This window comes from Magnolia sinica, chromosome 6 (assembly GCF_029962835.1).
Source record: "Magnolia sinica isolate HGM2019 chromosome 6, MsV1, whole genome shotgun sequence".
Lineage (NCBI taxonomy): Eukaryota > Viridiplantae > Streptophyta > Magnoliopsida > Magnoliales > Magnoliaceae > Magnolia > Magnolia sinica.
In genome coordinates, this window is record NC_080578.1 from 16,924,398 (window position 1) to 16,996,486 (window position 72,089).

The window sequence follows — 72,089 nt, forward strand, 5'->3', positions numbered from 1 at the left end:
ATGACAGCTCGATGCTAATAACAGATTTTTGGTGTCCCATCTGGCCATCCACGATATGCCCGTGGAGGCTATGACCCTGATGTCGCTAGGGCGTATAGTAATCACAACTCACAATGCAAGATGCATAAGTCATACAATCCAGTCATGCATTAATCCTGCGCATACCGTGCGCTCATGTGAGACAATCTCCATCTATCAGGGAGTCTCATAACAACCTGCCCAATGACATATGCAATGGTCAACCACATCTCATAACAAACATGAAGATGATGCGTATGGGTATGTATCATGATGCTATACTGTCACATACTCAAAACTGGTATCAATAACCGGCATCGACAATCGACCTTGACAATGTGGACATTTAACCAACATTGCCCCCAAGGAATGGCTCACATAGAGCCTAACATATAGTGGATTCATAGTCTCACATAAGGGTCAAATATACAATACCATGGGCCTCACTCAAGAGCTTAATATATATCACAATGGGCTTTTCACATGGGCTTAACATACATTACAATGGGCTCCATCGTCTGGCCCTCAATGCATCACAATGGGCCTCATCACATAGGCCTCATATACATCACATTGGGCCTTAAACACGGGTTGAATGCATATCACAACGGGCCTCAAATATGGGCCGTATATACATCACATTGGGCCTCAAACATAGGCCGGATGTACATTACAATGGGCCTCAAATACGGACCGCATATACATCACATTGGGCCTTGACAATCTGCCTCGATATCTGTCCTCGACAATCGGAATCGGCAATCGGCCACAACAATCGGAATCGATCGATAATCGGCCTCGATAATCAGAACTGGCCACAACGATCGGAATCGATCAATAATCAGCCTCAATGATCGGAATCGGTAATCGGCCACAACAATTAAAATCGATCAATAATCGGAATCGGCCACGATGATCGGAATTGGCAATCAGCCACAACAATCGAAATCGATTGATAATCGGGATCGACAATCGGAATCAATCAATAATCGGCCTCGATGATCGGAATCAGCAATCGGCCACAACAATCGGAATCGATCAATAATCGGCCTCGATGATCAGAATCGGCAAACGACATCAATGAGAATAGCCTAACAAGGCCTAAGGGAAGGTCACAATGTGGACATTTAACCATCATTGGCCATCAATGTGGACATCCAACCAACATTGCTCCCAAGGAGTGGCCCACATATGGCCAAACATACAGTGGGCCCACGGCCTCATACAAGGGTCTAATATACATCATAATGGGTCGAATACATGGGCCTAATATGCATCATCATAAGCCACGACCCCTGGTCCTTAAATACATCATAATGGGCTACGACCCATGGGCCTCAATATACATCAAGTGGACCGCATTAATGGGTCTCATATACACGACAGGTAGGCACTGCACATGGGCCTCAAATACACAGCATGAGGGCCCTACACGTGGGTCTCATATACATCAAATGCATCACATACCTGGGTCTCGAATACATCAAGTGGGTCACATACCTAAGCCTCGAATGCATCAAGTGGGCCACACATCATGGGCTTAATACATATCACAATGGGCGTTGCCCTTAGGCCACGAATACATCACAATGGGCTTTACCCATAGGCCTCGAATACATCACAATGGGCCCTGTCACATGGGCCAAAATACAATTTGGTGAGCCCCGCACATGGGCCAAAAATACATCATGATGGCTCTTATGGATAGGCCGCATCAATGGGCCTCAAGTGGGCTTGGATTACACTAAAATTCATTTTAATAGTTGTAGGTGTATCATGTGTGTCACTGTACACTATTATAGGGGTACATGGTTCACTAATGTGATCAGCACTGTCCAAAAATTTCCCAAGTAAATCAGCACCACCCAAACATTGTCTATGTAAATCAGCATGGTCCAAACATTGTCTAGCACTATCTGAACGGTGTGGATATTAAATAAATAAATCAAAGTTGACCACATGTCCATCTAAATGAATAGACGGTGTGAATACAACACACGCATCATGGAAGGCCACATACATCAAGGTCGGCTCCAATCAGCACTGTCCAAATAGACGATGTGAATAGAGACACATATATCTCAGTACACCCCACACCACAGAAAGTAGATGGACGGCATTGATGAAACACATATATCATGGTGGGGTACATGGTCGAACGGCCTGGATGAACACATACCTCACAGTGGTTCCCACAAAACTGGACAAATGGCGTGGGTATACAACACATATATCTGGTGGTCCCCACGAAACTTGCTGACGTCATCTACAGTAGTAATATAGCCGGTGAGGCCCTCCGATGGTCAGTTTAGATGTAACACATAACTCATGTGGGCCCCACGGCTTGCTGACGTCGATACAACAGCCATATAGCTGGTGTGGCCTGCTAGCCCACTTTTCAAATGGATGGTTTAGATATACACAAACCTCATGATCAGGACCACTGATCTGCTGACGTTAGTACAGCAGCTAAGTAGGTGGTGGGCCCCACAGATAGACGGTTTAGATATATAATACATGGGCCCCATGTCCACGTGGATGGCAGGGATGAGACATGTACATCATAGTGGCTCCCACGTGCTGGGTTGCAGCACGTCAGCGAGAGGGTCCTAGCGAAATCAGATGGATGATGTGGATATAAAGCATTTACATCAAGGTGTGGCCACCGTCCAGAAGATCTGGACGGTGCAGATATGATAAATACATCAATGTGGATCCCATCTACACGTGTGGGATGGGCCACGTGAAATGGACAGGCGGTGGATATATAATACACACAACAAAGGTGGGACCCTCGGAACTTGCTGATGTCAATTCAGCAGCTGTCTACTACTGGGGTCCCACATCCTAGTGCTGAACCGGACAGACGGCGTTGATATAGATTATATGCATCCAAGGTGGGCCCCACCATAACATTTACTTTTCCATCCAACCTGTCCATGCGGTCACAAAGACCTGGATTAAGATGAAAAACAAATTTCATATGGATCCAAAACTTCTCTGACCTAAAAAGGGTTTCAATGGTAAACGTTCAATCTCCCACTGATTTTTAGTGGTGTGGACCACCTGAGTTCCGTGTACGGCTGGTTTTTGGCATATTCCCATGTCGAAAGGGGACCATCAATATGCACGATGTGGATGCTCCACATGCATCATAGTGGGGCCTAAGGTGGGGCCCACTCTCCCTGCCCATTACAAGCCTCAGGACGCTAGCAGCAGCAGCGTCAACTACATATATTTTTATTTTTATTTATTTTTTTGAGGTTTTACATAGGTGGGACCCATATCAAGATGATCCAGTCCGTCGGCTGGGTTCTATGCCCCAGGACGCATCTAACAAGCCCAATATTCAATATCTTTTTATGCATAGAAACATCGCAGTGGGCCCTATTAGATTTTTAACAATATATACACTCTTTCTTATGATATGGCCCGCTAGAGATTTGAAATGACTTCGTTTCTCGGCTCAACGCCTAAGAATGGCTGGGAAAAAGGGTAGACGGTGTGGATCGAATACATACATTAAGGTAGGGGTCCATGTGAGTGGGACTGGCCGGCTTTGGAATTAAAACTGATATTTGTTCTTTTCCCTTTATACCGTCCAGTAGCAAAGGTTGCTGGACGTTCCAGGGCAGGACGGGGGGATGTCATACATTCATCTAGGTGGGGTCACGTACACGTGGCAGGCCCACATACGGATGGTGGTGTTGATATAACACATACCTCATGGTCAGCGCCTATTGATGGACGGTTGGGATAAGACATACCTCATGTGGGTCTCATAAGATGGATAGAAGGGTAGATGAAATCCACACGCAAGTAGGTTGCACGGCATGTACGGCATGGATCAAGCATTAAGGTGGGCCACAAAAGGGAAAAGAGAGAGAGAGAGAGAGAGAGAGAGATAGAGAGATGTGAGTAGTGGAGGGACCCCGCCACTATGGGTCCCTCTTTGAACAATGCATACATCAAGATGGGTCCCACCACAAGTGGGCCCTCAAATCATCAAAATCACATGAATCAAACCTTAGAAGAATACCCACCTTTGATCATCTTGGACTCCTTCCATCAATGCAACCTAGAGCTCCAAGGGAACGATTCCAACGGTTTAGATGGACTTTGGATGGTGGGGATGGGAGGTAGGAAGGTGCGCCACACTAGCTCCCTCATGGGAAGCTTGAGAAGCTTGGACGTTGGGGCTTGGATTGCTTAGAGAATGAGAGAGAGAGAGAGAGAGGTGATGGGAGAGAGGGATGGTGAGTGAGTGATGGGTGATGGGGAGAGTTGACTTTAGGGATGGGTAATTGTACTCGGGGATGAGTTAGTGATGGGGTGTGATGTGTACTTGATTAATGGATTGAGGTGATGTGTCATAGAGATTCCCTCGGTATTTACAACGCGCAGTATTTTCCTTGAACTGAATGCGAGCCCTCATCTCCTAGCCCGGGTATCGCCTCGGCGCGTAATATGCGACGTCGGAACCGCGGCGACGACGTGGTCACAAGGGTACAAGTCTCGAGTCAAGCCGACTCTAGAATACGGGATACGTCTCGGGGTCACACGTAATTATCGACAAAAGATCGTGAGTTGCCAGAATTCGACCGGGAGGACCGCGGAAGCTTACAGAATGGTATGGGCTAGGATACGGGTCTTACAACAGTAGGTGCACATAATTCATGTGCACATCCACTCTCCTGTGGGGTCCGCAGTGGTGTGTGAACCCGATTCACTCCGTTCATTTGTTTTGTTGGCCCATATAATGGCCCGGTCCAAAGAATGAGGCCGATCCAAGTTTTAAGTGGGCTATATCAGCTGAAAAACGGCCTTTGAGAGCCAATTATTGTCAATCCAATGACTATTTGTGGTCCAATCTTGCGATCATGACCGCTCATTTAGCTAGTGTGCCACCCAGCGCCACTATCTATTCTAGATTATATAATAAAAATGTATTTATATATTTATTTAGTATAATACATTAGTAATTATATATAAGTATTTATTTAAAATCATGATTATTTATAATGTTTTTTTTTTGTGATTATATATGCATATATAGTATATTAAAACTACTATTAAGTGATATATATATATATATATATATATATATATATAAGTATAATACGATAATATATAGTTAAAATTATAAAATGTAAGTGTTAGTTAATATACATCAATTATATAATAATGTGTTGGTATACAATTTATTTTATATATAGTTTAAATAATATAAAATAGATAATATACGTAATTTGAATAATTTAAGTAACATATGTATTATTACAAATAATTATGAAATCATTTTGTATTATAATATATATACATTTAAAATGAGTTATTATGGATCAACTTAAGATAGACCACCCATCTGACTTTGAGGTAAATCTATAACTCAGGTGTGCCTCGTCTGGTGGTCGGTCAGATCATGTTTGTCCTCTAACATTCCCTGGCTAATTTGGATACACTTAGACCGATACTCCTAAAGTCCAATGAATTTACAGTTGAATGGTGGGTTTTGATGACTCGACTTTTGACATTAACAATGAACATTTGATTTATCTACGGGGTGATTGAACCCTAAAATAAACCTCTCTTATGATGTGATGCTCCATTTCGAAATATGACGGATGGATGACTTGATATATGGGTAAAGTTTACCCTTAACGGGCGAGGGTAATTGGTTCACTAAATCGGGCTTGTGATCCTAAGTTAGACCCTCATGGTAACACCCGAGTACTGAAAAGTACAGGGTGTTACAGAAATCCTCCTAGTGTGTTTGGCACCATGGATTAAGAATAAGGAAGCTCTATTGTTCACCATCGTCTCCTGGGCATGATCGGATGATGGTACCCTTCTTAACCTTCATACATTGTTGATTGGTTGATAATTAGTTTAATTCTGTTGTTTACTTTGTCTCCTGGACATGGTTTGGTGATGGAATCCATTCTAATTCATATACCTTTCATCTCTTAAAAACTATATCAAAGGAAGTTCAGTCTTGATTTTCATGAAGATGGGACTCTAAGTCCAGTTGAGTTCTTGAAACAGGCATAAGATCTCCCTAATCTCTACAAGTGGATCCTCTGAATCCCTAGTTCTTTTCCCTGAATTGTTTAAGTTTTATATAATTATTTCATCATTATTCTTCAAATTACACTCGATTTAGATTTCATCTCATTATAGTTCTAGTTCTAGTTAGTTCCAGATTACGTACAAGTTTCAGTCCCTTGGGATTCGACCTCGGTCTCACCGAGTTTATTACTACATCACAACCCTATACTTAGGGAGTGAACAAGTTTTTGGACTTTAATCAAAAAGTAGTTATGCATGGTATATTCATGAGGGTTTGAATTTAATTACTAAATCAACTTTAATAGCTCTAATTAGTGTCATACTTAGTGTTTGACAAAATGGTTGTAATAAGCCTGCTGAATATATGCTTTGCATGAAAATGATAAAAATTATAAGTCTCGGATGGGCCACGAGCACAAGATCATGCCAAGTGACTAACCAACACATCTAACCGTTGATTTACATAAATAATGTTTGGACGGTGCTGATCAGCCAATGATAATCTAATTATTTTTTAATATCATTAGTAGGACAATAATAATATGGTGACACACATGTTACACATGTGACTATTGAAATGATTTTAAGTGTAACCGAAGCTGTTCAAACCCCTTAATTACTTTATGCAACCAAACATCCAGGGATTTAAAACCCCCAAATCCATGGTGCCAAACGACCCCTGATGTTAGCCATTTCTTTTAATCGTTGCAGATTCGTCAACAAATAGTGGTGGTCAAAACCATCTGTGCAGCGAATTTTCTTACACTGGTTCGCATGACATAGACGTGCAATGTAGACGGTTCTGATGGTTGGAAGACTCAGGACATGGCCCCTAATGGGCGGTGATAGAGGCTGCCACGGAAACGGATACACCACCGACATGGCTGGTGTGGGTACATGTCGCGTGAAGACGAGCGCTGTGCTCCTCCAGTTGTACGGTTCAAATGAGATCAAAGTTACATGAACCCACATTTTTATTATATCTACACGGTTCATCCATTTGGCGGGATCATTTCATGGCATGAGCCCAAAAATGAGTTGTATGCAAAACTCAAGTTGACCGCACCACAAATAGCAATGAGATAATGATTCTCATGCTAAAACATCCATAAGGCCTACCTAAATGTTTATTTTTCATCCAATCTTTATAAGGTCACACACCTGTATGAAGAGGAGAAACAAATATTATATTGATCCAAAACTTCTATCTCGAAATGGTTTCAATGGTGAATGTTCAATCCCTCACTGCTTTTTACAGTGTGGTCCACTTGATCTTTGGATCTGTCTAATTTTTAATCTCAAGACTCACGATGAGCTCTCCAAATATACTGACTGTTTGGCTATAACACATAACTCGTGATGGAACCTTCAAAACTAGTGACGTCAACACATCATCTAGGTCGGTAGGCTGGTACACCAGCCAATCGGGAACGGATTGGCTACTCCCCCTGACACCAGCCATTGGCTGGTGGTCGGTGCTCTGTGGGGCCCTCCATGATGTATGTGTGTCATCCATGCCGTATATTTTTATATACCATTTTATGATATGATAAAAAAAATGAAGTATATCTCTATCTCAAGTGGACCACATTATAGGAAAGAGTGTTGAATGAATTTTGACCATTAAAAACGTTTTGGGTGCCATAAAAGTTTTGGATCAAGCTGATATTTATTATTTCCCTTAATCTGTATCTTTATGACCAAATTAACAGATTGGATGTCAAATAAACAGTACATTGGGCCTTAGGAGGATTTTAATTGTGAATATCCATTCATTATTTTTGTCTTGTGGTGTGGCCCACATAAGATTTATATCCCTATAAGTTTTTGTATCAAGACCAAACATGATCTGTAAAAATGGATGAACAGAATGGATGAAACACATACATCATGGTGGGGGCCACAGAGCACCGACCACCAGCCATGGGGCTAGTGTCAGGGGGAGTAGCCAATCCGTTCCCCTTCAAGTCATGATGAGGAAACAACACATGTTTACCAACGTGAGATGTACGCATGAGTTACGTTAATCATGGCTTAGCACTATGTATCACATTCTGCATATGGTGAGACATATTCAATGCCACATATTCAACCTAACATGTGCTACTCTTTACAGGGCAGGGCCCACCGTGTTATGCATGCGACATCCACTCGTGCATCAGGCGTGCCTTCTCATCTTTTTCACCATTAAAAAATCCATAGGGCCTACCATAATGTTTATTTTCCATCCAATCTGTTTATAAGTTTACAAAGACCTGAATTAAGAAGAAAAACAAATTTTGTATCGGTTCAAAACATCTTAGAACCCAAAAAGGGTTTCAATGGTAGACCTTCAATCACCCACTGCCTTTTGCGGTGTGGTCTATTTGATTTTTAAATTTGTCTTATTTTTTGTCTCAAGCCTTAAGACAGGCTCTTCGAATAGATGGACAGTTTGGATATAACATATACCTCACGATCAGACCCATATAACTTGCTATACAGGTGTTGTGAGTTACACCAGCCAATCCGCTTCCTTCACGCTGCCACCTGATTCGCGACACAGGCAAAATGAGTGGCTGTACATGCTCCGTACTCATAAAGCCTCTGCCACGGCCTTCTGGTGTACCTGGTGAAGGGTAAGATCGAAATCGAATCCAATATTCGATGGAGTCCGGATCCTCTGTTATCTGGTCACGGGGATTTCCTGTTACCCTAATGCTTTGGCGTCCGAAGCTTTATTTTGCTTCTTTTTTTTTATTTTTTTGTTTTTTTTTAGTGGTGACGTGGACCAATAACGATTAGGGTAACAACAGGAAATCCCTGTTGACCAGATAACAGAGGATCCCGACTCTATTCGATGAGGCGTGGCAGAGAAGCCGATGGCCCTGGAAATGGATTGGCTCCTCCCTCTGACACCAGCCAATGGCTAGTGGCCGATGCTATGTGGGCCCCACCATGATGTATGTATTTCATCCATTCCATCCATCTATTTTTAAAGATCATTTTAGGGTATGAGTCCAAAAATGAGATATATTCAAATCTCAAGTGGACCACATTACAGGAAACAGTGTTGAATGAGGGTTGACCATAAAAAACAGTTTGGGGGCCATAAAAGTTTTGGATCAATCTGATCTTTGTTTGTTCTCTTCATCTAGGTCTGTATGACCTAATCAACTGATTGGATGTCAAATAAACAGTATAGTGAGCCATAGGAGGATTTTAATGGTGGATATCCAATCACTATTGTTTTCATATGGTGTGGTCTACCTAAGAGTTATATCCCTCTAATTTTTGGGACCAAACATAAAATGATATGTAAAAATGGATGAACAGAATGGATGAAACACATACACCATGGTAGGGCCCACAGTGCACCGAACACCAGCCATGGAGTTGGTGTCAGGGGGAGTAGCCAATCCGTTTCCAATGGCCCTGTGCTAGACGGCGAACAAACGGTTGTGAGTGCGCATTAATGGCATTTAATAAGCTTTATAATCTTGAGATCGATGGATGAAGGGCGCGGATTAACTACTGACATGTTAGGTAGCGAGAGTAGCTACTGAAGTGAGGTCACCAAATTCCGTGGGCCCCACCGTGATGTATGTTTTGTATCCACGCCTTCCATCCATTTGGAGAGATCATTTTGGGGCAAGATGAAAAGAATGAGTTAAATCCAAAGTTCCAGTGGACCCAGCACAGAAAACGGTGGGGACAATGACGCCCATCATTACAAACTTCTGAAGGCCATAAAAGTTTTAGATCAAGCTGATATTTGTGTTTTCCCTTATTTCATGTCTTTTTTAACTTTTTAACGGGTTGGATTTCAAATAAACATTATGGTGGGCCTTATGATAGTTTCAATGGTGGGAATCACTATCCCCACTGTTTTCTGTGGTGGGTCCACTACAGATTTTTATCTGCCTCATTCTTTAGCTCATGCCTTAAAATGATATTTCAATATGGATGAACAGTGTGGATGAAACACATACATCATAGTGGGGCCCACAGAACTTGGTGACATCACTACAGTAGTGGACTCGCTACTCAACTTGTCAGTATCTAATCCGCGTCCATGGATGAATGCCTCACTTGCCTACGGCCTCGCAGGGGATATTCTGATCTGTCGTTTTGAACTGCGATGGGATGTTCTGGTGCCCAATTAGGTGGATCTGATCCGTCCTTTTTTTGGATTGGGACAGGATGTTCTGTTGCCGTGAGAGGTCGACCGTGATCTTTTGGCTCTTGGGTCCCATTTGATGGCCTTTGGTTGAAATTGCGTTAATCGAAGTCATCAACTCCTGTTGATTTTTCTGTGAGGACTACGGCGCATGCATGAATTAAACCGAGTCGAGCAGTGCCAGACTCAGTTCGGCCAGTAGCTGACCTAGCTCGAAATTGGTTCGGTTCGGTCCTCAAGCTTGATTGGCTAGCCCGACTGGCTTTGCTCAACGGCTCAGGCTCACTCAAACCAGTGACATTTTCTCAAAACATATAAAGTGCACCTTCAACTTCTCATCATATGTAAAACAACAGTAGCAATTTACATGTATTTCATCAAACACTTGATAAACAACATAAAAAATCAAAATAAGATGGGAGATTTATAATGATTTTTTTGTTGGTAATAATTTGTTTTGTATCCAAATCTTTCTCATCACTAACCAATCTTGCAGAAAATGTACGCACCCAAAACAGCAATTCATTGAGTCATTTCATCAAACGCTTGGTAAACAACATCAATATCAAAATAATAAAGCCATCAAACTGATTCGATCCGAGTTGATTTGAGCTCAGATAATCTCAAACTTGACTCAAAATTTTTTCGAGCTCCAAAACTTAAATTGAAAAATTTTCAAGCTCTGAACATCAACTCGACTCGGCTTGAATACAGTTTCGAACTAAGTCAAATCGAGCTTTTTTGAGTCGAGTCGAGCAAGTTAACCGAGCTAACTTAGTTCATGTTCAGCTCTGGTGAAGACCCTGTTGGGGATTTGTGCTGCGGAATCACACAGATCTAGATCTAGGATAGCAATTCAATAGTAACAAGCAATTACAGAAGAACACAATATTTTTAACGTGGAAAATCCTTGTAGGAAAAAATCACGGCACAAAGCAACAGAAATCCACTATGAAATAGAAATTACAAGAGAAAGGACTTACCCGATTCGAACAACCTCGAATCTCACCCTTGCTACACCCTTTGATAACCCTAAAACCTTTTAGAAAACTTTTGAATAGTTTTTCATCATTTAGAAAAGCCCTAGGGACACCTATTTATAATTTTAGGAAACTCCCTTCCGCATCCTTGTTGCAAAAGGACTCAAATCCGCAATTCGCACAAAATCGCGGAACGAATCTGCGTAACCACGACTGATCATGCTAATTACACGACTGGTCGAGGGACCCCTAAGACCGGTCAAGCAATCCCCACGACCGGTCGAGCAGCCCGGACACAAAAAGGTGAGCTCGCTAAACTTTGAGTCGAGCGGGTCACGACCAGTCGAGACGACCCCTATGACCGGTCGAGCAATCCCTACGACCGGTCGAAGGCAGTGAAGACTTTTCTCACAATAATCTCCACCAAGTCTTTAACCTTCAACCGTGTAGCTCTTTGATCTCTTCTCTTATCTCTTCATCACATCATAGCTTCAATCGATGCTTCTTGTGCACACTCTGTCCTTCTTTTACGCCATCGCCAAGCCCAGAGAAGTTGCACAGAACTTGAACTTCTCTGTAGGAACGACCTTGGTGAGCATGTCTGCTGGATTCACGCTGGCGTGAATCTTTTCCAATGTGACGCCTCCTTCCTCAAGCACGTGTCAGATAAAGTGGTGACAAACATCAATGTGTTTAGTACGTGAGTGATAAACATAATTTTTAGTCAAATTGATAACGCTCTCACTATCACAGTTAACCATGTGGCCTCCTGCTGAAGTCCCAATTGATTTATCATGCCTCTAAGCCAAACACCTTTAAAAGCTTCCGTCATTATCATATATTCAGCTTCGGTCGTGGGAGCCACCACGGACTGAAGCTTCGATATCCAACTGATTGCTCCACCCATTAGTACAAACGAGTATCCTGAAGTAGACTTCTTGGAATCTATACTGCCTGCGTAGTCAGAATCCACATACCCAACCAACTTTGTCCCTGTTTTCTCAAAAGTTAAGACTTAGTCTTTTGTACCTCGAATATATCGAAATAGCCATTTCACTGCCTCCCAATGTTGCTTACCAAGGTTTGACATGTATCTGCTCACAACACCGACTACCTGTAAAATATCCGGTCTCGTACAAACCATGACATACATTAAATTGCCAACCGCATTTGAATAGGGCAAATGAGACATAACCTGCTTTTCCTCATTGGATTTAGGACATTGTTACGAGGAAAGCTTGAAGTGAGTCGCGTGGGGAACGCTTTCCGACTTTGCCTGATCCATCCTATACTTGATCAATACATTTTCAAGGTATTCTACTTGTGACAACCAAAGCCTGCTCCTCTTCCTGTTTCTATGAATATCTATACCGAGAACCCTCTTTGCAGCCCCCAGATCTTTCATCTCGAATGTCTCTGATAACTGAGTCTTCAGTACGTTAATTTCAGACATATCATGACAAACAATCAACATATCATCAACATACATTACTAGGATAATGAATTTTCCATCACTCAGTGTCTTGTAATGGACACAGTGATCGTATTCACTCCGAGTAAATTTCTGACTCACCATGAAATAATCAAATTTTTTATACCACTGCTTAGGCGACTGTTTCAGGCCGTACAACGACCTCATTAACCTGCAAACCTTTTTCTGTCCCTTTAATTTCGTAGCCCTCTGGTTGCTTCATGTAGATCTGCTCTTCCAATTCCTCATGTAAGAATGCAGTCTTCACATCTATCTGTTCTATCTCGATATCGTATTGGGCAACCAGTGCCAACATAAATCTGATAGATACCTGCTTAACCACCGGCACGAACATCTTTGTGAAGTCGATTCCTTCTCTTTGAGCATAACCCTTCGCTACCAACCTTGCTTTGTATCTATCATATTTCTTTTTGAATAGCCACTTGCATCCGATCGCTTTTCGGTCCATAGGAAGCTCTACTAGCTCCCATGTGTGATTTTTGTGCAACGAGTCCATCTCATCATTTTGCATTAGGCTCATCAAGAGCCCCTTGAATAGTAGATGGGTCTCCCTCATCTGTAATGAGGGCATATGCAATATTAGAGTCGTCCCTATTCTTGCCGGTAACCTACGATAACGCGATGGGTTCCTTCTCACAGGTGGCTGCTCCACCTGACCCTGTACCTCTGTCTTCGTATCTGTCTCTACTTGTGTATCGTCTGTATCAATCTGGATGTCTACGATCACCTTTTCCGGTTCCTCTTGCTCCTTTTGATCATTCTTGTGAAATAGAGAGCTTTCATCGAATTTGACGTCACGGCTAGTGATGACCTTGTCGAATAACCTGTAACCTTTCACACCATGCCAACAAAGATATACTTTTTGGCCTTATGGTCTAGCTTATCTCTCTCAACTGACGGTACATGAGAGTAAGTCTCACAACCAAATATGCATAGATCTGAGTAGTCGATTTCTGACCACTCCATACTTCCTCTGGGATTTTACGTTCAATTACCATTGAAGGAGATCGGTTCACCAAATAGCGAGCCATGTTAACGGCCTCAGTCCATAGGTCTTTGCCCAACGCAGCATTACTTAACATGCATTTGACCCTCTCCAGGAGAGTCCGATTCATTCGCTCAGCCACACCATTTTGCTCGGGCATGTGGCATATTGTGTTGTGCCTGATGATCCTTTCATGCTTGCAATAATCATTAAACTTGGTGGAAGTAAATTCTCCACCATTAATAGCCTTAAAACCTTTATTTTTCGCCCTGGCTGTTTTTCTACCATTGCCTTATATTGCTTGAATAAGGTAAAAACTTTAGATTTACATTTCATGAAGTAAACCTAAACTTTCCTGGAGTAGTTGTCAATGAATGAAATAAACCATGACGACTTCCTAATGGAAACTTCTGGCGATGACCCCTATACGTCAGAGTGCACATAATCAAGCACTCCCTTACAAACATATTTTTCATATTTAAAAGACAGTCTACATTATTTACCATATATACAATGCTCGCATATATCTAAATTAGAATTTTTAAAGACTGAAATCAAACACCGATTAGAAAATACCTTCATGCCCCACTCACTCATGTGGCTCAGACAAGTATGCCACATACGTAGAGACGTGGAGTCTGCAATAGCTGCTGCCGCTCTACCTGCCGAAGTGCTCCCAATCGACCTGTAAAGGTTTCCATGCCTCCGCGCTCTCATAACCACGAGTGCCCTTTTGAAACTTTAGGGACATCGTCAATACCGGTAAACTTGCACCCTATAGCCTCGAGTGCACCGAGAGAAATCAGACTTTTCTTCATCTCAGGAACATGCCTGACGTCAATCAAGGTATGCTCCATCCCATCAAACATCAAACATCTTGATACTCACTGTGTCAATAGCCACAACATTACAGGCATTGTCATTCCCCATAAACACCCGTCTACTATCGCATGCATTATAACTGACGAACCAACTCCGATGAGGAGTCATGTGATAAGATGCTTCTATGTCAAGTATCCACTCGTCTTTATGATTGTCGTGTAAGTGACTAATCATGGAAACAGACAGAACATCACCACCACTTGATTCTTTATCAGATGTGACCACATTGGCCTCCTTGGAAGAAGCCGTTGAATTTTCTTTCTTCATTTTAGGATTTCTACAATCCTTCTTCATGTGTCTAGACAACCCACAATTTCAACACTTTAGTTTTCATTTGCCCTTGCCCTTAGATTTGAATATAGGTCTTGAGGATCCTGTTTCTCTCTCAAAATCTCTGCCCCTCGTAATCAGTGCATCGGAAGATGCCCCCATGTCACCATTTAACTTTTTCATAGCCTTTTCTTGAAGGGCTGAGATAACAGTGTCAACACTTAGGGTTTTATTTATGGTGTACATCATGTCCCTGAAAGACTCATATGATGCAGGAAGAGAATTCAACATTATATATGTCTGTTCTTCATTTTTGACTACTTCCTCCATATCCAGCAATTTACACGTCAATTTATTAAAGTTGCTGATATGGGCTTCTAGATCTCCACCATCTATCATCTTGAAGGTATAACATTGTAACTTCAAGTGTATGCGATTTTCAGAGGACTTCTTTGCATAGATGTTCTTTGGCTTCGCCCACAAACTAGTCATAGTTTTCTCCCTCAAAACATTATAGAGAACATCATCCGTGAGACATAAAAGGATAGAAGCTAAAGCATTATTATCAAGGTTTTCCCATCCATCATCTTTCATGGTAGATTTGCGCTCCTCAAGAGTCTTAATCTCGCCTTGTTTGGTTAACAGGCTAAGCATCTTAACCTTCCATAACTCAAAATTATTTTTGCCCGAGTACTTCTCAACATCAAACTTGCTATTTCCCATCATTACTAATCCTACAGATTCAGATCTGTGCCCTAAAGATTGCTTTGATACCACTTGTTGAGGATTTGTGCTGCAGAATTACACATACCTAGATCTAGGATAATAATTCAATAGTAATAAGCATTCACAGAATAACACAATGTTTTTAATGTGAAAAACCCTTTGCAGGAAAAAACTACGGCACAAAGCGACAGAAATCTACTATGAAATAGAAATTATAAGAGAAAAAACTTACCCGATTCGAACAACTTCGAATCTCACCCTTGCTACACCTTTTGATAACCCTAGAACCCTTTAGAAAGCTTTTGAATAATTTTTCATCATTTAGAAAAGCCTCAAGGACACCTATTTATGGTTTTAGGAAACTCCCTTCTGCATCTTTGTTGCGAAAGGACTCAAATCCGTAATCCGCACAAAATCGCGGAATGAATCTGCGTAATCACGACTGGTCGTGTCGATTACACAACTGGTCGAGGGACGCCTACGACCGGTCGAGCAATCCCCACGACTGGTCGAGCAGCCTGAACGCCAAAATGTGAGCTATTTGAACTTTGAGTCGAGCGGGTCACGATCGGTCGAGATGACCCCTACGACCGGTCAAGCAATCCCTACGACCGGTCCAAGGCGATGAAGACTTTTCTGATAACAAACCCTTCATGGACCAGACCTGCTGAATGGGTGGTCTAGACCCACCTTTTAGAATTTTAATTTTTTTTTCATTCCCTCTCTCTAACCTAGTCCTACATGTTCATCAAATGCAGCCCACCAATGACAACCAAGCATTTAAAAAGAAAAAATAAACTTGAGTAAGCTGCCCAAAAATTCTGTTTAATTTTTTAATTATCTATTATATTTTCATGTATTTGTTTAAATATGAATTATGGCCCTGCCAAACGACCCCATGATGTTTCTTTCTTTGGATCTACCTCATTTTTTGACCTAGGTCCCAACATGATATGGCAAAACAAACGAATGAGGTCGATTTCCCACCAACAATACCGACGGTCCACCTAACTCACCGTCGCAGGAAGTGAGCTATGCATACGGCTCATGTTTTTGTCATGTCGTAAAAGGAACTCGCAAAACGGATCGAGGTATGGATCCAACCCAGGGAGCTTAGGGCCGGAGGAATCCGTTGCAGCCGGAGCTGCAGGCAACCCGCGTCGAAAGCTGCAAAGCATAATCTGTCTCTATTCCTTACAAACTGCTAGTATCGAACATTAGAGAAGAATCCTTACCCTCTTCGTTTTCTACAAGAACTAGGGTTTCTCTCAAATGGCCGCTCGAATGATCTCCTTTCGATCGTTTTCAACCACCTTCTTACCATCCAATCCTCGAAAGCCGGCGAAGCCGGTTCTCTTTCACTGGTTTGGAATCTCAATCCAGACCGTTCGATAAGTCTATTGCTCGGACACGTTGATTCGCTCCACTCACTGAGCCAGAACCCTCTGGTTCGAAGAAGTCTCAGTGACTGAAGCTCGTCTCATGGAGATCTTCGTATTGGGTGACCATTTTCCTTATCCATGTAAGTGGTAGACTTATTCCATTTGGTTTAGTATTGGATGTGTTTGCTGAATTTTGATGATTGACCATTTCGTCGTTTTAGCTGTCCATCTGATGGCCAGAAAATGGATTGTTAGATTGTGTTTGGACGCCAGACATTTTTTAATTTTTCATTACATCTGCAGCAGGCGTGCATTTGTCGGGAAAGCTAGCCTTTCACTTATTTTTACAAACTAGTTGGAGTTGATGGACTTCATCTGACATGTGCTCATACGTGCCACATTCTATAATCCAAACTGTTTATAATAAAACTCGTCATCACAGAAATGCACCTTGATGAAATTTCGGGCCGGTTGGATGCCTGGGTGGACCACAATCTTAGGTTCATCCCAGATGTTGGTATGCCTTCAACAGGCGTTGATACCACCTATGATGCAACCAAATGGCTACACAAGCTGGTTGATTTAAGATCTGATCAATACTACCATTCAGATTGTCTTGATTGATGACCTGGACCAAATCAACTGTTTGATGATCAATTGGACGGGATCAATGGTCAACTTAAATTTTGGGGCCTATGGAATCAACTACATGGTCACAAATTTCATAACAGCTATTTATTTAATTAGTTTGTAGGATGAGATTAAGTCATGATTTAGTTAATAAATTTTCTTTTGTAATTTTGTCACTTTCTTGGTGGGTTACTTTTGGGGCACCAAACGATGTTGAAGGATATGAAATTGGTCTCGTTTGATAGCCTATCGAGTAAGCTTTCAAACGAGCCCAAGATCATGCAATTCCAGGGCGTTTGAGTTAGATATGGCCCATTTATATAAGGCCCATTAATGCAGGGGCATTTTCACACTGGGCTCGAGTGGGGTCGCTTGTGGGATGCAGGGGCACACTCGGGGTGGGTGACCCATGTGATTTGGGCCCATGGAGGAGGTCTCATGTTCGAGACTCTTTACCAGGGGTGATTAATGCGCGTTTCACACCGAGCTCGAGTGGGGTAGCCCGTGGGATGTGGGGACACACTCGGGGTGGGCGACCCATGTGATTTGGGGCCCATGAAGGGGGTTCGGCCGAGGTCCTAAACCCATGAGATGTAGGGCCTGGGTTATGAGATAAAGGGATTAATTCGCCATACTCTAACAGTTCGAGCTTTTAGAGCAAGTGGTTAATTGTCCTGCATCACCTATATAGTAATGATGAGATTAACGGGCAGCTGGGTCATTTTCTGTTATTAAGGCCTTTGTACTTGGTTTTAGTCTGTATGAGGCTAGGTTATGGAGGTTAAATGCATTATTATGATGATTTGAATGGAACTTCTTTGGTTTGTTGTTTCTTTACATTGGAAGAGGATTTGGTGTAGTTATTTATTTATTTATTTTTTATAAATGATCTCTAGCACTCAGCTAGAGGATTGTTGGGTTCTCTCCCACAACTTCTTGCTTCTTTTCTTTGATCTATTTGTATCCTCATTTGGGGTTTGCATTATCTTGTTGGGAGAAACGCATTAAGATGCATTTTTAGTGGTGCTCAAGCACGCCCTTATGGTTTTCCATTCAACATACGCATTTTCTTGTCTATGACCTGTCCATAGTGTGGCCCATGTACGGTTTGGATTGAGAAGTGTTATTTGTCTTTATCTTGAGCATGTGTGGTGATGAGTGGTCCCCTTTGGATGGTCCATTTCCTTTGCTTGGGTTCCATATGTTTTGGGTGAAGTTTTGGGCCCATGGCCTTAGTTTTGTAAGAGATTAAAGTAAGAGGGGCAATTTTATAATTAAACATTTTATTGTTAGTCCTAATATAATAATACAAGGGGTGGGGGCGTGAGAGCTCTTTAGTTGCTCTCTCCCTCGCTTTTCCTTTTCTCCAATCTCTCTTCTTCTCTTCTCCAATCTTCCCCTATAATTCTACATGTTATTAGAGCAATGTTGATTCGATATCTGTCTTTTCTCTCTTCATGAGGTCCTTCATTTTCTTTTGAAATTTCTCTTTTTGTCAAGGAGAAACACTAACGTGTTAGGGCAGATATAACCTAGCCATGTTTTCTCATTGTATCACCACCTGGCGGGTAGTGTAATAATGTTCAACAACGGCATCTAAAGTCCACTTTTATGCTCTACCCGTGCGATAGGTTAAAGTGAGTCATCTGTCATCTACAATTGGATGTACTGTCAGATTTGAAGATATAAGTTGTGCCTGAAGATCGATGATTCAGATCGAAAGAAAAAGCTATACGGATGGAAGCCAAAAAGGGTAGGTAATGATCTAGTTGATTATGTTATGCGTGTGTGACATTCAATGCAATTGAATTCTTTTCCCTAGTGTGCATTTGAAGTTCTTCTCCCTGTCAAGATGGATACTAGAAATGAATCAAGAACAATGTTATGTTTGCACCTAAGTCAATGCATTTCCCTATCATATCGACCGAACTAAATGGAACAAATTATTTATTGTGGATGATTGCTCTGGAATGACACGGCTATATACTTGTTGAAAGACTGTTCCAAGCTATTTACATGTTTTAAAGAATTTCATATGCAAATACGAACTCAATTAGATGCTAAAATATGTATTATGAGATCCGGCAATGCTAGAAAATATACGTTAAACCTCTTTCATTTGAAGGGAATATATGTTAAACCTCTTTCCTCCCATGGCATCATTCACCAAATGTCATGTGCACAAACACCTTAGCAAAATGGAGTTGTAGAGTGTGAGAATTGTCACTTACTTGAGGTTGCTAGAGCTTTGTTAAGTATGAATGTTCCAAAAGGTTTTGGAGTTATGCAGTTTTGACTGCATGCTATTTAATAAATAGGATGCTTTCATTAGTTTTAGGTGGGAAATCTCATTTTTCTATCGTATGTTCTCAATGTCAACCCTTCTATTCCTCATAGGGTTATTGGGTGTGTGCATTATGTATGTTAATTTGACTATGTTTTTGATATTAAAGCCAGAGCTATAAAATCTGTTATTCTGGGTTGCTTTCATACTCAACGAAGTTGTAAGTGTTACAATCCAATCACTCGTAGGCGGTATGTTTTAGTTGATGGTACCTTTTTTTTAGAGTACTCTATATTTTTTTAAGGGAGGAAATCTTTGCAATATGAAGAAGGCTCTATCACTCTTCCTTTGGTCCAGGCACAACTTTGTTCGTTAAGTAAGTTCCTGGGCAACGTTTAGATCTTCCTCCCCTACAGGTCTACTTCCGATGTTCTAAGAAGGGTGATGGAGAGCATACCAACATGTCCTCTATCAATGAGGACACTCTATATGAAGATCCTTCTCTTGAGTCTTCACCAATGCTATCCAATGAGGAAGATCTGCCCATTACTCTCTGTAAGGGTATTCGTTCTTGTATCAACCATCTGATCTTTAATTTTGTTACTTTTGATGACTTATCTCTCTTTTTTTTTGATAGTTTGCTTTATCTCTATCATTTTTGTCTATTCCTAGTTCTTTCCAGGAAGCTCTTCACAGTGATGGATGGAAGCGTGCCATGGAGAAGAAATGCTTGCTCTTCATCAAAATCAAACTTGGATGTTAGTTTAGTTACGTGGAGGGAAACATGCAATAGTGTAGGGTGCAAATGGGTATATACCATCAAGTGCAATCCTAAGGGCTTGGTGGATTATTTAAAGGCACGACAGGTTGCAAAAGGATACACTCAGATGTTAGGGGTTGACTACTTTGAGACATTCTCTTCTGTGGCTAAGCTTCATTTCGTTCGTGTGGTGATCTCCGTTGCTGCCAATTTAGACTAGCCTCCATACCAACTTGATTGAAGAACTTATTTCTTCATGGTGATTTACTAGAAGAGGTGTATCTAGAGCAACTACTTGGCTTTGTTGAACAGGGAGAGTCTGATAAAGTTTGTCATTTGAAAAAGTCAATTTATGGGTTAAACCAATCTCCCCGTGCGTGGTTTGACAAATTTAGTAATGTGGTATTTCAGTTTGGAATGAAACACAGTCAGGCAAACCATTCTGTTTTTGTTCGTCAAAGCATGATTGACATTATCGGCTTAGTTGTATACGTGGACGAGATTATTGTTACTGGTGATGAGAGTATAGGTATCTCTGAGTTAAAGAAGTTCTTGCAGAAACACTTTTACATGAAGGATTTAGGTTATCTTTGATACTTTCTGGATATTGAGGTAGCAAGGTAAAAGATTGGAATTAACTTGTTATAGAGCAAGTATGTGATGGATTTGTTAGAAGGGACAAGTTTGTTGGGGGCTAAGCCAGTTGAAACTCCCATGGATACTAATGTGAAGCTGAGTATAGATGAAGGGGAACTGTTTGATGATATGGGGATATATTGTTGGCTTGTTGAAAATTCGATCTATTTGGCAATTACATGACAGGATATCACTTATCCAATCAGTGCAGTGAGTCAGTTTTTGTAGGCTTCTTGAGTGTCTCATATGGAGGTAGTGCTTCGCATACTTTAATACTCAAAGGGAGCCCCTAGTCATGGAATTCTTTACAAGCAAAATGGTCATCTTTGAATAGAAGGATATTTTGATCCAAATTGGGTTGGTTTCCTTCTAATAGGTGTTCGGCCACAACCTATAGGTTATTATACATTTGTGGGGGCAACTTGAGTATGTGGAAAAGCAAGAAGCAAAGCGTTGTTGTTTTATCAAGGGCAGAAGTAAGGTACAGGGTTGTGGCTCACGGAACATGCGAACCCATATGGTTGAAGATACTAATGTGTGAGTTCGGGTTTGTGGTGGATATACTAATGAGGTTATACTGTGATAAATGTTTTAAGTATCGACGATATCAGTTGTATATCCCATGATATATCTTGTATCCCACCCGTGCGATACGAAACACACAAATAGTAGGATATATCCCACATGTTCGATCCGTTGAACATTTTTTGATTTTTGATCCTTTTTTTCCCCCTTGTAAATCATGTTAAATCAATGTCAAATTGTTACAAATCCATGATTTTTCATGTTTTGCGCAGCTACAATTTTGATATTTGGAGGAGATGGGCCAAGTTGTAGAAAATTGAAAATAAAAATAAAAATTCAATTTCTCGCAAATTTGTTGCAATCTGTGTCCAAACATAAAATCAAACTTGTATGTAACTTGATATAGTGATTCTTCTTTTGCTTTGAATTTATTGTGTTTTCACACGTCTTCTTACATTTATAAATTATATAAATAGACTTCGAATATACTTGCATCAATTCAGTTAGACAGCACATAGATTAGGACCCCATACAAAGAAAACTTATTATATGTACTTATTTTTTGTAATGCTTTGATTTATAGGTGTGTATTGATGTCTTTTTTAACAATCGCCGAAGTTCCATTGAAAAATTCGACCAATTTCTCAATGTTTCCCCATGTTTCCAACAACAGTGATACATTACGTGATACAACCGATATATCCCATGCGATAACCGATACGTATCCGTATCCCAAGGGTCCGATACGTAATGCGATACTGATATTTCGAACACTGACTGTGATAAGCAGGTTGTATCTCAACATTGCCATCAATCCAATTTATCATGAGAGAATCAAACACATTAATGTTGATTTTCACTTCATTTGGGAAAAGGTGGCTAATAAGGAAATATGTATGCCGTACATAAAGTCATAAGATCTGAGTGGTAGACATGTTTATGAAGGCTCTTGGTCGTACTCATCTGGATTGGTTCTTTGTCAAGCTGGGCATTCATGGTATATATGCTCCGGCTTGAGGTGGAGTGTTATTTGTCCTTATCTTGAGCACATGTGGGCCACATGTGATGATGGGTGGTCCCCTTTGGGTGGTCTACTTATGCTTGGGTTCCATATGTTATGGGTTAAGTTTTAGGGCCATAGGCTTTTGTTCAGTTAGGGATTAAGTAAGAGCAATTTTGTAATTAAACATAATTATTATTAGCCTTGATCTAATAATACAAGGGTTGGGGGCATGAGAGCTCTTTAGTTGCTCTCTCCCTCACTTTTCCTTTTCTTCCATCTCTCGTCTTCTCTTCTCCAATCTTCTCCCTACGATTCTACAAGTATGGATACCATCTGTATAGTTGTTACGTCCATGTTTATGGATCATCATACCTACCATGCTCATGGATCATCATTCCTCGAACATTATATCTTCCCAATTCATCGACATGCCGACTTTTTTGCTAGAACTAGTGCTTAAGAGGGACCATAAATTAGAGGGCACGTGTAGGTATTATGTAATATGAAAATGGAGGTTTGCTATACCTTGATTCGTGTGGAGCACATAGTCTATCCACATTGAAACACTTCTACCCATATGGAAAGCATGAGAGAAATGAGCTTTTTGTTAGGTAGACCAAACTATTTAAACCTCGATATAGAAAAAGAAAAACCAACACAAACAAGGGAAGAAAATACCTTAAGCCATTGTTGTAAAGAGGAGAAAGCAACAACCCTTAAGTGTAAAAGCAACAACACCACACTTGGTTTTGGGAGAGTTTTGTGTAAAGTCAACACCACATTTGGTTTTGGGTGGGTTATCAAATTGTGAGAAGGCATAAACAGGGCATGGGTGGTCTCTAAATAAGAATGTATGGCAGGCATGGAGAAGATATGAGTGGTAAGGCTCAATGCGGATAGGGCGGATTTGCGAGGCAGTTGGCCCATTTGGGTTTAGGAATGGTTGGTAGCTCGTGAGGTTGCATCGGATAGGTGTGGTAGAGCTAGTGAGTGCAAGGTTGCGTCAAGTAAGGGCATCAGAGAGCCAACATGAGCAGGGTTGACTGAGGTTGATGGAGGGTGGTGAGCTGAGGATTGACCAAGTTTGTGTTTACTAGTCCGAACGACAATGTTATTGACAACCAGTGATTGTGTAGGCAGTTACGACCAACATCTATCAGCACTTTCTTCTTTTACGGCAAGCAAGAAGATCAATTACTAACCAAAGAGGCCAAAAGGCAAAAGATTACAAGTTAAAATAACGAAAGGCAACGACAAAAAACACGGCCCTCAAGAGACAAACAGAGCAAAAAGGAAGGTACAAGCAAGGCATTATGTAATGGTATTGGCCGACAAGCTAGCTGATATGATTCTAGTTGTATCAGACGATACAACCTTGCAACAACCAAAAAACTTTAATGGTGAAAAAATCTAAAAAATTAGTGGTAACATTCTAAAAAATGTGAGGATTCCAAATATGCATTCTTTTTTGTGTTTTGGGCATATATTTGATGGTGTAATGGCCCATTCCTTCATAAGAATGTTGTATGTCTGGCAGTGTTAGCTTGACATGCTGAAAGTCGACCAAATAGACCCCAATTGAACACAAATCAAGCATGATTCAGTGGACTAGGACTTGTGGCATATAAATACAACAAAAAGAAGATGGAAAATGAAAGAAAGTGACGGTTTACCCCTTTCTCCGTGATAACCCAAAATGGTCCCCTTCACTTTGATTCATCCAATTCTACTCAAATTTTGTGTCTTGATCTTCAAAAATAGTTCATAACGTAGGCCTATATGTAGTTTAAAATTAGTTTATAAGCTTCTTTCATGGTTGTAATAAAAAAAGAAATGGAAAAATGAGAGAACTTGAAAAAAAAAAAACAAAATGGGCCCTTTATAATTGTATTGGCTTGTAATGGCTCTATTAGCGATGTAATGGTGCTGATACGGGCCAGTATGGTCCCTTTTTCCTAATGGATTGATTAACCCCGTATCACATAACAATGGTGTCTGTTTTTGACCAATTTTTAATACCATGGGCACAAGCAAGAAAGAAAAGAGAATAAGAACTGCTGAATGTAGTTCCTAATTTCACTGTCAGGAAGCATTTTGAAAGATGTGCCAGCATTCATGTGATTTCTAATGTGAATAAGGTATTTTATTTTTTATTTTAAAAATTTTTAAATCTCTTTGGACATGTTTAGATGAACGTGAGAGATATTGGAGCACAAATTAGCAGCGCAACACACATTTAGCTGAAAATTTCACCAGGAATAGTTTGGGTTTTGTATAACAATCGGAGTATAGGATATGTATGTACAATATTTTGTTAAGATCTCTACAAATCTCCCACCTCTTCTGCACATTTTAGTTATTGACCATAACAACATTTTCCACAATGTAGTTTCTTTTGAGTTACATGGTATTAGATCCTTGATTTAGCCCTGATCATGATCTTCCATCATCTCCTTTTCACTATCATCATCATTGATGATGGTTCGTCAATTTCTGCTTAAAGTTTTTTATTTGAGTCATGGGAAAGAGTTTGAGTTAGTGTAGAAGTCGTTTACTATTTTGAGAAAGTTTTCTATTTCAGGAAAGTTATAAATTTAGGTTTAAGACTTATATAAGTCATAAAGAGGGCTTTATAGATAAACTTTCATCAATAGTATCAATTTTATTTATTGCTTTAAGAAATTTTCTCTTTTTCTTGTGGATTCAAGGGCTACACTTGAGAAGAAGACGATGACCTCTTCTCATTCTCCATATGCCCATTATGTTATTTGGTATTAGTGTGAGATCTTTCCTTGGATCAATGGCTTCCAATAATGGACTAGGCACCAACAGAAGCATGCTTAACACAACCCATAGCGTAAAGGCATTCGAGCCGCGTCTAAACTAAATTGATGGGTAAGGGCCCATACTCTCTCTTCTGTAGATATGCTATCCTTCCGGCTATGGTATCGGGGAAGGGAAGTGAGATCTACCGATTGATTTGATATTAGATGAGTGGCCGTACTATGATCATTCGGGAGCACACTTTGGAGCCCCACGCGCTACGTCCTATAAACGGTGCTTCGGGGAATTAAGCATTATCAAAGGCGGAGTTCGAGGTCTTTAAACAAACAGTTCTATGATTAGTGCAGGAGATAAAATCGTTGATTGTTCATTTGATTGCCATGACCATCGAAGGGACTCACAGTCAGTCAGTTTATAGTCAAGCAATCATGCCAAACTGTATTCTATAAACCTACGAAGGTGAGGCTAATGCGGGGAACTAGATGCTTTTCAACCAATTAAATATTGATTGAGTGCCTATTGAAGATGAAGAAGAAAAGTGGACCTATGTGAATGGAGTGCCTCTTGACAAATCCATCTTTGAAATAGTTGATGAGTCCATTGGTGGATCAACTAATGGATTCATGGTTGGATTAGAAAAGGTTCCAATTGAATCGGAACGTTAGTTGATGGATGGATCGACAAAAGGGAACGATGGACAAATATGGAGGGCCTCATTCAAATGGTGATGTTGTCAGACCAACACGGATGGCTTCATCATACATGACATTGAGTACCACATCTATTTTTCCTGCTGGCTTGTGAGGCTCTTAGCAGTGCCTTGATTCAGAAGTCTTAATTATGATGAGCCCATATGCTTCTGCTTCCATGACACGAGATCTTCTCAGACAAATCATCGACGGTGTGCTCCACAAGTATATGAGCGTGAACTCAAGATGAGTGTCATTTATTAAGCGCCTGTCTTATGGAGCTCAATGCAGTGCATCCCCACTTCCCACTTAAACAACAAGATATTGCATTTCCTGGCTGTTGTTAAACAATGGCACAACAAGATAGCTTAGCGACTGATTGCTTGCTGGAGAGTACTCACTCCAGCCTATGGGTGAGTCCAAAGTAGAACAAGTTCAATGTTGCTTGATCCGCTTGTCATAAGCCATGACCCAGAGGCCAACGACACTGGCTATGGTCGTATACACCAAGGACTGGTTATCAAGTTACGTGGTGCTTAATAGGCTCTCTTGTGGGACACTTCTACATGATAATATAGTTGCAACAACCTTATCGACTAAAGCTTAGAACGTTCAAGTGCTCTTCAAGAGTATTACCTAGACGAGCCTATTGCATTGGAGGTTATAAAGCTCCTGCCTGATATTTCACAAGACAGTGATGAGCTAGCGTAAGCACAACTTCATTATTTTACGTGAAGTAGGTACTAAGAGGAGCCTACCTTCAACTCTAGTTACCAAACTGGTGGCAAATGCTCATGGGTTAAGTACTGTTGGATGATATGATCGCTAGCACCATGTGTCTCATAGAGCATCACTGATGCTCAAAGGCTATCCCTTTAAAGCATCTCGCTGGATGGGATGTTTTCAACTGCTCATAATAGTTTCCCTCGAAATGTCATTAAAGGCTGTCATCCAGCCTTCTGGAAATTGCTTCGAGAATAAACATCTCCTTAAAAGCACCGGGGGTGTGTCATGCAATACATCACACGCCTGTTAAGGCTGCACCTTCTACTCTTCTATGCGGGACTAAAAGCATTTTTCATGGCTTTGAATGTAATAAAAACCCAGAACGATAGAATACTTAATAAAACCCTTTCGACTACATGCATTTTCTTCTCTTTTTTGTGGATGTGACAATGTTATGAATGTCTATGGATGTGGATGTGAATGTCTATGCAATACTAATACCAATGGAAATCGATGTCAACACATTCACCGCCCATGTAATCACCTAATCTGCAATCACTTAATTCGTTTTTTGCCTGGACCACCACCTGCCACCGTGGGTGCTGGGAATGTGCCATTTTTGTGCAAATCTTTTCAACCCTGCTGTATTTGTGCATCTGGAAGGGTTTCTGAAACCCATTTTCTGTTTTCATTTGAAGAGTTGTTAATTACTCTTTTGAGTTGTATTTTATCTTATTTTTCTCGTGTGCAGTGGTCAACGTATTAGTATCGCTACATGTTTTACTTGCTGGGGATATGGAAACAATATCGATATTGTCGATAACCGGAAATGTAGGGAAAAGTGGGGAAAATAGTGGATTTTTTCAGCGAAACTTTAGGAGATGCTAAAATACACATATTTGCATATTTAGGAATAAAAAAATTGCAAAAATAAGAAGAAGCATACATAATAAGTTTCCATTTAATGGGAGGCCTAAAAACATGTGTTGTTATAAGAAATCAGTCCAATCATTCCATCCATCCCATCCATCCATCCCACCTTCCATCAAAACATCGATCGATATTTTAGAATGTTGACAACACATGGTATTTTGCCGAGAAATCGTCGACAACTAAAAAGGAAATGAAAGATTGTAGTCTTGATATCACCCATATTGCGATAACAATAACATTGTGATATTATCGTCAACAAATTGAACACTGCATACAACCATGCACCTATTAAAAATTTGAAATGGAAATTTTTTTAATAAACAATTTTTTGGCTATTTCGATACATTGGCAATATTATCGAAATATTGCTGATACATTGGTGATACAAGTGACACCTGGAATTTACACACAAAAATATTGGCGATATCGATACAGTGGCAATACAAGCGACACTTGGAATTTACACTATCGAGAATATTGGCGACACTTACCGAATACCGATACATTGCCGATACCTGGAATTTCTGATACTACCGGTGTTATCAGTATCTCTAACAGTGTTGTCGGTATCGCCAAGCTGGAGATACGGTTAATATTGGGGATATTTTGATAATATCGGGGATACTTCGAACAATGCTTGCTTGTATCCTATTTGGTACACATTTGATACACATTCCGGCATCCACTGTTTGAATTGTTCTCACTTCTCTGTTGAGGTGCTATGCACACATCTGTCGGCACCTTGTTGGTTATGACTCTTCCTTTATTGATCACTACCTAATCGATCAGCCCGCCCATGGGTGCATTTGTTACCTTAAGTTGTGCACTTTCAACCCTTTTCTTATGATACTGTAGGAGTGCATGTGAGTTGTGCACCTGAAGCTCTTAGCCTAATTTGCTGTGTTATCACCATTCTTAGATTTGACCTATTCCTATGCTGGATTCTAACTGGACCTGTTGCTTGATACACTTTCAATTGGAACTAGTGTCATCACTAGTTTGTTGTCGGAACATTCTAGAGCCACTAGAAGAGCAATGGTTGAAATCTCAGCCATCGTAAGTGTGTATCTAATATCCATCAAGAGGAGAAATGGTTGAAATCCCAACCGCCGGAAGTTCTCCCCTAGATCATTCGCTAGTCATTGGCATTGTTGTCAAAATCCTACTATTTACGATTTAAATTGAATTTTAATCAAAACGATTTGAATCCAACTTTGAATCCCTATTTGGATGAATCCTACGATTTTCGATTCAACTCCTGATTTACGAATCAAATTATATTTGTTCTCTTCTTTTTTAAATCTTATTGGCTTCCATTGCATGTTTTTAAATTTGTGGGGGCTTTAAGAATCTTTTAAAACATGTTAATTGTTTTATTTTATTCTTTATAAGAGATGAGATGGTGGATCTTATCTTTAACCTTAAATTGTAGAGCTTTATTTATTTTTTATTATTTTTATTTTTATAATGATTTCTTACCTCTTAACTGGTTGAAACAACAAATTGATCTATGACTCATCGGGAACCTTTTATGGATGACTGCAATCATATTTACCTATATGTTAGTAATGGTGTTTAGGATTTGACTTCAGCTTAAAGACGTATACTTTTTTTTTTTCCCCACATGCCTTAAATTCAAATTCTGTTTTACTAGAGTTTGATCATGTGATTTTAAACTCAAAGCTTTATTTGATTCTCTATGTAAAATGAAAACTTACATAAGTTTTTTTTAAGGCCTCGTTAGGAACTTGCACTTCATGATTTTGACTTTAAAACATGACAGCATTTATTCTTTTGAGGAAACATTATTTTGAAGTCCATTGAGTTAGTTATAGGTTCTCAATTGATGATGTCATGATATGTTACTTTCATAGTGCATATTGATGGAAAATGAATAATTGATGTATTTTCTTAGTTTCTTTTTCTGTTTTATTTGTAAGTTATTCAATTTTTTTCTTCTGATTTTTAAGAAAATAAAAAAAATCTTATGATTTAGGATAAGTTTTGCAATATGATTTGATTCAGGCCCCACTACGATTTGCAATGCGATAAACGATTATGATAACCTTGGTCATTGGAAGTGCCAATGGTTCACATCCCTGAAGTCACTGAAACCATGTATATTCATCCTGTGGTGCACCATATACGTGAAGATGACAATTGCAACTCTGCCCACTCAGTTCATTCTACTTGCCACTACTTGTACCTGTGTGGATTTTTCCTCTTATTTTTACACTAGTTGTCTCTCTGCCATTTGAACATAAATTGTTCTTTCCACCACCTTGAGTTTGAGGGACGGTGTTGGAATATAGGATTTGTCTGCACAGATGTACATGTACAGCTGTACGTACTATAGATGAGCACAAGATGGATATATGTATATCTGCTAAGATCTTTTGAGATCCGTACAGATGTCCCACCTCTTCTATATATTCTGGTGATTCTCAATGACATAAAGATATAACAACATTTTCCATAATGTAGAGTCATGCCTATACTCTCCTTTGACAGAACTTCGAGCTTGATGTTTTGATTGCAAGTAGCTGCTGCAATGGAAAAGATTTTTGGCCGCACATCAAGGATAGCTTCAGTCTCAGAGATTTGATTGCAGTTTTGAGCAGCATCCCAAATGATACTGAATGATTCAAATAGGGCCCAATGAAAAACTCGCCAGATTTGCAATTGGAGATAAGTGTTGGGATGAGTATTTGATTTTCCAAATGGGAGGGGCTGCTGAGACGAGTGCCTAGAAAACATTAGGAAGATCCCATTTTGTTGAAGGGCTGAAGGCATTGCTGCAATGGTGTTTGCTGGGCAGATGAAAATTGCACGATAGCGGATATCATGAAGGATGTTCTGGAGGACAAATTCTTTGGAGCTCATTTTCTGCTGGAAATACGCTGATTTCTTTCATGCCGTATATACCAAGCTAATGTGCAGAAAGCTAGCATCACCATTAACATAGGTTGTTAACCAAGTTATCAATATCAGTAACAATGCTATATTGTGGATGCCTCTGCATGTTGAATTTTGCGAGGATTTGCTCCCAAATCCATGAAGTGCACGGACAATTTCTGAATAGATGTCTCAATGACTTCATATCTGATTGCAGAGGACACATTGCTTATCTTGAGTGATTCCCATTCTAGCCAGCAAATCTATTGTTTTAAACTAACCACACAAAATGGACCAGGTGGTAACAGACTGCTTATGAATGTCCTTTGAAGCATATAAGAGGGGCCCATATAACTTGCGGCTGAGATCTTCTGATGGAAGAGACGGCTGAGGAATGTGAGAAAGCACCTTCAGGATTAGCAGTCTAACCAATCCCGGTGTGGCACAAGATTAATGTCAAGAATCTGCATCTATCTTCTCCGCTTTGGATGCTCAAGGGGTGGTAGTGGTAGCATTTTCCGAACATGTTGCTGAAGAGATCTGTCTGGATCTTACACATCGTTGCATAGACAAACATTCTTGGTGTTCTTGTAGTCACCATTTTAGACGTTCTTAACTATGACCATCCGTGAGGTTTTGCTTGCTACTACACAGTTGAAGTTTACAATTTCACATCAAAGTTTTTAACAGTTTAAATTCCACTCCAGACATCCTTTAAGAGTGATCATTTTGTGTTGAAGTTAAAACCCTCATTTTCATATAGGAGCACCTTGTTGGAATGCCCAATGAATTGCAACTTCTATCCTGATTCCTAAGAAGCTTGGCTGGGAGTAACTTCCTTTTACAGCTGGTTACTTTCTATTTTCCCTTTTGTAATGCTTATGAATTTTTCTTGACTAGTGCATTTCTAGAACCCTCCTAGCTAACAGGAGAGCTTGGTTAAGTAGAGAGTGGCTACCACAGATGATCTTTGCCCCATTCTTGTAGGGATTCAGAACATAGTGGTTTGTGAAACCCCTGTTCAAACCAGCCCTATCCTAGTGGTTTGTGAAAACCCTGTTCAAACCATCCCTATCCTTTTAGTAAGAAAATGTTTACTCAATTGAAAGGCTTCAAGTGTTAGCCAACTTCTTGCAAGTTGCAAGAGTTGCTCAGGATAAGTGTTGTCAAAATCCTACGATTTTGGTCGAATCTTAAGCAAAATGATTTGAATCCCAACCTTGAATCCCTTTTATACGAATCCTAAGATTCAAATTATACTTGTTCTCTTCTATTTTTAGCTTCACTTGGCTTTCATTTTATGTTTTAAATTGGTGGGGGCTTTATGAATCGTTTAGAAAAGGTAAATTATTTTACTTGTACTTTATAAGAGATTAAATGATATATATTCTTTTCAACATTTAATCATGTAGTTTTTTTTTTTTTCCTTCTTAACTGGTTGAAACAACCAATTGATGTATGACTTGTAATGTTTTTATGGATGGTTACGATCATGTTGATTATATGTATTATGGAATGGTGTTTAGAAATCAAAATATCTTTTTTTTTTGTCGGTCTACAGAATCAAAGGCCGCTTTTTCACTGCGCTTTTATCTTCAAGAAAGGTAACAAGAACACAAATTATTAAAGGACCCTTGTATGTTTTTTAAGGGAAATTTCTTAAAAGAAAGAAAAGAAAAAAGGAATAAGAATCCTTAAATACTATGACATGGTATTATGATGTAGAGTTTAGTCTCCCACGAACACAACGCGGCATGGACTCAGTGTTCATGGTAGTAGATTGTTTCTCCAAGATGGTGCACTTTATCTCATGCAAAAAGACTCTCGATGCAACTCACGTGACAAATCTATTCTTCAGGGAGGTCATATGACTACACGGGGTCCCCAAGACCATTACTTCTGATTGTGACACGAAGTTCATTAGCCACTTTTGACAGACTTTGTGGACTTGATTTGATACACTACTTCAATTTAGCAGCGCCTACCACCCACAGACTGATGGGCAGATCGAGGTTATGAATCGCACATTGGGAAAACTTCTTCGCTATATTTCAGGAGAAAAACCGAAGCAGTGAGATTTGGCTTTGTCTCAAGCAGAGTTTGCATTCAACAATATGGTGAACAGCTCGACAGGGAAATCACCGTTCTAGATTATCTACGGATGAGTGCCTTGCCACACATTTGACTTGGTCCCTCTGCCCAAGCTCCCAGGCACGAGCATTGCAGCAGAACATACGGCAGACAGGATCATGGTCATCCATGTAGAAGTGCAGACCAAACTACATGCCTCTAACGAGAAGTACAAAGAACAAGCGGACAAGCATTGGTGACAAAAAGTGTTCGAGGTGAGCGACTGCGTTATGGTCCATTTGCGCAAAGAGAGATTTCCGACCGGGACGTGCAATAAGTTGAAGAATAAGAAGATTAGACCCGTCCTAGTCATCCGAAAGATCAATGACAACGCTTATGTTGTTGATCTCCCAAATGACATGGTGATCTCACGGACTTTCAACGCTGCGGACCTGACCGAATATCATGAATCAGAGCAGGACGGGAACTTGAGGAAGAATTCTTTTGAAGTGGAGGGGACTGATGTAGAGTAGGTCGCGGACAGTTTCATGGCCAAGATGGATTAGAAAAGGCCTGGTCGATGACAAAAGTGATCCGGACCGTCAGACCTTAGATCGGGCATATCTCACAATCTGGAATGAGTTATTGTTCACTCCCCAAGTATAGGGTTGTGATGTAGTAATAAACTCGGTGAGACCGAGGTCGAAAGTCGGGTTGCCCACATGCAGGATTTACAAAATTCCATCATATCGATGGTCGAATTCCATATTTAATTCCATTTTTACTATAAATAGCAAGTTTTAGTTTGATTATAACTCTTCTTCTGTTGGGCTTAGGACTTGTGTCCAACATGAAAAGTGCTTAGAATAATTAGGAGAATAACGTGGTTAAGCTATATAGAAAACTTACTATAAAAAGTAAATTTACTATTTATAGTAAATTACGAATTTCTAGGAGTTTTAGTTATAGTTTGCTTCTGATTTCTCTCTTATTGCTTGGGATCTCTATTTAAAGGGTTGTGAACTCGTTTACTTGATTCATTAATCAATTTCGAATTTATTAGAATTTATTTATATTTTTCTTGCTTTCTTTCCTCGTGGATTCGAGAAGTCTCTGTGAGGAGTCCAGAGAAGCTCCGTGGATTCGGAGTAGTTATCCTTGAGGAAGACGGTGATCGACCTCATCACGTTCATCCCTGCGTCATATTACTTGGTGCACATTGATGGCAAAAGGAAGATTAATGAGTTTTTTTTTTTTTTTTTTTTTAAATTTTTAATTTTTAAATTTAAAGCCAATTGATAATTTAATATTTTTTTAAAGAAAATTGGACAAAAATCGTAAGATTTATGATACGATTTGTGATTCGATACGATTCAACGCCTAAACGATTTGTGATACAATAACGATTTTGACAACATTGCTTAGGACATACATCAGCCTGCTCTCATTTTGAAGGTTATCCTAATGAAATCAAGGATTTCTTGCATTTTTACAGGTTTGTTGCAGTGTTGCACCCTCTGGGCGTCTGTCTATGCTAGACCTACAAAGTGCCGACTCACAGTGCTCAGAATCCACTGGTGACTTAGTATTCACAAGGTAAACCCAATTAGGAAAAAATTGTCATTTCTAACATTTAACATTAACAGAGTCAGCCACTTGGCTAATAGTATCCCTCTCTTCTTCTTCTTCTTCTTGTTGTTGTTGAAGGGAGTGGAGTAGATGCGGCCGTGGCCTCCCCCAAGAAGTTACTGCCTTTACTGTGGAGCCCGCCTAGACTTATGTATTCTATATCCATGCTCTCCATCCGTTTTGCCAGATCATTTTAAGGTATGAGCCCCAAAAATGAAGTAGATCCAAATCTCAGGTGGACCATACCATAGGAATAAACTTCATCCAAAACTTCCGTGGTATGGTCCACCTGAGATTTGGATCTGCCTCATTTTTGAGCTCATGCCCTAAACTGAACCGGTAAAATGGATGGATGGATTGGATATAGAATACATACATCAAGGTGGGCCCCACATTAAGGGCCGCACCTAATCCACTCCCCTTCCTGAATGTATGATGAACTCAGGCAAAGGGCCAGGCACTATACAAGTGGCACACCTGTTCCTCAATCTAAACCGTCTAAATCATGGGAACCATTGTGGATGTCGCATGATCCAAAAATGACACGAACATGGGATCCTGTCTAATTGGTGGCCATAATGGAGAATTAAAATGAAGTCAATGGTTCAAATTCAACAAACAAATTTCCATTAATTTGAGGTCAGGATCACACACTCAATCTGAATTTTGGGACTATGCTGCACAATGTGAAGTGGGGCCCAAGTTTTGGTCTTTGTGCATGCATATGCATGCCCATATCATACTCTAGAATGTCAATATGTTTCTTACAGAGGGTAAGTTTTCTCCTCCACCTAACCATTTGATGTGATTCTCATTTTTATTTGTTTGCAGATGAATGGAGATGCTGTTAGCATCCAGGTAGAGCGTGAAAGAAAAAGTTGAAATGCACATTGCTTATTACCTTGGAATTCTTTTGAACAATTGCTTAATTCTATTTCAGATTCATGGGGAAGTTTGTAACTCAGGAATTTGCTCTACATTCAAAGGTGCATTTTGCCAATACCACAGAGAGGGTGCTTATGTTGAAACTGGAAGCTCCAATGGAGGCATATACAGACGAGTAAGATGACTCAATGCACAAACCCTTTTTCTCTGTACATGGTAATCACTGATCCCTATTTGTTTAAATATCATCAGAAAAATCTCACCAAAAATAAACATCAAATATATTTATTTAATTTTATTTTGAATTAATAAATGTTTTTAAAATTAAATATTTATTATCTAATAAATTGTTTAAACTTTTTATTAATTTTTGAGTTAACTTTAATAATTTCCTGATAAAAATGCGATATCTTAATATCTACCAATATTTTGAAAATCTCTTGATAATATATTCTTTAGTTTATTTTTCTTGAAAACTGTTGCGAGATTTTCAAAATCTGGGATGTGTCACACTGCTAAGGTGAGGCTAGAAGTAGAACACTTGCTGACGAACTGCTAACAGATGCACACAGAAAACTAGCAAGCACAAGGCAGCAAGTCTTTATTGTCGATGGAGATCAGCAGGGAGCATCATCCCCTCTTCATTCTCACTACATTGTTCACGAAAGTGGAAGTGCGATAGTAAAGATGAATTTGTTATTGGGGGACAGTATTCGACGGCCTCGCTGAAAGTCAATCAGTGCTTCCCATGTTCTAACATGAGGTTGATTTGGCATTTCAGATGGCAGGGGAAGGTTTGTGAAGGGAGGAGTGCCAGAAAAAGGATGACTAGGAGGCATTTGATCTAAGGGCTGTCAAAGGGGCTAACAGCTCTGTTTCAGTGTTATATCTTCTTCTTGTGAAAAGATGAAATTGATTATTAAGGGTGGGAATTGGGAATAGTATGTGTGCTTTGATTTATGAGCGCTTGCATTTGGGGATGTGATTCTTGGTTCAGTCCATTCCATCATCATCATCATTGCTATAATAGGCCTTGTGCTATTTTGGGGGTGGGCTTACGGATAGCTTGGCAAAAGGCCAAAGGACCGCCTGCCTACCTGACATCGACTCTGCTCCTCTTCTTGGGCTTGGGACTGCCGACGATGACCCTTTTACTGTTGTAATTTATTTTTTTTAGATATGCAAACTTTTTCTTTACGTGGAGGGAGAAAGGGAGGGATGGAGGTGGTCTGCCATGCAAGCAAACATGGGGTGGGCCCTACTGTAATGTGTATGCGAAATCGACTCCGGCCATTATATGCACCAGCCCAATTACGTAAAAAAATCAGCCACTTCTTTGTTTTTGGGGACCTCACCAGTGGGAACAGTGTGCCGGGGATGCACAGCCTCCAACTGTTTCCTTTGGTGTTGCCCACATAAATCACGGATGGGCCTAATCACAGTGGCCTGAAGAATAACGTTTTGCAAAGCAGCTGATGGTTGGAGAGGATTTCACATAATTATCATGGTGGGACAGGTAAAAAATAAAAGGGTGGACGTCCCTCTCCCAATTGCTTCCTTTGGTGTGGTTCACCTGAATCATGAGCCAGCTTAATTTTTAGTCCTTGGACCTAACAATGGATGACACAACTGATGGTTGGAGTGGATTGTACATATGCATTACGGTACGCCCTCAAAAAATCAAGGGTGGGTGTCCTCCTCCCAATTGCTTCTCTTGGAGTGGCCCGCCTGAATCACGAATCTGCCTGGTTTTTGAGTTCCAGGCTTAAAACTCAGTTATGCACCTGATGGTCAGAGTAGATTTTGGAAACACATCACTGTGGGGCCCACTCAAGCCACCTACCCTTTTGCTGGCATAATCCTAATTGGAGAAGGTTGCGATGTATGCGTGTGGCGTATATAAATATATAAAATAGAAAATGCCTTTCTCTTTGGGCGCTGAAATTGACACCGGACATTATTGATAGACACAATAAGGTGGTTGAATCTGCCAATAAGGGTCCGTGCAAATATCAGTTATTATTATTATTTTTTCACCCCCCTCACAAGAGAATTCACTGTTCGTATCTTTTCAGGGCATTCGTTACTTACGTTTTACTTTGAGGGCTGTATGTTTTTTCAATTACATGTATAAGTACGAGTAAATAGTAAATGATATATATATATAGTTTTTTCCATTTTCCCTTGATTTTTCCAATATATATATATATATATATATATATATATATATATATGGGAAAAGGTACTATGCGCTCGACCTCACGAGTCTGTCCCATGAGGTTGAGCTGTGTGGGCCCCACCGTGATGTGTTTTGAACATCTACACCATCAGTCAGATGCACCATTCCATCGTGGGCCTAGGTCCCAAAAATCAAGTCAATCCGTGACTTGTGTGGGCCACACCACATACAGAAGTGGGGAGGGGCCGTGCACCATTAAAACATTCATAATCATTTTTTGGGCCCACCGAGATGTGGTTTGCAAATCCAGCCCATCCATTATGTGTGTCCCACTTGGATGAGGGTTCAGACCAAGTTTCAGCAGCATTCAAAACTCAGGTGGGCCCCACCAAGTGCTTTTATATGTTTTTGGCATGTCTTCACATGATTTTAGATGGTATGGCCCACCTGAGTTCTGTATACGGCTGATTTTTGGGATATCCCATAATTTAGAGTGGACCCATCAAATGCACGGTGTTGATGGTCGACACACATCACGGTGGGGCCCACACAGCTCCACCTCACGGGAGCTTATCGTGAGGTCGAGCGCATAGTACCTTTTCCCATATATATATATATATATATATTGGAAATGTTACTATAAGGTCGAGCGTACTCCTGCTCTCATGAGGTCGAGACGTGGAGCGTCGGTAGCCGTCCGATCAAGTAAAACAATCCACGATCGGAAATAAAGCTATATTGGGCCGCGTATGTACACGACCCGTATAAAAGCAAAAACAGAGTACCTCTTTTGCTCATTTTGGCTGTGCCTCTCCATCTGCATGGCTAAGCCTCCCCCCCTCTCTTTCCCTCTCTGTCTCAAGTGGCAAAGGCAACCCCTCTCTTCGTTCCTACATCTCTCTCCATCCCAAGCGGCAACGCAAGCTCTCCATTCTTGAATCTCTCTCTCCATCCCAAGCGGCGATGCAAACTCTCCGTTCCCGTATCTCTCTTTCCATCCCAAGCAGCGACGCAAGTAGCGGACCATTGTCGCACAGAGACTCCCTCAGGTATCTCTCTCTCCTCTCTCAGCTTTTATTGTATATATAATCAAATGGTTGTAGTTGGATGGTCTCAATTTTTTAGAAAATTTTCTTCTTGATAATGAACGGAACTCTCTTTGATTTTGATTCTCGTTTAATCAAATGGGGTAATCCAAAATTCTTATTGATTTCAATTTTTCAAAAAATTTTCTGATTTTTTTAGAAGAAATTGGCTTGCTGAATTTTTCTTTCTGATCATTGTGGCGGCGGCCACGCATCCTTGCTCATTTAGTTTTGGGAGCTGTCCATTTGCTAAATTTTTCTTTTTGATCATTGCACCACTTTTGTAAGTTTAGAAACTTCTAGCTGTCCACACTCAAAACTTTCATGATTACTTGTGAGAAATTTCAAACTCACCTTTGAAAGAAACTAAAACTCGCAAAAAAATAAAAATGTATAAAATGTAGAGTAAAAAATATGTACATGTGTGGCATGTTATTGGTTTATTAGTAGTTAATTTGTAAATGTGTGACGTGTATTGGTTTATTGGTAGGTAATCTGTATATGTGTGCCATTAAATTAGAAGATTCTATCCACGAAAAAAGTAAATCATAAAATTTCAAACTCATCTTTTAAAGAAAATAAAACTTGAAAAAAAGAGGTAAAATGCAGAGTAAAAAATATATGCATTTGTGGCACGTTATCGGTTTATTGGTAGCTAATATGTACACGTGTGGCGCGTATTGTTTTATTGGTAGGTAATTTGAATATGTGTTGCGCATATTGGTTTATTGGTAGATAATCTGTACATGCGTGTCATTAAATTGGAAGATTCTAACCACGAGAAAAAGTAAATCATATTTTATAACCATAGAAAAAAGAAAAATGATACATACATCTAGAGTTTATACAATGAAAATCCTTGCATGGGTTTTGGGAGCCCCAATTCCCTTGAATTTTTGGAGACTTTCATTTCCTCAGGAGTTTCATGTCTCATAATAATCAAATTGAAAGTCATAATGTTAAAGGATGTTGCTTAGGTAGTTAAAAAAAATTCTCGTAGTTATGGTTTGCTTTAACATGGTTATGTTCTTAATTATTTCCGTACCATTAGGAATATATATCCTTATTAATGCATGGTACATTGTTTGGCTTGGAAGTAAGTTGCACCTGTTATTATAATTATTTCGGTATTTCTTTTTCTTCATTTATGCCCTTATGTTTTTTATTTCTTTGAATAATTAATAGGATTTACTTCGGAATTAGGGCTGAGGAAATGGAGTCACGACCAAATGTGGGTGTAGAGTGTTAACATGGACTGCCTATTACTTCATGTAGCACCATCGATGCAACAATTGGTAATAACTTTTCAGAGGAACATGTAATATACCATGAAAAAGTAATAATCACAAATCTATATGAATTTATTCTAGAAGCGCATAAAGAAATTAAATCGATAGTTGTTAAGGTGTTTACTTCTGTAAATGATGCATACAATTTTTATAACGTTTATGCATGATGATGTGGATTTAGCATACGAAAAGATTCTACGCAGAACAATATGAAAACAAGTGAAACAATAATGCAAAGTTTTACATGTTCCAAAAAAGGGCATCGAGATAACAAGTGTACAAAGGCAACATATCATATGAGAAGATTGAGAGGTATGACAAGATGTAATTAGAAGACAAAGATTGTCATCCGTAAGAAGTGACAAGAGAAATGGGAAGTGAAGACATTTGTGGAAGAACGTAATTATACTTTAATGAGTCCAAATAAGGTTCCTTGTCTATGATTACATTGACATTTTACAGATTCTCATAAGGATATCATGAAAAATATGAGAAAAATAGGCATTGGTCCCTCTAAAGTGGTTTTTTTTTTTTTTTTTGTAAATGAAGTTGGTGGATATGATAAAATAGATTTTATTGATGAAGATGCTAGGTATGCTTTTAAAATTCAAAGATGTGAAAAGCATGGAAAAAGTACTCAAGAATTGTTTATTTACTTTCAAAATAAGCACACGAATGATGATAAATTCACTTATTCGATACAGATTGATAATGAATGTAGATTAACATCTTATTTTTGGGCAGATAATATTTAAAAATTAGATTATCAAACTTTCGATGATGTTGTATGTTTTGATACGACATACAAGACAAATGAATTTGACATGTCTTTTGGTCCATTTGTTGGAGTTAACCACCATAAGCAATCTATCGTATTTGGTACGGGGCTTCTATTTGGTGAAACTATTGTAGATTTTGAATTGTTATTTCGAGCATGGCTACAAGCTATGGGAGGGACGCATCCAAAGGCTATAATCATTGATCAAGATCTAGATATTGCTTGTTACTTCTAGCATGGCTACAAGATATGGGCTTCTGTTTGTAATGAACCTTAAAAAATTGCTAAAATTTCCCCTCTTTTCTCTCATATACAGAAAAACTGTCCAGTTTTCATTTAGATCTTTGATGTCTGTCACTTAATTAGATCCCAGTTTGATTCTTTGGGTTCCTTGCTGGTTTTTGATGTTGGAATACATGTACGAAGGTTGATCAACGAATGAAGTAATTTTTACTCTTCCCCACCCTTTCTCTCATATCCAGAAATACTGTTTAGTTTTTATCTGGATCTTTGATCTCTGTCACTCAATCAGATCTCAGTTTGACTCTTTGGGTTCCTTGCCAGTTTTTTATGTTGGAATACATGTATGAAGGCTAATAAGTGGATGGAATCCATTCCATGGGTTTTCTGGTCCAGGCATTTATTGATGTCTGCACACGCCTGAATGAAAAAATTTCCTTGGTAGATATTTTTCTCTTTGGTGGCTCGATCAGATCTGAACAGTATCATCTGTGGTATTTTCACTGTTCATTCTTGAGCTGGTCGAAGTACTGTCAATTTCTTTAAATTAATAAAAAAATTAAGAAAATTTCTGGAAATTTGAAATCAATAAGGAATTTGGATTAACCCCTTGGATTAAACAAGAATCAAAATCGAAGAAGGTTCTGATCATCATCAAGAAAAAAAATTTCAAAAGATTGAGAAGGATATCTGCAACTGTTTGATTATATATGCAGTGAAATCTAAGAGAGAGAGATACCTGAGGGAGACTGCATGCGCTTGCGGTCTGCAAGAATAGAGAGCTTGCATTGTCGCTTGGGGTGGAGAGAGATGCAGGAATGGAGAGAAAAGGGTTGCCATTGCCACTTGAGAGAGAGAGAGAGGGGGGTGTTGAGATAGGGAGAGAGCAACAGGGAGATGGAGAGGCACAACCAAAGGGCTGGAGAGAGGGCTAACATAGGGAGAGAGCAACAAGGAGGCACGACCAAAGGGCTGGAAATGAGGAAAAGACGTGCTTTATTTTTGTTTTTGTTTTTGTTTTTGTTTTTTGTTTTTACACGGCCCAAAATAGCTTTATTTCCGATCATGGATTGTTTTACTTGATCGGATGGCTACCGACACTCCACATCTCGACCTCATGAGAGCGGAAATAAGCTCGATATCATAGCACCATTTTCCATGTGTGTGTGTGTGTGTGTGTGTGATTATTATGGCTTTTGAATGCTTTCCTCATATAGCTTGTAGCCATGTTCGAAATAAACATTCAAAATCTGCAATAGTTTCACCAAATAGAAGCCCCACACCAAAAAAGATAGATTACTTATGGTGGTTAACTCTGACAAATGGACCAGAAAACATGTCAAATTCATTTGTCTTGTATGTTGTATTAAAACATACAATATCACTGAAAATTTGATAATCTAATTTTGAAATATTATCTAACCAAAAATAAGATGCTAATCTACATTCATTATCAATCTGGATCGAATAAGTGGACTTATCATCATTCGTGTGCTTATTTTGAAAGTAAAGAAGCAACTCTTGAACACTTTTTTCATGCTTGTCACGTCTTTGACTTTTAAGAGCATTCCTAGCATCTTCATTAATTAAACCCATTTTATCATATCCACTAATTTCATTTGTAAGAAAAAATAAAAAAATTAATACTTTAGAGGGACCAATACCTACTTTTCTCATATTTTTCGTGATATCCGTATGAGAATATGTTAAATGCCGATGTGATCGTAGACAATGAACCTTATTTGGACTCATTAAAGCATGATTATGTTCTTCTACAAATGTCTTTACTTACCATCCATCTTATCCATTCTTGCAGATGATAATCTTTGCCTTGCAATTACATCTTGTCATACCTCTCGGTCTTCTCATATTATATGTTGCTTCTGTATACTTATTATCTCGATGCCATTCTTTGGAACATATAAAATTTTGCATTATTATTTAACTTGTTTTCATATTGTTATGCGTAGAACCTTTTCATAGGCTAAATCCACACCATCTTGCATAAATGTTATAAAAATTGTATGTGTTATCTACAAAAGTAAACACTTTAGCAATTATCGGTTTAATTTCTTCAGGCACTTTTGTACTGAATTCATATGGATTTGTGGTTATTCCTTTTTCATGGTATATTCCACGTTCTTCTGAAATGTGATTACCAATTGTTGCATTGATAATGCTACATAAAGTAATAGGCAGTCCATGTTGGTTCTCTACACTTACATTTGTCCGTGACTTCATTTCCTCAGCCATAATTTCGAAGTAAACCCTCGTAATTATTCAAAGAAATAAAAAACATGAGGGCATAAATGAGGAAAAAGAAATACCAAAATAATTATAATAAAAGGTACAACTTACTTTCAGGCCAAACAATGTACCATGCATTAGTAAGGATACATATTCCTAATGGTATGAAAATAATTAAGAACATAACCATATTAAAGCAAACCATAACTACAAGAATTTTTCTTTAACTACCTGAGAAACATTCTTTAACATTATGAATTTCAATTTGATTGTTATGACATTAAACTCTAGAGGGAAAGAAAGTCTTCGAAAATTCAAGAGAAATGAGGCTCCCAAAACCCATGTAAGGATTTTCATTGTATAAAATCTGGATGCATGTAGCATTTTTCTTTTTCCCGTGGTTATACAATATGATTTACTTTTTCTCGTGGTTAGAATCTTCCAATTTAATGTTGTACATGTACAGATAACCTATTAATAAACCAATACGCGCAACACATGTACAAATTACCTACCAATAAACCAATACGCTCCACACATGTACAAATTAGCTACCAATAAACCAATAACGTGCTACACATGAACATATTTTTTACTCTACATTTTACTTTTTTTTTTTTTTCAAATTTTATTTTCTTTGAAAGATGAGTTGAAATTTTATGATTTAGTTTTTATCGTGGTTAGAATCTGCTAATTTAATGGCACACATGTACAAATAACCTACTAATAAACCAATACGCGCAACACATGTTCAAATTACCTACCAATAAATTAATACGCCCCACACACGTACAGATTAACTACCAATAAACCAATAACGTGCCACACATGTACATATTTTTTTACTCTACATTTAACTTTTTTTTTTTTTTTTTTTTTGAAGTTTTATTTCCTTTGAAAGATGAGTTTGAAATTTTATGATTTACTTTTTCTCGTGGTTAGAATCTTTCAATTTAATAGCACACATGTACATATTACCTACTAGTAAACTAACACGCGCTACACATGTTCAAATTAGCTATTAATAAACTAATAACTTGCCACACATGTACATATTTTTTACACTACATTTTATAACTTATTATTTTTTTTGCAAGTTTTAGTTTCTTTGAAAGATGAGTTTGAAATTTCTTATGAGTAATCATGAAAATCTCGAGTATGGACAACTAGAAGTTTCTAAGCTTATAGAAGTGATGCAATGATTAGAAAGAAAAATTTAGCAAGCGGACAACTCGTAAAACCAAATGGGTAAGAATGCATGGCCACCACCACAATGATCAGAAAGAAAAATTCAGTAAGTCAATTTATTTAAATTAAAAAAATCAAGAAATTTTCTAAAAAAATTGAAATCAATAAGAATTTTGGATTACCCTATTTGATTAAACGAGAATCAAAATCAAAGAGGATTCCAACCATAATTAAGAAAAAAAAAATTCCAAAAGATTGAGACGGATATCTGCAATCGTTTGATTATATATACAATAAAAGTAGAGAGAGAGAGAGAGAGAGAGACTCTGTGTGCAATTGCGGTCCGTTGCTTGGGATGGAGAGAGATCATGGAGAGCTTGTGTTGCCGCTTGCGGCGGGGGGGTTGAAACAGGGAGATAGAGAGGTATGACTAAAGGGCAGAAATGAGGAAAAGAGCTTTATTGGATGGGACCCACGGAACCTAGTGACGTCAACACACGAGCATGCAATCCGCTTCCGTTTCCCGTCATATATATATATATATATATATATATATATATATATATATATATATATATATATCTATATATGAGAAAAGTACTATGCGCTCGACCTCACGATAAGCATCAACACCATGCATTTGATGGGTCCCCTCTAAATTATGGGATATCCCAAAAATCAGCCGTATACGGAACTCACGCGGGCCATACCATCTAAAATCATGTGAAGACATGCCAAAAACATATAAAAGCACTTGGTGGGTGCCACGAGTTTTGAATCTGAAACTTGGTCTGAACCCTCATCCAAGTGGGACACACATAATGGATGGACTGGATTTGCAAACCACATCTTGGTGGGCCCAAAAATGATTATGAATGTTTTAATGGTGCATGGCCTCTCCCCTATTGTATGTGGTGTGGGCCACACAAGTCATGGATTGACTTTATTTTTGAGACCTAGGCCACGATGGAATGGTGCATCTATCTGATGGGGTAGATGTTGACCCACACAGCCCGACCTCATGGGACGGTCCCATCAGGATCGAGTGCATAGTACCTTTTCCTATATATATATATATATATATATATATATATATATATATATATATATATATATATATATATATAATATCTTCCCATATGAGGTCGAGCTGTGTGGACCCCACCATGATGTGTGTTGAACATCAACACCGTGCATTTGATGGGTCCCCTTTAAATTACGGGATATCCCAAAAATCAGCCGTATGGAACTCAGCTAGGCCATACCATCTAAAATCAAGTAAAGACATGCCTAAAACATATAAAAGCACTTGGTGGGGGCCACCTGAAATTTGGATGCATCTGAAACTTGGTTTGACCCCTCATCCAAGTGGGACACACATAATGGATGGGCTGGATTTGCGAACCACATCTCGGTGGGCCCAACAAATGATTATGAATGTTTTAATTTGAGGGTAACCCCTTTCCACTTTTGTCTGTGGTGTAGCCCACAAAAGTTCATGGATTGACTTGATTTTTAAGCCCGAGGCCCACCATGGAATGGTGCATCTTACTGATGGGGTAGATGTTTGACACGCATCACAGTGGGCCCACACATGAGCTCAACCGCAAATAGTAAATAATTACTTTTGGAGGGTGTTTGTTTAAGAGGGAAATAACTAAGTAGTTATGCCCGAAATGCAGTGTCATAAAACATGAAATTGAAAAGGCCCTTCGTGTGGAAACGGATTGGCTACTCTCCCTGCTACCAGCCAATGGCTGACCGTCGGTGCTCCGTGGGCCCCACCATGATGTATGTGTTTCATCCAAGCTGTCCATCTGTTTTTCTAGATCATTTTATGGCATGAGAAAAAATGAGGTATATACCAATCTCAAGTGGACCACATTACAGGAAACAGTATTGAATGAACATCGGCCATTAAAAACTTTCCGGGGGCTATAAAAGTTTTGGATCAACCTGATCTTAGTTTTTTCCATTCATCTGGGTCTGTATGACCTAATCAAGAGATTGGATGTCAAATAAAAAGTACAGTGGGCCTTAGGAAGATTTTAATGGTGGATATCCAATCACTATTGTTTTCCTGTGGTGTGGTCCACCTGAGATTTATATCCCTCTCATTTTTTGCATTAAGCCCTAAAATGATCTTTAAAAATGGATGAACGGAATGGATGAACCACATACATCATGGTGGGGCCCACAGATAACATGAGGCAGATTGGAAGCTCTGGTGGACCACACCACAGCAAGCAAGGGCATTAATGACATCTGCCATTCAAAATTGAAACCTTTGTAGGGCACACAGGCATGGGTATGTATCATCCAACCCTTTCATAAGATTGCACTAACATACATGAAGGATATACACAAATATCGACTTGATCCAAAACTTGGCTACTGAGAAGTTTTCAAAGTTAGGCATTCAATTCCCACCATTTCTTATGGTGTGGTCCACTTGAGCTCCGGATTTGCCTCTTTTTTGGGCTCATGTTATAAAATGAGTTGGCATAACGGATGGACGGCATGGATACGAGGGTCTCATTATTTTTATACGTGGAAATTGTATGAATTCAATGCTCTCCCATGAAAAGCTTTCAAACAAGCTCACCATGATGCTGTGATTGCATAGGTAAATAATTATATCAGTACAATACATGTGTAAATTAAAAACAAACATCCCATTGACGAATGCCGCTGTGTGTTTTACTCTATGATGGTGGGTTAGTTTGGTGACTACAACACAGAAAAAGGCCAAGTTTATATAACGCCTTGATCAATAGCGCAAGTGGTAGACTGAGTGAAAGATACCTAGTTTCAACACAGAGGTCTTGGCATTGAATCCCTAGTTGGGGTGGCTAACAGTGAAAAAAAAAAAGAACAAAAAGATGCCAAGTTTACGAATTTTTCTATTTATTCCTTGAATCCTGATGGAAGGCCTCTTTTGATATTATCAATGTGGTGCGGCTTAATCTTAAGAGCAAGAAGAAACTATCTCGCGTGCATATGGGAGCATCCTGAAATGGTAGCTCCTTGGCCTCGACCAGCTTTGGAGCCGATCTACCCCAAAGGAGTCTACTGATTAATCCGTAGAACCCTTCGGTGTGGGGACTGACTTAGCAAATCAAAAGTGGAGGAGATTCAGTTCATTCGGACTGACTTAGCAAATCAAAAGTGGAGGAGAGATTCAGTTCATTCGTCCTTTCAGATTTCCACCATGTATCCATCATGGATTCCAAAACCTCATAAGCACGAAGACGAGCCAATCAGAGAAAAAAGTGCTAGTTGTGGCATGCTAGTGCTCGCGCTTCCATTTTTCAGCTGGCTGCTAGTTGTAGCGCGCTAGTGCACATACTCTTCTGCTAGCATAGCAAGTCAGGCATGACTCCTATGAATAGTTGTATGGTCATCTATAGACTTGGCAAATCAACCGGAGTTTGAACTCTTTTGAGGTTAGAAAGTCAAAACAAAAGAAGCCAGAAAGAACATTGTATTGATAGTGTGGCTAATGTACACCTGGGTTCTCTTTCCATAAAGCATACTACACAGGCTCTACACAGTGTAGGCTTTCCCAGTGTAGGCCAATGAGGCCTGTCCCTGGCGTATGTTCGGGAGATGGATGTTTCTAGTGTAGGTTGCGGATTACTCACTGATGCTGCTAGCAGCGAGGTGGCTATTGGACAACGCTCCGAAGGCTCCATCATGATATATGTGTTTTATTCATGATGTTTATTTATTGGACAATGCTCTGAAGGCCCATCATGATATATGTGCTTTATTCATGCTGTTTATTTATTTTTTCAAATCATTTTAGTGCTAGCATTAAAATGAGACATCCAAATCTCAAGTGGACCAAATCACAGGAAAACATTGGTGATTGAATGACTATCATTAAAAACTTTGTATGACCTACTATCATATTTATTTGCCTCCAACCCGTGGATTAGGTCACACAGACTAGGATGAAGGGAAGCACAAATATCAGCTTCATCCAAAACTTTTGTGACACCAAGAAGTTTTTAATGGCGGGTCTTCAATCACTTCTGTTTCATGTAGTGTGGTCCACGTGAGATTTAGATCTGCCTCATTTTTAGGTTGTGTCCTAAAATCATATAGAAAATGGATGACTGGCGTGAATAAAACATATACATCATGGTGGGCCCACAGAGCACTGTCCAGTGTCAGTAGGCAATCTACACCCTTTATTGTATTACGGAAAATGCAAATGGTAGGACGTTTTCAATGTTCCTACTGCAAAAACTGCCCAAAAGTGAGAATACAATAAAAACCACCTGAAAGTGAGACTGGTTATCAACCTGCATGGTGAGGATTGGACAACAATAAATAACACATTTGGACTTGTTTGGATAACGAATTATGACTGTAATGAATTATAAAAGTATAATGATTATAAATTATAATACCCATCTTTAGGTCAATAGGTAATTTGATTGAGATTTCTTATATTTGGATAGACATAGTAAAAGTGACACTTTTATATTACTCAAATATCAAGTCAACAGGAAAATTACATTGACACTTATATTTGGATAGAAGATTTCTACTGTGGTATATTGTAAATTTATAATTATTATAAATTCTTTTACCTATTGCATATTGCATCTGCATTTGATCACCAAATTACATGTGTTAGGAAACATCTACCTCGAAGCAATTCCTTAGATCCAACAGCAATGGAAGTTGAAAGCTTGAATGTTGCATCTTTCGGGATGCATTTTATGTCGCCAAGAGAGGGTTACACTGTTTTCACTGGCGTAAGAAGAGGCATAAAGGAACACTGTTCTTGAAACATGATTCACACTGTAAATTATGTGGCAGAGATGGAACCCAACTTCACTCTCGCACTTGATCTCTTTGCAATTTATAAACTGGTGCTCGAAAGTCTATTTTCTGATCATGAGTCCTTGATATATATTATAGAAATGCAGCCACGATGGTTATCGAACTGCAGGAGAAACTGCTCATGCAGTTGGAAAACTATGAGAGCAATGGGTAATAACGGTGGTGCTTTTACCTACAATACTGTTGTAATTCGATATCCAAACCGGCCTAAGTAAAAAATAAGCAGAAGGAAGAAAGGTGACGGAGGGAAGTACAAAGTGGACTAATGAAATCTACCTGACTGACAAGTCCTGTTCACAGTACTGCTATGCTGGTAGTGCTGAAGAGAGGTGAGCTACTGTGGCAGGATTTGAATTATGATTGCAAGACTCAACCAAAATCCTGCTACTCCTCATGATGGTATGCAATGAACAAGTTGTTAATTCGTCCATTATGCCTCCAATAGATTGACCGTTCCCCCAAAATCTCCTCGAACAGGACATTTCTGAACTTGTGGTCTGGAAGAGAAAGCGATTATGACACCGAACTGAAAAATGGGTCCAAGATCAGTGGCTAGGATCTTCCAATTGGGTGAATTTTGGGGTGACGTCCATCCGCGGTGGGTCGCATGGTACAAATGACCTCTATATTACAGAACCATGGGCCCCACTTGTACTCATGGAAATCTAAGTAAACTCTCCCTATCCTCTCTTGTACTTCACTGATTCCTAAAGTTCATCACATTTTTTTCCCTGTTATTACTGTGACTACAATTCTTCTACAACACAATACATATCTTTAATAAGTATGAAAAATGATCATTTGTAGCACCTGTTATGTGAATTTTCAAAACAGCCATTTTTTTTCTCTCCTACCAACACGTCATGTATACAATATCTGTTCCGCTAGAAAGGTTGGGCACGCCATGATGATTACGTGTGATGAAAATGAGGCTCATCTACACATCTAGTACTACACAATGTCAAAATCATTGGACAGCCAATGGGATGGACCCACCTCTTTATTTTTGGGGGACTGATGATGGTATCACATAGTGTATTGGTGAGGTTTACCCTGCAAATTGATCAGACTATTGTGCTGAAAACAGTAGAATGAAAATTTAAAAACAGAAATTTGAATAAATAAAAATTAAAGAAGCAAGGAAGACTTATTGTTTTGAGTAAAGGTGTGATTTAGTCACCCGGCTTGAAATTAAATTTGCCTTTCTTGGATTGTGTTTTAAGTGCAATAAGAGTTATGGATAATTGGCCTCCAAGATACAATGACTATAACTCGGTCTCAATGGTATATTTGTAATACAGAGGTTCGAACCAGCATGTAAAACTTAAACTGAAGTGAGTTGACTTGGCGGTGAACTCAGTTGCAGATCAACAATGAATCAGAGACTTGTTTTGAAGAAATAGAGAGAAAAATCTGATTTTCTGAATGAATAAAAGTGGATTAGGATCAGCCTATTTATAAACTTTGATTAGATACTTAAAGCACCATTTCAAATGAATTAACTTTATTGGGTTTAAACTCAACTGGTACGACTATCCGAAGAGATTACATGAAATTTTGCACAAAAAGAAAAGTGCGAGTATCACATAGACCCAGACCTATCACATGCGTGGGTGTGGTAAAAGGCCTAGGTTAAGACTAATGGCATAACCATTGAATGACTAAATTCGCATGCCCCTTGAAAACGAGCTCAAGCCCTATGCAAAGCCTCCTCTTATAAACATGATATTTACCTTGCTCATTTTTAATGTGGGACAGAAAATCGCTAAAATACAAAACTTCTTTTAAAAATCAAAAGACATGAGGTAAAAAATTGAAACGCACCTTTTTATTTAAAAATCTCTTTTAAAGTACAATAATAATTACTCCAAGTGATCATCTTGGTGTGGCCCACCTTTAATCTGGACCAGATATTTTGACATGTGAGATGTTAGCGGGAAAGAAATGCTGCATGTGAAAGTTCACATACAGTCATGGCCAGCCTGGGCAAGATATGGAATTTCAGTGGTCTGTCCTAAGAATCTCCGTTCAAAAATTCTGGCCGGAACTAAATCATGCTTAGCTCCTTTACAACTCACCTCAGCCTTGTGTAATTCTATGATAACGCATTCAGGGTGGCAATGGGCTGGCCGAGGCCCGAGCCAACACCATTACATCCCAACGCCTTAGCTAGGCTTCGGCGAGCCCAAAAAATCAACTTGGTCAATGTTCCTAATCCTCTATTAATCAAGTGGGCCACACATGAACAAAGAAATGAAAATTTAGAAGGAAAAAAAGAAGAAAAGAAAACCAGCGGTCCTCCTGCAAGATGCATGCGTTGGCTAGCTGATATTTGGGAACAGATGCTTGTAGAAAAAAAAAAAGTAAAAAACTTGGGCCTGACTGGGTTGGGCTAAAAATTAAGTGGGCCCAACATGCTGGGCCCATTTGAAGCCTAGCCCCATAGTTTAATCCAGTTTAGTTCCACTAGAGGAGCCATGGAAAGAAATGTACTAGGTACGTTGATCTGAAGTTTGTTTATTATTATTTTTTAAAAAATAATAATATTTGTATCTCGAGATAATCATTGATGTTCTAAAGTAAACATTATAGTTTCAAAGTTTCAACTAATCCATGTTTTATTTAAGAGGTTGTTGTTAATTCATGTGGAAACTTTTGGAGACAGCGAAAAAGAAAGAAGCAGAATGCTGGGTAAAAGCTATCCATTTGGTCTATGGAACCTACCCTGCGCCTATATCATGTGTATTTTATATATATATATATATATATCTCTACTCTACATTTGGAGGGACCGGAGTACAGTACATCTCTATCTCTCTACTACACTTGGAGGACACCAAGTTCATGTAGGCAGAAGCATGTGGGGCCCTCCATTAGTTTCTCTTTTGATGGTGGGTTTTCATCCCCTATGTTTTCTGTCATGTGGTGTGACTAGGGCTGAAAGTTGGGCGGGTTCAACCCGACCGACCCATGACTGACCGGACAATAGATTGGGCTTGGGCAGGATGTGTAGGGTTTGGTCTCGGGCTTGGGCCATACAAACACCAACCCGATAAAACTTGGGTTGAGCTCGAGTTGAGGTCTCGGGTTGCCCAACCCAACCCGAACCCGATCAATATATAAGTTCCTTATAAACTAAGTATAATTGAGTGCACATCGTCTATGTTGAAGGCATAGGAAATTCCAATGCCATCAGGTTTCATTGGTCCATGTCATTTACATTGAATTTCTCTCTCTCAAGTAGATTGCTTGATACACAATACGACTTTTAAAGGAGTAGTTGTCTTATATTTTAGCTTATTTGTTTAGAAAAAATGTTCTTTATGATAAATAACTACATATATAATTCATACAATTATAGGTATAAAAAATAAAACTTGTATTGAAAATATAATAGACTAATGTAACAATGAAAATATTAGAATATATCTACCCAACCAAACCTGGCCAACCCGACCGAACCCGCTTGGGTTGGGCTTGGGTTGAGAATTCCCAACCCGAGCTTGGGTTGGGTTGGGTTAGGGTTGAGGTATAGGAACCTTGGGTTGGGCTAGGGTTGAGCACCAACCCGAACCAACCCGCCCGACTTTCAGCCCTAAGTGTGACAAGTTGGGCTCCTATGGGCAATTAGCCTCCACATTCAGAAGGGCGAATATAATTTGGGACCGTCCATCTAATTATCCATCTAATTATCCATGGGAGAATGGCCGGCCCACAGTATATATGAGCTAATTGTTCTTAGCCATGGGATGGATGACTTTCATATCATTATCATTATCATTGAAGTCTTAAGTCAATTAAGTGGGGTGGGCTACATGAATTATACTTGACCATTTTACTCAGTCAAGAGATATAACTTTAGTTAGACTACCTGCCATCGTCTTCTCTTATTACCCGTGGGCTACATGAATTATATTTGGCCTTTTTACTCTGTCAAGAGATATAACTTTAGTTAGACTACCGCCCATCGTCTTTTCTCAATACCTGTGGGCTACATGAATTATATTTGGCCTTTTATGTTGTCAAGAGATATAACTTTAGTTAGACTACTGGCCATCGTCTTTTCTTAATTCCTTCTAAAATTTATAATTTTTTTTTTTTGGTTTCTTTTTTTGAGCCTTCAACTTATACCAACTTAGTCGCAATCAGCATAGATCTTGATCTCCATTGTAATCTACTTTCCCTTAGCTTATTATCAATTGGTGCTAATCTTAAATTCCCTTAAGTGTATTCATTTCCAATTATATCTTTCCTTATTTTGTCATTCATTCATCTCAACATCCTCATTTTAACTACCACAGTATCAGTATGTTCCTTAACCACCGAACTTTTTGTTCCATAAAGCATCACTAATCTTATAACTATTTTATAAAGTTTATGTTTCAATTTGAGTGGTAAACAAGGATTACAAAAGCTCTAGAGGCACGTCTCCACTTCTTTCACCTCGTTTGAATTTTATGAGCAACATCCTTCTCAATCTTCCACTCTTATAGATTATCAATCTAAAATATCAAAAGTTGTTACGGTAAAAAATCTTTTACATGAGCAATCTTAGTAGTTTTTTATTCACACTTTTGATATTACTAAAATTGCATTTCATATACTTTGTTTTAACCTAACTAATTTTAAATCTTTTATATTCTAAATCCCCCTTCCATAAATTTACCTGGGTTTATGCCCTCGCTCATCTAACGAATTAAAATTATGTCATATGCAAACAACATACGCTTTGGGATCTCTTCCTATAAACATTTGTTTAACTTATCCATAATCAATATTAATAGGTACGGGCTCAATTGCTCACCCTTGTGCAAGCCCATAGAAATTACAGACTCAATTGCCTATCTTCTAGCGTTTCTTATATTTGTATTCCTCATAGAGATCTTGAACCATGTCAATTTCTCCTATCGAAACTCTTTTTATTCATAACACACATCAGATTAACTTTCTAGAGATCATATCATAAGCTTTTTTCTAGGTAAAAAAAGACTATATGGAGATCCTTCATCCTCTCTCTCTATATATTTTTATTATTAATTATCTATTTAAGATAATAACTTTAATGATAGACCTCCACGAAATTAAATTAAATTTTTGATACATTCATCTCTTGGTTTTGTCTTTATTTAATAGTTAATTTTCAAAGTTTCACAACATGGCTCATAAGTTTAACTCTACGATAGACAGTTGTACTCTATATATATGTTACTACAAAGCTTCATATATACCGTTAGAAAAAAGAAGTAATTTTTGGGTGGATAGGATTGCCTATAAGTTGGGATCTTTGGTTTTTGAAATCTTCCTAGAAGTACCTCATTGATACACCAAGGCGCCATGTCTGACCTTCCTATACTGAAGAAAAGTATCATACAATAAGGATGAGATCATATATCACATGGTGGATGAGAATTTTCCGCTCTTCCAAGCCTACATGGCACATGCATATGATGACCTTGGCCACCTTTCTTTCTTTCATTTTTTTTTTTTTTTTAGGGTGAGAATTTGATTCTGGCCATTAATTCATTAAACGGCTCTATAAATGGACAATTGATCAAAAGACCAAAATGACTTGACCATGCAAAAATAACTAATGGGTTTTTACTGATTCTTGTACATAATTTTTAAATGGTTAGAATTATTCCATAAGTGTTTTTCTTTGGCCTATGTCCTACTTAAAGAACGGTCCGGATGACCAGAGGACTAAAACTTCATCCAGCCAGGTGGACTGGATCCATCCCATTAAAAAAGGAAAAACAATGAAGTGCAATCTTTTGCGATGCATGCGCGCACCCAATCTATAACGCCCAGATAGGTGTGATCCTATCCTCTGATAGCTGAACCTTTTTGTCGTTGAATTTGGACGGTTGAAAAGTTTCCATATTGACCATCCATCTGATGTACCTAGAATCTTAATCATGATTATAGTGTTACTTAATCACCACAAATCTCGAGGATCAGTGACATTTTTCAAAGATGAGGGATGACTTTTAAGGTTAGAGGTCATTCATCGATCTTGATGCATGTGGGAAGGTTGGTTTTGGTCAATCTACTCCTTTGAAATATCTTTTATTTTTAACGGTTCTCCTAATCTTGCTTAAGCACTTAATTAATTCCACTTAATACATCCTCTGCCTGACCTCAGGAGGCATCCTGTCATTTAAAATGCATTTCCTTCAACACAAAAGCCGCTAAGTTTTATTTTTTTATAAAATAAAAAAATACACCGAATTTATGATTCCCATGCGCTGACCGCACGAGTGGTGGAAATGAGGGTGGCCCACCTTCTGGTTTTAAATAGAAGTCGTTTTCCAGACTCATATAAGGGAAAAGGTTTGATACTTTGATTGAGGGCGATTTTCCATGCACACAGAAAAAGTACACATGGTTTTTAATTTCCTTGCAACTCAAATCAAACCATTGAAATAATGGGGCCAGCTTTAGATGGGCCATGAATCGAATATTGCTTTGAGCTTAGGTCCTAGCTGGTCAATTAGCTAGGGGTCATCTAATGTAATCAACGGTCGAATTCAACTAAAAGTGTCTACTCTTATTTATTTATTTAAAGAAGTGTCTATTGTATTAGAGATTTAGAATCTTTTAAAAATTTCAATCTAGAGTTACGGCCTTCTGCTAAAAAAATTTCTCTAAAGTGCCACTAAGCACAAGTTATCTAATTAATCTCCTTTTGGACCTATCATCAAACGAATAGTTGAATTAATGTAACGCATGGTATTTTCATGTGTCCAAATTGTATATCTTACTTGTGGCACGTGAGCTAGAAGAACCAGAATATGATACAACTAACTCTCCATAGTATAGGTGATGGCGTAATGAATCAATCAGGTCCATCCATCTAGTTGGCCTACTTTGGATGGATATATATATATATATATATATATATATATATATATATAGAGAGAGAGAGAGAGAGAGAGAGAGAGAGAGAGATCTGATTATTTTATTTGTTATTATTTAAATCAGATATGCGCCTACATATGTAATTAATAACCTGACTCTAATTATGCATGTGTAAGTATGTATGTGTTGGGTGTGCCGGAGTTCTATTCGATTCAAATTGAACTGAATGCCTTGTAATCCCTGGCGCCTAGCTAGACCGATAAAGGCATGATTTGTGAAGATCGACTATCTATTTAATTGTTAATTGACAAGATGATTAGATCATTTATGAAGAGGAGGGTTAGTCCTTCAAGTAGATTTTTTTTGCTTGAAGACAAATTTTTTCTATGACAGTGATGACTTCGTCATGTTCATCAACAAAAGTGATGTAAAGATAGAAAACATAGAAAAAGAAGGCCACACGCTAATTTTATTAATTTAGATGTTGGTGCATTACAATTGGGAGATAAAATTAGGGCTGTACTTCGAGCTGAGTTGAGTCGAAGTGGGCCAAGTTTGGCATGAGTCATCCTTACTCTCCTCAAGTTCGAGCTCGACCTTGAGCTTACCATGGCAGCTTGGCTTGTTTGCCAAACCTTTCAAGTCGAGCTCGAGGCGAGCTAGTGGATCGAGTCGAGGCGAGCTTACTTCAAGTCAAGTCGAGCTTGCTCCCAACTCGACCCAACCCAGCACCCAACCCGTACCTGGCTCAACCTAGCAACCCGGTGCAACCCACACACGACTCAATCGAGCCACTTGACTCAACTTGCACCCGACCCAACCCCCAAATCAAATATTCAATTATATATATATATATATATATATATATATATATATATATATATATATATATATATATATAGAGAGAGAGAGAGAGAGAGAGAGAGAGAGAGAGAGAGAGAGAGGTGCCGTGCAAGAAAGAGTGAGAGAGAGGAGGTCGGGCGCGGTGGGTTGGGCAAGGAAGGGAAATGGTAAGAAAGGGACAGACAGGTAGGGTGAGGTTTAAGTTTTAACACACACACACACACACATATATATATATATATATATATATATTATATTCAAGTCGAGTCGAGTCAAGTCAAGGTCCACTATGCTCTAAACTCGGCTTATTTTTAAAACGAGTTGGGTTATATGAAGCTTGGCTCACCTCAAATCATCATTTAAGCCAAGCTAGACCGAGTTAAGCCGAGCGAGCTTTTCAAGATAGCTTGGCTCGTATACAACCCTAGATAAAATAAAGAAAACAAAATAAATTACAGATGACAGTTCAAGCTGGTGAGAAAACTATTGTGCTGATAGTTTTCCAAACCGAATGATTGTGAGGCGATCGTGAGATCTCAGACGGCCGTTGTGTTGGTTAGCAAGCCATGAACAGAGAATCACTAAGGATAGGAATTTGGGAGATTCGACGATAGGGTTGTGGGTATTTAACTTAAACTAAATCTACTTGATGTGGCAATGCATTGGATAGAAGTGAAAACTAAACTAAAACTAGGCTAAACGATCTAGACATGCTGCAACATAATGTTGCATAGAAGTGGAGAGGTTTGAGCTAAGTTAATTTAAGATAGGTGTTTGTGAGGGGCGAATAATAAGCAATGTTGAGCTGAAAAGAGTTATGTTAGTTGGATTAACGTGAGGCCCAGGGCTCTTCATTTTGTGATACGTTTATAAATTTGAGAAGGCGGTGACCATTCAAAAAGTTTTGTAAAAAATGATTTTCTGATCGTTTAGCGACCTTAGCGTGGTGCATTTTTATTAAGATTCAAGATCTTTTAAGCACTATGTTATTGTAAGTGATGATATTTCTATCTTCGAATGACTTCCTACTCTTAGAATTCAACTTCACAATCTTTAGAGATGTCACGTATGCTCTCTAGGCGTTTCGATTGAGTGTGCCTTACATATGCTTGCCTGTATCATAAGGTGGATGATCGCCTTTAGGGTTTTAGTCGTGTGTATGTTCATGAGCGTCTAGCCTTCTTGGTGGAGCTCATGTCTTTCACAGATAGGTATTTGTGATTCTCATGATCTCCTCTCTTACCACAAGTAACTTTTCTCTTTACTTTCATACAAGTGCATGCACCACCATGTGGTGACATCTCACTCATTGGGTCGGTTGTTTTAAGTTGGGTTAAATACTATTCATATGATAAGTGGCATTTAAAAGAAGGTTTGAAAGAAAAGTAGTTAATGATCAAACATTCATAAAGTGAAACTGGAGAAGTGTAATTGATAAGAATGTCTAATAAATTCAATGTTAGGATTATGTTTAACGGGTTAATTTTAGAAAGGCTCCATATATAGGCTTTTCCTTTATTCAAGGCCTAGTTGATTGAGAACAATTATGAGAAAGAGTAGTTTTAAAGTATAAACCATTCATAACAGAGCCCATTAGATGGATGACCGGGTTGATTTATCTTTTCATCACATATGTTGCATGTATGCCTTTTAATCAAATGAATCATTTATATTTTCTTCATTACCGCTTTGTTTATTATTCATTTTTATTATGTATACATATAAATGATATGATTCGGATTGATGAGAGATTTAGTTGAGGTTTTTGTATTCTTAAGGAATAAAGTAAGAAAAGTTCAATGTGAAATATATTATAAGGCCTATTTTGTCTAATTTTTCATAGACATATTATTGTGGGTAGCAGATAAGTTGGGATAGCTTAATTGTTAGTCCATGTACATTGTGTAACTATTGTGTGCATGACGTCTCTTATATGGAAAATCATCTCAACACTTGTAGGTGTGCGTGTATCTGTATATTTTAGTTGGATCTATAAAATTAAAGTGGATTTTATTATCTCACATTTGTTTGTACTTGATGCTTGCTATGCTTATCTTTAGAATTGAGAAGACTTAAGGGAATAGTGAATATTTAATTAATTACTTTAATTCATCAATATATATGTGAGTCATTTAAGTGAATAAGGGCGAGTTGGGTGTCATTCACATTCTTGAGAGATTGAGATTATCAACGAAGGTGTTGGTGCGATTTTCAGCCACACGAGATATGTGTGTTGCTGTGCAGGCATGCCAGAATTGATTGGGTCTGATTCAAACCGTGATCACCGTTGACCCTTGGTGTTGAGATATAGCGATTCTTGGTCGATCGACTAACAGATTAATCGTCTATTCAGCCAATGATGCACTCGTTAATCAAGTGACTTGTGGAGGTTAGGGCTTTTCCTCCATTGATCTCTTTTTGCCTTGATAATTAAAGACTTTTGAAAGGTGCAACAATTGGGGTGGTCAAATGGAAAGAAATTAATAGGTGGATGCGAAAAAATGTGCGTGACTTACCACTGAAAAATGGATTACCAACCTGACTGAGAGCAACATGGTGTTTCCTAGAGTAACATGCTAATGAGTGAGGTAATGACAATTCCAAGATTTACAACTATAGCTGATCTAACATATGAGCATATGCAGGCAGATTACAAGACTAAGTTCTTCCTTCAGATCTGGTGCACGAGCATAAATGGAAGAAAATTACAACTAATGCCTACAACTACGAGTTAGTATGATGTGCTCGCAAGGACGGACAAATTCTACTCCTAACCTAAGGGTCCACAGCTGATGAGCGGTGGAGGGGGCTAATCTTAAACTAAGATAAACAACATCGTGTTGTATTGGTTAGAATTCTTAGTAGAATTTTTGGGTTTTAGATTCGAGAATGTGAGAGCTTTTTTCGCATATGCTTCCTCTTTATATACCCTTCTCTAATAAAGAGAAAATAACCGATTGTCCATGTGGCATCCTCTCACGTTACTAGCTGGGAAAGAGCGGTTATGGTTTTTTTGATCGTGGTATTCCTTAATTCGTCAAACGCACCCCATTGTTGATGTGGCTTTAATGGTCATTTACTCATATCCAAAGTTGTTGTAATGACAAGGCTTCTCAAAGAAGTTGTCTGCTTCCCTAATATTCGGCGCATGCTTTAGAAATATCAGATGTGTCACATGTCACTTTCTGCACCATTGATCCATTTTGCAAGATTTTAGTACAAATACTACTCCCTCACGTTTCTTGCTATTCAACAAAGAATGGCAAGGAACGTGATATGCTTCGCCGAGTAATAAATGATCGGCTACATCTCACTTTCTCTATTTATTTGATCTTTAGACGACGCCTTTGTCATATCATTCTTTTCGCCGTACATCGCCAAGAAAACTCAGGTTTAGTCCGATAGAATTTAACATGAAATATTTTTTCATATCTTGCTAAGTTTGGATTGAATTTGCCAGCAAATTAATATACCACGTAAATGCAGTATCTATTAATGAATTTGCTAACCATTTCAACTTCACATATTCATTGGCTAAGAATTCGCTGCATTGTATAGTAAAATGACCAATGTGTTTTATTGTAGATTGACCCGTATCTCTTGAAAACAACGATAATTTAGGTATTTGGTACCCTTTAGTACTTCGGCATATCGATCGACCCAATCTAAATACAGTTTACGGTAAATAGACCGGTTGGTATGACAAACATGACGTTGGTCAACTACCTCATTTATCAAATTAACCAGCTCATCCTGAGCTACTGGGGGAAAATTATTTCCCTTTGATCCTGAGGTCTTTTGTTAACTACATGAGGAAGTTGTACCTTGGGCAGGTTGTGCTCCCAGAATCTGGCGTGAATTGTCTTGGGGTAGGCACGCTGTGGTTCATGTCATTTTCATTCTGGCCATTAAATCAACTATTTCTTCCATTTCTTCTAATGCCTACATGAGGTGGTGTATTTTGGCCCATCAAGCTTAGCTTTGGCCAAACATTACGCGGAGGAATAGGTGGCATATCCAGAGGAATATTGCCAACCTGATGTGCTTATGTATTATAATGACGTTTATAAAGCAACCCGTCATGAAAGAATGCCATCAATCTATTAATGGCTTTAGTTTGAGCCATAGAATACTCAACTTATACCATTTCTTATTCTGTCAGATTTCTTATGTCAATGTTGATGTTGTCTAAAATTCCATTTACATCTAAGGAGTTGTTTTGAGATGACGATCTTACTTCTAGAACTGTTGGAAGTGGGGGATTTGGGACCTCGACTTTGGGTTGCATTTAAAATGCTTCGGAGGCCTAATTGAGATAATGTTCTTTAATATTTTCACTAATTTGAGTAGATTGCCTACTCATATTGTTAAAAACTTTAATAAAAAATTGCACACCTGTCCTACTAAACGTGTAAAAATGATGTTGGTGAGATTTTCGACCACACGAGACACGTGTGCTCCTGTGCGGGTGTGCTAGAATCGATTGAGTCCGATTTAAACTGTGATCATCGTTGATCCCTAACATCAGATAGAGAGGTGCTTGGTTGATCGGCTGACGGTTAAATTGTCTATTCATCCAATGATATACTTGTTAATCAGATGACTTACAGAGGTTAGGGCTCTTCCTTTAATGAGTTGTTTTGCCTTGATAATCAATGACTTTTGATAGATGCAACAACTGGTGTGGTCGAATGAAAAGAAATCGATAGGTGGATGCGGAAAAATGCGTGTGACTTATCACTGAAAAATGGATCATCAACCACTCTGAGAGCAGCAGGGTGCTTCCTGGAGCGACGTGTTGATGAACAAGGTAATAGCAATTCTGAGAGTTGCAATTACATCCAGCCCAATGTATGAGCATAGGCAGGTGGATTACATGACTAAGTTTTTCATTTGAATTTGGTGCAAAGCATATATGGGGAGGGAATTACAGCTATTGGCTACAACTATGAGTTGGTTTGGCGTGCTTGTAAGGACAGACTAATTCTACTCCTAACTTAAGGGTCCACGACTGATGAGCGGTTGAGGGGCTAATCTTAGACTAAGATAAATAACATCACGGCGTATTGGTTCTACTTCTTAGCAGGATTTCTGGGTTTTGAATTTGAGAGTGCGAGAGCTTCTTTCGTATCTACTTCTTCTTTATATAATCTTCTCTAGTTGAGAGAAAATAATTGACTGTCCATTGGCATCCTCTCGCGTAACCAATTGGAAAAGATCAGTTATGCTTATTTTGATTGTGGTATGCCTTCATCGAATGCACTCTATTACTGACATGACTTTAACGGCCATGTACTCTTATCTAGAGATTGTGGTATTGCCAAGGCTTCTTAAACAAGCTGTTTACTTCCCTAATATTCAGCTCACACTCTGAAGATATTAGATGTGTCATGTGTCACCTTCTGCACCGTTGATTTGTTTTGCAAGATTTTGGTACAAACAAATGATCTACTACTCTTACCAATATAGCTTTATATTAGGAATAAAAAATGATTGATCATCATGGCCAATTGAATTTATTTTGTAAATAATTTTAATTAAGCAATTAATTTTAAAATCATCAAGTACATTATTTTATAAAATTAATAATTTATATTTATTTTTGAATGATCAATTATAGTTGTGAAATAAGGTGAGCCTTAGGATATTAATCAGTAAAACAATATATAAAAGAATAAAAGGATATGCATATAATAGTATGAAATATGGCAATTATGTATGTCCATATGGTATACACAAAGCAACATCACTTTGTGTATGGATAAGTATATTGTAGTTGTTGGTTATAGTTTAGATCCACGCTGGCTGCTGTTTTACCGTCTAATATTAGGGAACGAGCCCAAAACGAGATGTGAGACCCGTATTCTAGCCCGTACCATTCCATAGGTTTTTACGATCTTTCCAGTCGAATTCCGGAGACCTGTGACATGTAGACATCAGTTGCGTGCGACCCTAAGTCATGTCCCGTATTCCAGAGTCGGCTTGACCCGAGACTTATACCATTGTGACCGCACCGTCGCCGAGGTTCCGACGCCACGTATTATGCGCCGAAGCGATACCCAAGTCAGGAGATATGGGCCCGCGTTCAGTTCGAGAAAACGCCCCGCGTTTGCAATTCCAAGAGAATCTTTACGACATGTTCAATCAATCACCACATCATGTCAAGTACAATACCATTCCCAAAGTCAACTCTCTCTCTTACACCCCCTTAGAAGTCAAGTACACATCACTCACTCCATCACCCATCACTCTATCACCCGTCCCTCTCTCTCTCTCTCATTTTCCCATTTTCAAGGAAGCAACCCAATGAGAGGAGCAAACGTCCAAGCTCCATGGGAAAGCTAGGTGTGGCCCACCTTCATACCACCTAATCCCACCATCCAAAACCAATCTCGACCGTTGAATCTCATCCATTGGAGCTTTAGCATGCATTGATGGAAGAAGGAAGAGGAGATCTAATGGTGGGTGTTTCTATAGGCCTAAATTTCATTTTGATGATGGGCCAAGTGAGGCTTACCGATTAATAGTATGGATCTCACTTTGGACCCTAAGTGTGGCCGATGGTTCCCTTGATTTTCATGATTATTCCATGATGGGGCCATTCTCCATTGACCCCATCATGATGTTTATCTTCCTTGTATAAATAGGGTCATCTAGACCTTCTATCTTGGTGGAGAAAGGATTTCCATCGTTGATTTTGATCGGTGGGCCCACATGTAATGAGACCCACTTGATGTATGTTGAAAGTCATGGAAGGGAGGGCCCATAGTGCCGGGGTCCCTCCATCACTCGATCTCTCTCTCTCTCTCTCTCTCTCTCTCTCTCTCCTTTTCCCTTGATGGCCCATGATGTGTGCATTTTATCCAAGTCGTCTACCTTCGTGGGACCCACTTGATAGACGTGTTAGATCTACATCGTCCAAGCCATGTGGGCCCTACCTTAGGGTGATGAGAAGACATAAATATCAGATTTATCCAATCAAGTGGGGCCACGTCCATGTGGGACCCACCTTCATGAACATTCACATCGTCCAGCGTCCCTGGACGCTGGACGTGTTCAGCGAGCGTGAACAGACAGTGGATGTAAAAAACACACACACACACACACACACACATATATATATATATATATATAGCTTAGTTTAAGCTTTTGGGGTGGGCCGCTCATGCAGGCCCCACCTTGATGCATTGATCTAATCTACGCCATCCATCCCATTCCCCTACTCATTTTAGGCGTTGAGTAGAAAAATGAGGCCAATCCGATTATCTGGCGGGCCATTTCATAGAAAACAATTGCTTTTACCGTTAAAACTCCTTTTGATGTTTCTATACACCAAAATACCTCGAATATTGGGCTCATTTACCCTGTCATGAGCCGTAGCATCCAATGGTTGGAGCAAATCCTCCTGAAGCGGACCCCACCTATGAAAAACCTCGGAAAAACAAAAAAATAAAAATAAAAAATATATGCAAGGCAGCAGGTGCTGCTGCTGATGCCAGAGGACGTGCAACAGCTTCCTGCTGTTGCGTTACGGGTGAGAGAGGCAGAGATCGTGGGTCCCAGCCTTAGGCCCCACCATGATGCGTGTTGATCATCAGCCCTGTGCATTTGATGGGTCCCCTCTAACTAGCGGGTCACCTAAAAATCTGCTGTATACGGGAGCTCGGGTGGCCCACACGGCAGGGAACAGTGGGGATTGAGCGTCTGCCATTGAAACCCTTTTGATTGTCACAGAAGTTTTGGATCGTTATGAAATTTGTTTTTCCTCTTTATCTGGGTCCGTGTGACCTTATTAACAGATTGGATGGAAGACAAACATGATGGTGGGCCCCACGTGGGACCCACCTGCAAGAGGGACAGCTGGTGTACCTCACTCCAGCTACATAGCTGCTGTAGTGACGTCACAAGCTCTGTGGGTCCCATCCGCCATACCGTTTTTTATGAACGTTGGCTAGTGGGGCCAGCCGTGATGCATGGGCTTCATCTGCACCGTCCGTGCAGTGGGCCACGCCATGATATATGTGTTTTATCTATGTTGCCCATCTAGCAGCAACATGGCTGCTATCATGCCATCAGTAAATTCTGGGGGCTTGTGGTATGTATTACATCCATAGCCCATCTGTGTGGGACCTTCCTTGATGTATGTGTTGCATCTAAACCGTCCAACCCTTTAGCAAGCTCGTCTTACAGCTTGAGACTAAAAATAAGACAGATCTAAGATTAGGTGGACCACATTAAAGAAAACAGTGGGTTTGAACATCCACCATTAAAACCCTTGGGCTACAGGGTTTGGACCAATATGATATTTGTTTTTCCTCTAAATCCAGGTCTTTGTGACCTTATGAATAGGCTGGATGTGAAATAAACCCTATGATGGGCCCATTGGAATTTAACTGTGGAAATCATTATCAACACGGTTAAATATGGTATGGTCCAGTTGATCTTTTGATATGATTCATTTTTATATAAATATTGATCTCTAAAAATAGATGAATTGTATTCGGCCCATTTGAATTGGCCCATTCAACTCGGCCCATTCGACTCAGCCCATTCGACTTGACCCATTTGATTCGGCCCATTTGATTCGGCCCATTTAATTAGGCCCGATGTGATACATGAGGCCCGTTGTTGAGGCTCACCTTGATGTGATGTATGAGGCCCATTGTGGACGCCCACCTTGATATATATGAGGTCCATGTGATGCGACCCAATATGATATATTTTTGACCCATGGGCGAGGCCTAATTCGATGTATATGTGGCCCATTTAGTGAGGCCCATGTGATGTATTTGAGGCCAATGTGTAGGGTCCACCTATTGTGTATTTAAGGCCCATGAGTTAAGGCCCATAGTGATGTATATGCAGCACAGATATGAGGCCCATTATGATGTATTTGTGGCCCATTTGGCGAGGCCCACATTGATATATATATGGCCCACGTGAGAAGGCCTACTGTGATGTGTTTGTGACCTTTGGCGAGGCTCTACGTGATGTATATGAGAGCCCATGTGATGTATTTGAGGCCCAGGTGCAGGACCCACCTGTTGTGTATTCAAGGCTCGATGTGATGTGTGATTTTGCTGTGATATATGTAATGATGTTTGTGGGTCACTCCTTGGGAGCAATGTTGGTTAAATGGTCACATTGTTGGGCAATGATGGTTTAATGTCCACATTGTAACCTTCTCTTAGGCCTTGTTTGGCCGATTCCGATCATCGAGGCCGATTATTGATTGATTTTGATTGTTGTGGTCGATTGTCGATACCGATTATCGAGACCGATTATCGATCGATTTCGATTGTCATGTTGATTGCCGATTCCGATTATTGTGGCCGATTGCAGGTTCCGATCATCGAGCCTGATTATTGATCGATTCCGATTGTTATGGCCGATTGCCAATACCAATTATCAAGGCCGATTATCGATCGATTCCGATTGTCATGGCCGATTGCCGATTTCGATTATCGATCAATTTCGATTGTTGTGGACGATTGCAGGTTCCGATCATCGAGGACGATTATTGATCAATTCCGATTGTTGTGTCCGATTACCGATATCGATTATCGATCGATTCCGATTGTTGTGGCCGATTGCCGATTCCGATTATCGTGGCTGATTGTCGAGGCCTAATGTGATGTATATGCGGCCCGTATTTGAGGCCCGTTGTGATGTGTATTCAGCCCGTGTTTAAGGCCCAATGTGATGTATATGAGGCCTATGTGATGAGGCCCATTGTAATGCATTGAGGGCCACGCGATGGAACCCATTGTAAAGTATGTTAGGCCCATGTGAAAGGCCCTTCGTGATGTGTATTAAGCTCTTAAGTGAGGCCCATGATGTTGTATATTTGGCCCTTGTGTGAGGCCATGAGCCCACTATATGTTAGGCTCTATGTGGGCCATTCCTTGGGGGCAATGTTGGTTAAATGTCCACATTGTCGAGGTCGATTGTCGATGACTGTTATTGATATCGGTTATAAGCATGTGACAATATAACATCATGATATATGCCCATACGTATCATCTGCATGTTTGTTATGAGATGTGGTTGACCATTGCATATGTCATTGGGCAGGTTATTATGAGACTCCCTGATAGGTGGAGATTATCTCAAATGAGCGCACGATATGCGCAGGATTGATACATGATTGGATTGTATAATTCATGCATCTTGCATTGTGTGCCCTAACGACATCAGAGCCGTAGCCTCCACAGGGAAATCGTGGATGGCCAGATGGGACACCGAAAATCTATTCTAGCATACGGGCGCTATAGATGTCCCTGGGTGAAAATCTCTAAACCTCCGTGGCCAGGAGACGCCCCAACGTTGAGACCAAGTGGATTAATATGAGCGCATGAGGGCCGAATACCAGGAGGCTGCGTCTTCCACTGTGTTGTGGTCGGTTGGGAGGGGGTGTGGCCTTACCCGCCCGAGGGTAGGGGGCATAGCTAGGCTAAGTTTGACTAGCTCGTGAATGGGTCTGCTATCGACGTGCCAGGTAGATATTGGCTGACTACTGTCCAAGCGGATGGTGATGTCTCTTCCACTTGCATGGTCGCCCATCAGTGGGCGGCGATTTGCATGTAGAGTGTACTAGACCCCAGTAATGATCCCAAAGAGAAATCGTACTGATATGTTGACTTATCGAGTAAGAGTTGTATATTCATTCATTCACTATTTATTCGGGTTGGTGGTGCGCAACTAATTATTGTGTACCTTCGTAATGACAAGGATTTCGGTTGGGCACGCGACTAACCTGAGATCAGGAGTCTACTACATTGAGTTTGACTATCTAAATTTAGGTATGGGACTGGTTTGTATAGAAGTCCCTTGTGATGGACCCCATAACCTGCAATACTACGTACTATCATCCCGACTTCACTCCAGCTTGGTCATTTCATTTGCACCGCATATTACATTGCATCATTAGCATATGATATTTAGCTTATTGTCCCCGTATTGCATAACTGATCTACATTGCTTCATCAGTATATGATATTGTATTTATTATATTTCTTTGCATCGCATAGCCTGCATATTATGGGCCTATCAGCATGTCTTCGCATTACTCTGATATCGTATATTTTATGATTTTGCCAGTGTTTCTGATATTGTATGATTTATGGGCTTATTAGTATTTCTGCTTACTCTAATTACTCTGATATTGCTTAATCGACATTTGCCTTGTGCACATACTTTCACAACCCACTAAGCTTTCTATAAGCTTATGTATGATAGATGCGTGCAGGTGGCGTTAGGTTGTAACAACGTTGAGCTTGGAGCGTGCAGCTATCTTCTGGAGCTTTGATTTTATTTTGACATATGTATTTCCCTTCCAGCATTATATTCAAAGTTTATATTAGTGGATATGTGATGATGATGTTGCTTTTGTGATTTGAGTTAAACTTGTGGTTAAAAAATTCCATTCGTAGGATCCCAGGATCGGAACTTGGCATATGGGCACTGGAAGCCGAGAATGGGGTACTATGAAAGTTGTCGGCGACGAATTTGACGATCGAAATTCCTATGAATCCAATTTTCAAATTTGAGACTTGACACGAGACAAATTAGAAGTTCAAGTAGACTACACCACAAAAAATAAGGTGGTTAATGACATTGAACATTCAGAATTAAAATCTTTTTAGAGCCATGTATCTATCATCCAACTCATTCATAAGATCAAGCTAATATGTATAAAGGGTATATACAAATATTAGCTTGACCCAAAACTTGTGTGGCCTCCAGGAAATTTTCAACGTTATGTGTATAACTCCCACCATTTCCTATGTTGTGTTCCACTCGAGTTTTAGATCTCCTTGATTTTTTTGGCTGATGCCGTAAATGGGACACGGTCTCAATCAAGTGAACGGTTTCGATCTGAACAATGTATGCCACGTGTGGTGTAATGAAATGGGACACGATCTCCTCCCATTCAGCTATTTTGAACCTTTGATCAGACAATTTACAGTGGGTCCTGCAACCTGGACGGTTTGGATTTGGGTAAGTGTCATCCATAGGGGAGCAGCCTAAGCACCGTAGCTGTTGTCCATCAACGGCCGAGATACGAAGTTCCCAGCGGAGGAGCCAGCATGACACGTGTCCTTTGTCTTGCTTCCCTTTCCGAACACATGGGTTGGACAGGAGCCGGACGGCGCGGCGATGCGCCGTTACGAAATGTTACAGAGAATCTCTTTAAAGAAAAGTGCGACCGAGAGAGAGAGAGAGAGAGAGGGAAAAGGGAGAGATCGGGAACAGAGAAGGGAAACGTCGTTTTTCAAATAAACGGCGCGTGGGGCCCAGTAAAATGAGGTCATCAAGGCCTGGCCGTTACGTACGCCCCACCGACGCACACGTGGCCGTCTAGATTTGGGCTGGAATACGAATGGCTTGCGCTGTAGCACTTCGGAACGCCGAATCGCCTTTGACCTTATTGCCTTGGCAGCTTTCCCCTTCTAAAAATAGACACTTCGGTTTTTTAAGGGAAATGGAAATGTCAGAATTGCCCTTTCTTTTCCTCCAAATTACTGTATGATCTTCCTTCATTTTGTTGTAATTTCTAATTAGGAAACGGCAATTAGTAAAAACTATGATACTCTGGCAGATGGGATGGATGCTACGCTGGCACTTTGAAATTACATACTTGGATAACGTGTGATTCGGATTGAACTGTATAGATTGTGGGTTTCAGTTTTGATGTATCATGAACAAAGTTAGGTTAATTTGATTATCTGACTATGGGATTGGTGGTCACTTGTTGGACGGTTAAACTGAAATGTATCCAATGGTCCTATTTCAACAAATAAGTGTCCACACGAATTAGAGATTAGGATTGTTCAACCAATCTGATTTTTGGACTGTAATATGGATGCAGTGGATTCTACAATTTAGTTAGATTAATTGGAGTTAATGCTTGACACGTGTGCAGATTCTGGGTGCCTGTGTATTAAGTGTCATAATGTGCTCTATAAAAAAAAATAACTTCCCTTCTGTTACATGTTCTTATGTTGACGAAACTGCCCTCGAGCGCTTGAGAGAGATAGGATTAGGTGTTACACGGGTAAGTAACACCCACCCTTACCGTGGGGCGACACTGATGATTTGTCGTATATCCACGCCGTCCATCCGTTTTTCCAGACCATCTTGGGACATGGTACGAAAAGCTAACCAGATCCATATCTAAGGTGGGCTACACCAAAGGAAACAATGGTGATTGAACTCCCACCATTAAAAACTACATGAGGACCCTCGTATTGTTTATTTGTCATCCAATCCGATGGTAAGGTCAAACAGAACTGGATGAAGTTAAAAATACAAGATCTGCTTGATCCCAAACATTTGTAGCCCACGAAATGTTTTTAATGGTCATTCGCCACTGTTTCCAGTTTTGTGGTCCACATGAAAATTGGATCTGCTTCGATTTTAGGATCAAGCCCTAAACGAGCTGGGAAAAACTGATGGACGGTGTGGATATATGGAAAATCATTAAGGTGGGTCCCACGGTAAGTGTAACCGCAACTAAGATGTTACCCGGGTAACACCTAAGCCGCTCCCCCGAGACTGATAGGCCTCATAGCGTACGCGACCTTGAGGCTATTCATAGTATACGCCGTTTTAAAATTCTGACAAGTGGGGCAATGCTTTTATAATACAAACCAATGGTCCAGTGCGTCCTCCTTGTATGGACATGCCCAGAAAAAAATTTCCATGCTGGAACAATTGTAGCCTTTAGATCTGTGATCTACAGATTAGATGGTTAAGCAGCAACCGTCCATGTTCATGTTGGGAAAAACACCCACAGCTTCAACAGTTCAGACGATCAAAAGAACGGTCCAAAGACCTTGGTGGATTGGGTTTTCCAATCTGGGAATTCTCCTTTGGTTTTAGGTTTGTGCAGCTGGGGCCCATGGTTGAGTGATTAGATCATTTGTCTGTTGTGCCCCTATGTGTTTGGACCAATCACCCAAAAACTGTCCTGATTGGCTTTACCTTTTAGGGCCTGTTTGGCCGGACGGATCCCATGCGATTAGGAGGGATGGGATGGATTTTAAAGTAACGATGGTGGTGTCAGTGGATTGGTTTAAGGTCCATGGGTTTGCTATATCCCGGGACAAGTTCACTGAGTCTGTTTGGCATGCCAGACATATCCTGGGATTTTACCTTCCAATCCGTCCAACCAAACACGCCCCATGCACGATTGAACGGGATTAAGAAGGATGGGATCAATTTTAAGGTAATGATGATGATGTCAGTGGATTGGTTTTGGATCCATGGGTTAGCTATATCCCGGGACAAGTTCATCGGGTCTGTTTGACTCGTTGGGCATATCTCGGGATTTTATCATCCCATCCCTCCTAATCCCTCTTAATCCGGCCGACCATAGAGGCCCTTAGGGCCTGTTTGGCCGGACAGATCCCACGGGATTAGGAAGGATGGGATGGATTTTAACGTAATGATGGTGGTGTCAGTGGATTGGTTTAAGATCCATGGGATTGCTTATATCCCGGGACAAGTTTATCGAGTCTGTTTGGCACGCCTGGCATATCCCGGGATTTTACCTTCCAATCCGTCCAACCAAACACGCCCCAGGCACAATTGAACGGGATTAAGATGGATGAGATCAATTTTACGGTAATGATGATGATGTCGGTAGATTGGTTTAAGATCCATGGGTTTGTTATATCCCGGGACAAGTTCATCAGGTCTGTTTGGCTTGTTTGGCATATCCCGAAATTTTACCATACCATCCCTCCTAATTGCTCTTAATCCGCCCGGCCAAACAGGCCCTTAGTGATCCGGAGAATGAGAACTATGATATGATGGATCACCGACTGGAATCCATCTTGGATTGCACCTCGCCCCAGTATTCCCCTGATCCAAATATCACAACGGTTACTGGGAATGTAGTCCGACCACTCTTAGGCCAACTCTTAGGTCGGCTTGGGGATATTATGACTATAGGAAGAAGTGTACAACTAGCATCCACCCCTTTAAGAATAGTTTCGAGCAATATGTAATACCAAGCTCCTGCTTAGAATCACCACTTAAAGGCCAAGTGGCTCGTCAAAATTAAGAAGATGCTTAGAACAAGTAGGCCAAATAGAGAACTGCGCCCA

General features: G+C 39.6%; 1 long non-coding RNA gene across 2 annotated transcripts; it reads left to right on the forward strand.

Annotated features, from left to right (window-relative positions):
- Positions 1–16,561: 16,561 nt before the first annotated feature.
- On the forward strand, positions 16,562–36,439 carry LOC131248414 (uncharacterized). 2 transcript variants are annotated; one of them, XR_009172227.1, is made up of 4 exons: positions 16,562–17,103; positions 34,394–34,494; positions 35,359–35,628; positions 35,899–36,439. It is a non-coding gene; the product is annotated as an uncharacterized LOC131248414 (long non-coding RNA). The 2 variants fall into 2 exon arrangements; XR_009172226.1 differs by having other exon boundaries at positions 36,194–36,439.
- The last annotated feature ends 35,650 nt before the right edge of the window (positions 36,440–72,089 follow it).